The sequence below is a fragment of the Muntiacus reevesi genome, chromosome 3 (genome assembly GCF_963930625.1).
Source record: "Muntiacus reevesi chromosome 3, mMunRee1.1, whole genome shotgun sequence".
NCBI classification, from domain to species: Eukaryota; Metazoa; Chordata; class Mammalia; order Artiodactyla; family Cervidae; genus Muntiacus; species Muntiacus reevesi.
Window position 1 is genome coordinate 269,984,008 of NC_089251.1, and position 71,744 is coordinate 270,055,751.

General features: G+C 48.6%; 1 long non-coding RNA gene and 1 other non-coding gene across 2 annotated transcripts; both read right to left on the minus strand.

Moving 5' to 3' along the window:
• Positions 1 to 12,276: 12,276 nt before the first annotated feature.
• On the minus strand, positions 12,277 to 25,152 carry LOC136163557 (uncharacterized). The gene is made up of 3 exons (XR_010662267.1): positions 24,830 to 25,152; positions 23,160 to 23,327; positions 12,277 to 12,504 (listed from the first exon to the last, which is right to left on the minus strand). It is a non-coding gene; the product is annotated as an uncharacterized lncRNA (long non-coding RNA).
• On the minus strand, positions 12,361 to 12,467 carry LOC136165592 (U6 spliceosomal RNA). Its single transcript, XR_010662600.1, has one exon. It is a non-coding gene; the product is annotated as a U6 spliceosomal RNA (small nuclear RNA).
• Positions 25,153 to 71,744: the final 46,592 nt, after the last annotated feature.

Sequence of the window (71,744 nt, forward strand, 5' to 3'; positions counted from 1 at the left end):
GTTCATCCTGTTTTAGTAAAAAATAAAAGGGTTGTAAAAAGATAAAAATGTCATTGAGAAAAAGTACACTGACTGCCTCTGGAAAGGTCTCAGCTCTGCTGAGAAGATGCCTTCCTTTTCATTGTATACGTTTTTGTAAAGTTTGAAGCTCAGAGCAAAAGGTTAGTTTCTTTAAAAGATTGAATATTAGAGACAGACAAGATCCCAAATATATAAAGTGAACACAGTTTAAAGGTGGGGGGAATTGACTCAAGAAAGGAATAGATAATCTTAATAGTTCTACAACTACTGAAAGCTAGAGGAGTTTAAATGTTTCCCCTTTCCTCTGTCCAACACACACAAAAATACCAGATTCAAATGGCTTTATAAACACCTTCTACCAAACATTTGAGAAATGCATCATTCCAACCTTAACAAAATTAAATTATGTCATAGAAGATAATTAGATACAATTGTATTATGTAATTCATGTGGCATTAAGTGAAAATGCAGCATTATCAAATTATTAATACACAAATATTTATAACTAGATAACATATATTATAAATATTTTGTTAAATTATATAAATTATGATAGTTGTATAATTTATATAATCTAATAATTATATAAATTTATTAAATGACAGTGATCATAATAATTATGAATTAAAGTTAAATACATACTGTATTTGTAATATGATACTATCTAGCCAACTAGCCTTGTCTTTTTTTAAATGAACTATGTATGTGCACAGAGAAGACTGAAAGATCACTAAAATGTCAAGGGTCTTCCCTGGGTGTAGAAATGATAAAAATCGTGATTTTTCTAAATTTTATAACACTTCTACCAACTAACACACATTATTTCTGTATTTTTTCCTCCAAAAGTTAAGTACCTCTAGTTTGGACACAATTTGAAATCATCACATTTGAAGGAGAAGAAAAGTAAGGGAGCCAAAGGCAGATTCAGGTACATATATAAATTGTGGGGGAGCCTTTCTTAATACAAATTAATTCAAAATTGCTAGTGCTACTGCAAAAGGGCACAGGAACTCCAATTAAAGATTACTATTCACATACATAGAAAACTGACGCTCAAAGAAATTTCAAGGTTAATTCAGGTCCACCCACAGTGAAGTGGCAAGCCAGTGTTGGTCAAATCCTCATGAGCAGATCATGCTAGACCACCTACCTAGATATACGTACAGTAGGTGCTCTGTATCCTTGGGTTCTCCATTCAACCACTGTGGATTCAACCAGCCACGGGTCAAAACTATACAGAAAAGATCTGGGGAAAGTTCCAAAAGACAAAACTTGCATTTGCCAAGCAGCCTGGCAACTACTTACATAGCACTTACAAGGTTATTATAACAAACCTAGAGACGACTTAAAGTATAATGGGAGGGATATATGTAGACTATATGTAAATACTATACTGTTTTATATTAATGAAAGGGACTTGAGCATCTCTGGGTTTTGATATCCTCCAAGGTCTCAGAACCAACCACTCACAGTTACTAAACGATGACTGTGTTATCTCCCAGAGCAGCTTGTTTCTCCTTCAGAGTCTCATGATTCCTAAAAAGTTACGTGTTCAGTTTGCATTCCCACCAACAGTGTAAGAGGGTTCCCTTTCCTCCACACTCTCTCCAGCACTTATTGCCTGCAGACTCTTGGATAGCACCCATTCTGACTAGCGTGACATGGTACCTCATTGTGGTTTTGATTTGCATTTCTCTGATAATGAGTGATGTTGAGCATCTTTTCATGTGTCTGTTAGCCATCTGTATGTCTTCTTTGGAGAAATGTCTGTTTAGTTCTTTGGCCCATTTATTGATTGGGTCTTTTATTGTTCTGGAACTGAGCTGCAGGAGTTGCTTGTATGTTTTTGAGATTAATTCTTTGCGAGTTGCTTTGTTTGCTATTATTTTCTCTCATTCTGAAGGCTGTCTTTTCACTGTTGGTGGGAATGCAAACTAGTACAGCCACCGTGGAGAACAGTGTGGAGATTCCTTAAAAAACTGGAAATAGAACTGCCATACGACCGAGCAATCCCACTGCTAGGCATACACACCAAGGAAACCAGAATTGAAGGAGACATATGTACTCCAATGTTCATCGCAGCACTGTTTACAATAGCCAGGACATGGAAGCAACCTAGCTGTCCATCGGCAGACGAACGGATAAGAAAGCTGTGGTACATATATACAGTGGAATGTTACTCAGCCATTAAAAAGAATGCATTTGAATCAGTTCTAATGAGGTGGATGAAACTGGAGCCTATTTATACAGAGTGAAGATAGAAAAACACCAATACAGTGTACTAACGCATATACATGGAATTTAGAAAGACGGTAACGATGACCCTATCTATATGCGAGACAGCCAAAGAGACACATGCGTGAAGAACAGACTTTTGGACTCTGGGGGAGAAGGCGAGGGTGGGATGATTTGAGAGAATAGCATTGAAACATGTATATTATCATATGTGAAACAGATCACCCGGACAGGCTTGATGCATGAGGCACGGTGCTCAGGGCTGGTGCACTGGGATGACCCAGAGGGATGGGATGGGGAGGGAGGTGGGAGGGGGGTTCAGGATGGGGGACACATGTACACCCATGACTGATTCATGTCAATGTGCTGCAAAACACACTACAACACTGTAAAGTAATTAGCTTCCAATTGAAATAAATTAATTAATTACCAAAAGAAGTTACGTGTTCAGTTATTATCATCCTAGCACCTAGCGCTGCTCAATAAGCATTTATTGAGTGAATACATTTCTTAAATAATCAGAATAAGTGAAAACAAAAAATCTCAAACAGCTTAGACAGTATCAATAAATTCTCTTGACCCACAACTTTTTATCAATGAGTAACCACAGCTTTCTCTGGAAGATATCTAGAACAAAATCTCTTTAAATGCAAGAGGCATTTCCACATTTTTATGTTCAGTTAGTTAAATAACTAAAACTAAAGATAAACAGTTTCGGGTTGTCTTATGGAGTATGGCTAATCTATCAGGCGTCACTATCAAGGTAATCCTTGAAGGTAGGCATACAAGTAAAGGTAAAAGAAATTTAAAAACTGGAATGACTCAAAAATTAACTCTGTCAGAGTTAATTCTGCTTCACTGCTCTTATATGATATTAAAGACGTCAAACATGTATGCCCTGGTGTTACGGTAGTGAATACGCTATATTACATGGTAAGAAGGACTTGGCAGATGTAACTAAAGTTATTAATTAGCAGACTTTAAAAAAAAGGAGACAAGATTCACTGTCACTCGTTTGGCACTTTCTCTGCATGCCATATGGTAGCCTGCAACCCTAAAGAAGGAACACACTCTAAAGAATGAGCTTACATGGGGAAGATGAGCCCCAGAGCACTGTGACCCTTGCCCTAAAGCTCAGAACAATGGCAAAGTTTGTTTTGGCTCTGTTTGGCTGACATTTATCCAATGCTGGCATTGAAAATATCTGCTTTAGTTAAGACCAGTATGGATGCAATAAAGAACCATGTAGTGACATGAGAAAAAAGATCTTCATAACCCACATAATCACGATGGTGTGATCACTCACCTAGAGCCAGACATCCTGGAGTCCGAAGTCAAATGGGCCTGAGGAAGTCTCACTATGAACAAAGCTAGTGGAGGTGATGGAATTCCAGTTGAGCTGTTCCAAATCCTAAGAGATGATGCTTGCTGTCAAAGTGCAGCACTCAGTATGCCAGCAAATTTGGAAAACTCAGCAGTGGCCACAGGACTGGAAAGGGTCAGTTTTCATTCCAACCCCAAAGAAAGGCAATGCCAAAGAATGCTCAAACGACCACACAATTGCACTCATCTCACACGCTAGTAAAGTAATGCTCAAAATTCTCCAAGCCAGGCTTCAGCAATACGTGAACCGTGAACTTCCAGATGTTCAAGCTGGTTTTAGAAAAGGCAGAGGAACCAGAGATCAAATTGCCAACATCTGCTGGATCACCGAAAAAGCAAGAGAGTCCCAGAAAAACATCTATTTCTGCTTTGTTGACTTGCCAAAGCCTTTGACTGTGTGGATCACAACAAACAGGAAAATTCTGAAAGAGACGGGAATACCAGACCACCTGACCTGCCTGTTGAGAAACCTGTATGCAGGTCAGGAAGCAACAGTTAGAACTGGACATGGAAAAAACCAAAAAACAACAAACAAACAAAAAATGAACTGGACATGGAACAACAGACTGGTTCCAAATAGGAAAAGGAGTATGTCAAAGCTGTACATTGTCACCCTGCTTATTTAACTTATGTGCAGAGTACATCATGAGAAATGCTGGGCTGGAGGAAGCACAAGCTGGAATCAAGACTGCCGGGAGAAATATCAATAACCTCAGATATGCAGATGATACCACCCTTATGACAGAAAGTGAAGAAGAACTAAAGAGTCTCTTGATGAAAGTGAAATAGAGGAGAGTGAGAAAGCTGGCTTAAAGCTCAACATTCAGAAAACGAAGATCATGGCATCCGGTCCCATCACATCATGACAAACAGATGAGGAAACAGTGGCTGACTTTATTTTTCTGGGCTCCAAAGTCACTGCAGATGGTGATGGCAGCCATGAAATTGAAAGACGCTCACTCCTTGGGAGGAAAGTTATGACCAACCTATACAGCATATTAAAAAGCAGAGACATTACTTTGTCAACAAAGGTCCGTCTAGTCAAGGCTATGGTTTTTCCAGTGGTCATGTACGGATGTGAGAGTTGGACTATAAAGCAAGCTGGGCACCGAAGAATTGATGCTTTTGAACTGTGGTACTGGAGGAGACTCGAGAGTCCCTTGGACTGCAAGGAGATCCAACCAGTCCATCCTAAAGGAGATCAGTCCTGGGTGTTCATTGGAAGGACTGATGCTGAAGCTGAAACTCCAATACTTTGGCCACCTGATGTGAAGAGCTGACTCATTTGAAAAGACCCTGATGTTGGGAAAGACTGAGGGCAGGAGGAGAAGGGGACGATGGAGGATGAGATGGTTGGATGGCATCACCAACTCGATGGACATGGGTTTGGATGGACTCTGGGATTTGGGGATGGACAGGAAGGCCTGGTGTGCTGCAGTTCATGGGGTCGCACAGAGTCAGACACGACCGAGTGACTGAACTGAGCTGAACTGAGAGACATGAGAAAGTTACCTTGTAACTTGTAAGGAATAACTCTTACAACCACAGTCAAACTCCTATGATTCAAGTAGGCCAATTCCAGAGCACTATGGTCCTGGACATTTTGACATGGACTTTCCTTGAGAATGGAGGTCACTTCCGTCTTGTTTTTATGTGGCTTTTGGATTAAAATCTTTGCTTGCTCAGCAATACACATCAGTGCCTAGTACTGTGCTGGTTGTATGGTACACTCTCAATAAAGGAGGGGGAGCGTGGCCCTGAGTGGGCCCAATGTAATCACATGAACCCGTAAATGCGGGGCTTCCCTGGTGGCTCAGTAGTAAAGAACTCGCCTGCCAATGTAGGAGATGCAGGTTTGATCCCTGTGTGGGGAAGATGCCCTGGAGAAGGAAATGGCAAGCCACTTCAGTAGCCTTGCCTGGGAAATCCCACAGACAGAGGAGCCTGATGGGCTACAGTCTATGGGGTTGCAAAGTCAAACACAACTTATCGACTAAACAACAATTCTCAGGCTTCGAAATTAAATTAGAATAAATTTCAAATCCCTTACCTCTGCTTACAAGACTGTATAACCTACCTCCTGCTTCCATTCCCACCCTCTTCCCCCACCTCCCCCGTTCTTTCCTCTCTCTAATGCCTTTGCACTGTGTGTCTTTCAGTTCGAGAACTCTGCTCCCAAATCTTCAAATGACTGCTCCACTGTTATCGTTCAGCTTTGGCATAAATGTCACATCTTCAAAGAGATCTTCCATCGCCATCAAATCAACACTGGTACTGTCCTTAAACCTTCTATCATATACACTGTTTTCTCCTCAAAACATTTAACATCTAAAAGGCTCTAGGCATCTATCCGTTTATTTAATTTTGTCTCCCTCATTATCATTCCCAAACTAGAACATAAATTTCATGAGGATAGGGACCTGGATTCTCATGCACTGCTGTTGCCTTCACACCTACAACAGTGTTTGGGGCACAGCAGACATCCAATAACACTGCTGAATGTATGAATGTAGATGATACAAAGAGGAGTAAGATATCAACTTACAAATGTGCACAGGAAAAGTTTTAATACGAGGTAACATCTGTACCAAAGGATGAGAGATTTGATAATTTCTGGCTAGGCAATCAAGAATGAGTTCAGAGAGAAAGTAGCAAGAGAAGTAGCCTTTAAAGATATTTAGGAATTTTAGGGCAGTTTTACATTTTGTCTGGTAGGCTAAAAACTTTAGACATCTTCTTATAGGCAATGAAAAATACAGACATTTCAAATAAGGAAGGATACATGATTATGGCAAGATTTACAAAAGTTAATAGAACCAGTTGATATTTCTTACTTTAGAGAAGAAATAACCAAGCATTATATGCATATACTACTAATTTATAGTTAAAACTAATGACCAAAGCCTTTTTCAATTGAATAACATAACAACAGGAAAAAAAAACACAAAATTTTACACTCTATAATAAACTTAATTGTTTTAATTAGTCTTATTTTGACAATTTTGACAGCATACTTACTAATTTATGTTTTTAATAAGACAAAGAACTAAAAAATCACCTCTGACAATCATTTTACCAAATTAAAAAATATTCAAACATCTCCTCGTTAGTAAAGGAAACGTTTTTTCTAAAATCTTAATGTGCTCTAATCTGATAAAATTCCACTTTCTGGTCATCCAATGTTTTAAGCAATCTTTCGTCTGGGGAAAAAAAAATCAAATTCTGATTAATTTTTTTTTAATAAATGTTTAAAGCAGAATTTTATGTCTCCCCATGTGTCTTTTTAAAATCATGTCTTGTTGTCTTGTTTAATGTTTTCAGCTTTGATCTTTACTAAAAACCTAAAACAGCTATAACACTGCTCCCAAAGGTACAATTTACAATACAAACTTAGAAACCCTCCTCCATAAAGATGAGATGTCAACACTAAAGAGTTCAGGGACTTAAATTACCAAAACAGCACCAAATGTTTACGGTATCACTGTGAATTCAAGAAAAAGGAGCACACAGAATGAGTTTTTAAAAAATAGCCTTTTTTCCAAAACACAATTAAAACTACCATCACCTTAACATTTAAAATACTTAGATCACTTGGCCAATCATTTCATCAGTTTATAGCACACAAAAGAGCCCTGGAAATACATTTGATTTGATAAGAAAAAGTCCAATTTTTAAATTGACATTAAAGACAAAATCTACTGTATATGCAAGAATAAATTTATGGCGTAACAATGATGTTTATTTATTAGAACCTCAAACCAAATACTTGGGTCAAGACTTTTATTCTTACACGGTATCCTCAAGTTCTTACCTTGGATGAGAAAACAATGACCTTTTCAATACCCGATATACTGAAGATAGCATTGCCTAATACTACCATTTCCTGCTTTTTTTAATGTCGTCCCTCCCTCCTGCTTTATGCTGAATTTTAGCATGTAAGGCAATGTATAGCCTATGAAATTATTTCATTTCTGAGTATCTGAAGATAAATGTTTTCTATTACAGGGTAAACAATCCAAATTTATTCTTAAGTAAAATGACAAAACCAAATCTACCTGGCATTACTGGATTGTGTCAATCAAATCAGAAACCTCTGGGTCACTTGCACTACTCAGAGTAGATCTAATACACAGATTCATTTTAGGGATTGAGAGAATGAATCACAGTAAGAGTTCAACATGAACACTTCACACTATGAAAGTGAAAGAGAGAAAGGAAAATCAAGGCAAACTAACAAATTTAATTCCTTCTTTCAATATAGATAAATATTTTTAAAACTGAAACTTATATTTACTTCATAAATCTTTAAAAAAAACTTTCTTTGCCAAGTCCCGTAAGATCGGTAGAATTGTAGTGCTTCTACACTGCTTCTCTTCTATTAAAATAGAAAAAGCAGCACTGCTTCTATCAAAGATCAATACCCTAACGTGGGCATGGAGTCCAACTACTCCTGTCTTTGCAAGAAAACCACTGACTAACCTCTCTCTCTCCCGTATAGTCAGTTTCTCCTCTTCTACTGAACCACTATCATGAACAAATGTGCTCTATTATTACACATCTTAAGAAATTCCTCAGGACTTCCCGATAGCTCAGATGGTAAAGAATCTGACTGCAATGCAGGAGACCTGGTTTCGATCTCTGGGCCAGGAAATTCCTCTCCTGACCTCAGCTCCCCTTCACCTCCCCCGCCCCACCAATTAGATATGACCATTTCTTTGTTCTACTCACAGCAAAACTTCTTCATCTAGTGGCCTTCATTTCCTATCTCTATTTTCTCACCTTTAATTTACTCTTTAACCCACCCTAATCCTAAACAATCTCCTGAAACTCAATTGTCAAGGTCACTAATGACTACCCAGTGGCCTAATTCCATTGCCTCATCTTAGTACAGTAACCTCTTCAGGAACATTAGACCAAGCAGACCACTCTCTTCTACTTGAAGTAGATGTCTTCTCTTGTCCTCTACTTGTTCTTCTGGCTTTCCTCCTCCCTCTGATTTCCTCTATTGGTTTGTTTTGTCTCTTCAGGCGTCTTCTAAAACATGAGTGCCTGAGGACTTGTACCAGGACTGCTTTCTCTCCTGTTTTCTCACCTACTCCCAAGGCTTTAACGTCAATAACCTCAGACATGCAGATGACACCACCCTTATGGCAGAAAGTGAGGAAGAACTAAAGAGCCTCTTGATGAAAGTGAAAAAGTTGGCTTAAAGCTCAACATTCAGAAAACTAAGATCATGGCATCTGGTCCCATCACTTCATGGCAAATAGATGGGGGAGCAGTGGAAACAGTGGCTGACTTTATTTTGGGGGGCTCCAAAATCACTGCAGATGGTGATTGCAGCCATGAAATTAAAAGACGCTTGCGCCTTGGAAGGAAAGTTATGGCCAACCTAGACAGCCTATTAAAAAGAAGACATTATTTTGCCAACAAAGGTCCGCGTAGTCAAGGCTATGGTTTTTCCAGTGGTCATGTATGGATGTGAGAGTCGGACTATAAAGCAAGCTGAGCGCCGAAAAATTGATGCTTTTGAACTGTGGTGTTGGAGAAGACTCCTGAAGAGCCCCTTGGACTGCAAGGAGATCCAACCAGGTCATCCTAAAGGAGATCAGCCCTGGCTGTTCATTGGCAGGACTGATGCTGAAGCTGAAACTCCAGTACTTTGGCCACCTCATGCAAAGAGTTGACTCATTGGAAAAGACCCTGATGCTGGGAGGGATTGGGGGCAGGGGGAGAAGGGGAAGACAGAGGATGGGATGGTTGGATGGCATCACTGACTCGATGGACATGGGTTTGGGTGGACTCCAGGAGTTGGCGATGGACAGGGAGGCCTGGCGTGCTGCAGTTCATGGGGTCGCAAAGAGTCGGACACGACTGAGTGACTGAACTGAACTGAATGATGTTAAATCTCAAATTTAAATCCTAACCCTCTTCTGTGAATATCCAACTATCTATCTGATATTTCACTTGGATACATTTAAAATAAACAGATACCTGATTCACAAATTTCCTGGCCCTCTCCCTATGAGATTTAAATCTTCAAATACCTACTCCTCTGAAGATTTCTGTCACAAAGAATACAGGGACAATTTTTTTTTCTTCTCTTACAGGGGCAGCCTTGCTCTTCCACACTATTACAGCAGCCTGAGTATGTATGTGCTAAGTCACTTCAGTCGCGTCTGACTCTTTCGACCCTATGGACAGTAACCCACCAGGCTCCTCTGCCCATTGGATTCTCCAGGCAAGAATGCTGGAGTGGGTTGCCATGTCCTCCTCCAGGGGATCTTCCCAACCCAGAGATTGAACCTACGTATCTTACATATCCTGCCCTGGCAGGTGGGTTCTTTACCACTCACACCACCTTATTTTGTGAAGAGTATAGTCAGAATTCATTATTTTCTGAATAAAAATGCCCTATATACAGTGAGGGTTCTGAATGACACCTGGATCCAATGGCTAGATTAAAGCAGTAACATCAATAGATAAGGCAGGCAAGATCTCAGCACCACATTAAAGCTCGAGGATGTATTCTACAATTTCTAAGAGGAAGCCAGAATACTAATTCTTTAGATATTCCCAGATTACGTGAATGTTGTTCTTATCAGGCATCAAATACAACAAAAAATAAATCACTGTGAAAACGTTGGCAATCAAACAGGCATTTTCCTGAGCAATGCATAATAGAAAAGTATGCAGCACCCTAAAAGCATTACTTTTTTGAATAAATTCACCTTGAGATTACCAAAAACAGCAGTTGTAAGATCGCTGATCCAATGCTTATTTAAATGGGGAGTGGCACCAGAGCCACTTTCAAAGACTATCCTTAAAAATCTTTAAATTCTGATATGCAAGCTTTAGCACAGTGTTCACCTATGCTGAACAGAGCTGACCTGAGTGACCAGTGGCTTCCCAGTGGCTCAGCGGTGAAGAATCCACCTGCCAATGCAGGAGACGCAGGAGACTCGAATTCGGTCCCTGGGTCAGAAGATCCCCTGGAAGAGGACATGGCAACCCACTCCAGTATTCTTGCCTGGAGAATCCCAAGAGCAAAGGAGCCTGCTGGGCTACTGTTCACAGGGTCACAAAGAATTGAACATGACTAAGCACACATGAGTGACCAATAAAACATTGCAGAAGCGTGTGACTTCTGAGGCTACGTCACTGTAAGACACTGTGGCTTCTACCCTGGTCCCTTGGATTGCTTACTGTGGAGCCAGCCTCTGGGTTATCAGGACACTCAGGCCACTCAGGTAACCTTATGGAAAGGTCAACATTTGGGTCCCAGGATGGCCTTTCCATAAGGTTACCTGAGTGTCCTTACAATGACTACCAACTTGCCAGCCAGATGAGTGAGTGAATGACCCCGGAAGCCGATCCTCTAGCCCTACTCAGCACTTGTTGCTCATGTAGACAGAGAATAAGCAAAATACACAGATTCTTTCACCTTACTGTAATCCATAACAGAAATTCCTCCTAACCACCCCCTTGAATAACTAGCAAATGAGCCATCCTTGTCAGAATTTCCCCAATTATCTTAACCACGGGACCACTTCTGTTAAAGCCCAAACCAGTAGGATTTCGAAACTGAAGGACTGGCTAATCAGACTGAAGCAGAAAGCTGTTTATCCTCTTCCAGTATCTGCTTTGTAACTTTTGAAGTAAAAAAAAAAACTGTTCTGGAGCTTGAATGAGAGTTATCATTATGATTTAAAATGCATGTTCTAGAATGCTACCTTGTGATGAAGACACAAATTAGAGTTTACCACAGTAGTGTATATATTTGCCCACCTAACAAGCTGAATTTGCAAAATTTGGGTTTCTGTGGACTACAGTGTGAAAAGCTAATCAAGAAACTGGTCACAGTGATTACACTGTTACCTGTGTTAATCACACAGTGATTGCTTCTGTGAAGGGGACATGTGTAACTAAGAGACAGGGATGAAAAGTCAAAGTGTGAGTCGTTCAGTTGTGTCTGATTCTGTGACCCCCATGGACTATAGCCCACCAGACTCCTCTGTGCAGGAATTTCTCCAGACAAGAATACTGGAGTGGGTTGCCATTCCTTTTCCAGGGTGTCTTCCCAACCCAGGAACTGAAGCAGGGTCTCCTGCATTGCAGGCAGGTTCTTTTCCGTCTAAGCCACCAGGGAAGAGACAGGGACAGCATATTTATTTTCATTTCGTTTTCTCTTGCAGGTTTTGATATGTATACTGCACGCCGGTAATATCTGCTCAAGAATATAAATCTTTAAGTCTCTTCCTGACAAAACTACATTTTTTAATGTTTAAAATAAGAGAAACCTAAAACAACTTCAGTACTTATTCAAAATCATGCTCATTACTTTTTAAATTCAACCAAGTAAGACATTATCTCAGTATCTTATTAGTGTCTACATTTGAAGCAAGTTACATGTTACAATGCTAGAAACACCCAAGATGATACGACAAGAAACAATCAGGCTTTGATAACATAAAAGCAGAATATGATTTTTTATTTTTTTTTTTATTTTTTTTTTAAATATTATTTTATTAGTTGGAGGCCAATCACTTTACAACATTTCAGTGGGTTTTGTCATACATTGACATGAATCAACCATATAGTTACACGTATTCCCCATCCCGATCCCCCCTCCCACCTCCCTCCCCACCCGACTCCTCAGGGTCCTCCCAGTGCACCAGGCAAGAGCACCTGATTCATGCATCCCACCTGGGCTGGTGGTCCGTTAAAAATATGGAACGCTTCACGAATTTGCGTGTCATCCTTGCGCAGGGGCCATGCTAATCTTCTCTGTATCGTTCCAATTTTAGTATATGTGCTGCCGAAGCGAGCACAGAATATGATTTTTTAAAACCACGTATGTAGATCAGCCTTAGAAAACAATAAAAAGAAAACTGGTGTTGTTATATCAATCCCAGACAAACTAGACCTTCATGCAAAAAGCACTTTCAGAATAAAAGTGGAATACTTCGTAACAGTAAGTCACTAAGCAGATATAACTATTACACATTTCTATCCAAATACTAGGCTTCCCTGATGGCTCAGCAGGGGAAGAATCTGCTGGCAACGCATGAGACACAGGAGATGTGGGTTCAATCCCTGGGTCGAGAAGATCCCCTGGAGAAGGAAATGGCAACCCACTCCAGTATTCTTGCCTAAAAAATCACAAGGACAGGGGAGTTCGGAGGGCTACAGTCTAAAGGGTTGCAAAGCGTCAGACATGACTGAGCAACCAAGCACAGTGTATATATATATGTTCATCTACTAGCAATGTCTCAAATAAATAAAGCAAAAGCTGAGAGAATACAAGGGGAAATATCTACAGTGGTAAATGGGATATTTTAATACACTCTTGTCTGTGTAATTGATACAAGCAAACAAAAGGTCACTTATGACCCTGAAGATTTGAAATACGGAATTAACCAGCAAGATCCAATGTAAATATATTAGAACACCACATTCAATAGCTATAGGGAAAAAATAATATACTGGGGCCACAGTGCAGATCTCAAATGTTAAAGGTCTGAAATCACAGACCTTTGAAACACTGAGATTGTTCTCTGATGACATTGCTATGTTGTTAAGCGTTCTCTGATGACATACCTTATGTTGTTAGAAATAAAAGACATTTGAAAACAACTAGAAAATCTCCATGTGTTCAGAAATCGAGAAATATAATACATTCAAATTATCCAAGTGTTAAAGTAGATACCAGTGAAAATTAGAAACCATTTTAAAGTGAATTATAAAAGTACTATATATTAAAATTTGAGTAATGTTGCTAGCTGAAACAGTACTTAGAGGGAAATGCTCAGCCTTAAATGCATATATTTAAAAGGGAGAAATGCTGAAAAGTAGTGATCTACAAGAAGTTAGCAAAAGAACAAAAAAGTAAATCCCAAAAAGTAGAAGGAAGGAAATAAAGAGTGGAAATCAATGCAATAGAGAACAAATATATAATAAAAAGAAAAGGAATCAGCAAGATTCAAAATTTGGTTCCTTTGAATGACTACTAAATTCCCAGGGAGACTGAATGAGGAAAAACAGAAGGTAGTTTTAGCCTATAACAGATACAGTAAGATAATTCTTTACTGCAACCATTAAACGGATACTAATATTTATTATAAATAATTTTATGCTAGTAAATTTAAAAAGTTTAGATGAAAAGGACAACTTCTTAGGGGGAAAACTACCAAAATAATCAACAGAAAATCTGAGAAGGTTAAAAATTAAAAATCAAAGGAGTAATTAAAAATCTTTCCACAAAGAAAATTACCAGCCCAGATGGCTTCTCGGCCAGATTCTCACAGAAATTTAATGGAACAATTCAGTCCTACTTAAACTTTTTCAGAATAGAAAATGAGGGTCAGCTCATTTTATAAGGCTAGTATGAGATAACCGCTGATTTCAAATCCTGACAAGGACAATATAGGCCACCTCACTGATACAAAACTATTAACAGAATATCAAACTGAATCCAGAAATACATAAAAAGAGTAATACTGTAAAACCAAATTAGGTTTACCTCAGAAATCAGGTTAGGTTTAAGATTTTAAATAATATGTAATTCAATATATTAACATAGTGAAGGAGAAAAGTCATACAGTAATGAAAAGCTGCAACAACAACAAAAAAAGCATTAAATTCAAACAAACAGAACAAAACACAAAATTCTTAGTAAACCGGTACAGAAGGGAACTTCTTTAAACATGATGAAGGGTTTCACAGAAACAAAACAAAACGAACTTGAGCAAACAGGCCTGGAGGGAAATGCTGAAAGCTTCCTCTTGGAGACCGGGAACCAGAAGGGCAGGAGCTCTGGGGTGGCGGCAGCGCTGTGCGTCTTGACCTGAGCAATAAGTTCATGTGTGTTTGTGTGTTTGCAGTAACATGTAAAGTTCTCCATGGTGCTTTTATATACACCTTGAAATATATATTAAAGATAAAAAAGAAAGAAATATTTGGAAATAAAAGGCTAACCTAGCCTATCACTCAAGCTTGGCAACTCCGTAGGTCCTCACCTCCCCACCACCACCCAGCTACCGTTACTTTCAAACCAGTTAACATTTATTGGGCTTACAAGACATGGTACAATGTGGCAACATGTATCATGAACCTTAACAATGTCTAAGATGAAACCTTATTCCATTACATTACTCCAGTGCCAATCATTCCATTCTAAGGAAAAAGACAAAGAGAAAAAAATCCATGTGTTAAGACATTCACTGCCCACATGATGATAAAATAGAAAACCTAAACTAAATAACCAACTCCAGGAAACAATTAAGAAAAATAATTTTTACAATGGGATTATACAGTCAATAAAAATAAGATTTATCAAATATTCCAAGAAATGAATATAACCTAATTTTTAAAAAATTAGACATATACACATGTTTACACTGTAACAGGGGGAAAAAGTCATAGGCACAAAGAAGAAAGTGAAAGACAGAGGGAAGAAGAGAGGGACAGAGGGTACTGAAAGCGGGAGGGAAGGGTTGGGAGAGACGAAAACTCAACTGGTTTTCTTCATATGTTGAGCTTATGAATGTCATCTGTACTTCTGCATTTCCTGAATTTTCTTTAATGACTACAGAAAACTTTAGTAATGGGGTACATAAGAGCTGAAGAAAATAATCACAAACCTAAGTAAAGTATCCTAAATATTTTAAGAAGTTCCTTCAAAGGGTAACTTTAAAATTTCAACTTTTATCTCAGTACCATTTTATTCAGATAAATTATTTAACATTTAAATTGTGTTAAGTCTATCATATGCTAGTTACTTAGCACAGAGAGAACTTTAATCATAATTAGTACTTAAAATAATATAACTTAAAAATAATAATTAGATTTCCAAAGATATATCATCTCCAATTTTCTGGCTAGAAAGTGAAAAGTGAAAGTGAAGCCACTCAGCTGTGTCCAGCTCTTTGCGACCCCATGGACTGTAGCCTACGAGGCTCCTCCATCCACGGAATTTTCCAGGCACGAGTACTGGAGAGAGTTGCTGTTTCTTTCTCCAGAGGATCTTCCCCACCCAGGGATCAAAGCCGGGTCTCCTGCATTGCAAGAAGATGCTTTTACCATCTGAGCCACCAGGGAAGTTCCCTTGAGGCTTCCCTGTGGCTCAGCTGATAAAGAATCCGCCTGCAATGTGGGAGACCTGGTACAGTCCATGGGGTCACAAAGGTCAGACACGACTGAGTGACTTTCTAGCTAGCTGCTGCTGCTGCTAAGTCGCTTCAGTCGTGTCCAACTCTGTGCAACCCCATAGACGGCAGCCCACCAGGCTCCCCCATCCCTGGGATTCTCCAGGCAAGAACACTGGAGTGGGTTACCATTTCCTTCTCCAAAGCACAAAAGTGAAAAGTGAAAGAGCAGTCGCTCAGTCGTGTCTGACTCTTCACGACCCCAGGGACTGCAGCCCACCAGGCTCCTCCATCCATGGGATCTTCCAGGCAAGAGTAATGGAGTGGGGTGCCATTGCCTTCTCCAGACTTTCTAGCTAATAAAATCAAGTCCTTAAATGACCTTCAGAACTCCCCTTGGTCTACCCTGCCCACACCTACCCTCTGACCTGCCCTGCCACACACCCCCCACCCCCGCTTCAGCCACGGCCTCCCACATGCTGCTCTTCCAACATGCCAAGGACATTTCCACGTTAGAAGCTGCTGCTTGCTCTACCCGAACATTTCCTTCCAGATAGTTCCATGGCTTAATCCACTTCACTCAGAAAAGGGCTTCTCAAAAAGCCTTTTCTCACCAAACTACCTGAAGTATTACAGTATCCTGTTACTTTTTAATCCCCTGAATCTATCTTATTCTGCTTCAAAACCTGTGAGCTCCCTGACGTGTGTGTGCGACTGAGTGTGCACACATGAATAATGTCTATGCCCCTCGCTGATATTTAAGCTCAGGAAGCACAGCTCTACTTTGTTTACCATTGTGTCACATGACTGCCAATAGCAGGCTTTCAAAAATACTTGTTGAAAGAACAAAAGATGGTAACTGGTTTTAGTTTTGCTGAGAAAATAATGATGGAACACTACTAGAATTCAGTAAAGCTTTCAAATGAATTCATTCTCAATCACAAGAGCATGACACACATACTTTGGTGGTAGGAGTACAACGTTCGCAATTCAGGGTTCAGTAACAGGAAGGAATGGGGACTTCTTATGTTTCTCTGCCCCTTTCCATATCCTTCCTTCCTCTCATTCATCCATAAATGGTTACTGTGTACCACTAAGTCAGAGAGTATTCTACACATTAAGAACACACAGACAATTAAGGCAAGTTAATGCATGAGACATATGAGCATAATAACCATAGAACATGGCATGCAACAGAGTTCTGTGAAGTTGTAACATAACAGAGGAAGTAATCCACTTTTAGGGGCAGGTGTTCAGGGAAGTTTCAACAGTGATGACATTCAACAAACACTTGCAAAACCAAATAACAAAAGATATGCTTCATTTTACTTTACATATGAAATGAGAGTATTAAGTCTGAAAGTGCTACAGTAATTTGCTACCATGAGATAAGCTCGCTTGAGAGCGAAACCAAAACAAGAGGAATGCCAGAGCAGGACCAGAGAAACTAAGCCAAGTCCTTGATGATTTCAGACTGGATGAAGCCCCAGATGAAGTTCAAGGACAAGACCTAATCATGCCCTTTACTGTGTAGCCAGTCTGAATTTGGTTTTCTGTCACTTGCAATATAAGTATACAGAGGAATCTCAGCGAATTCTTTGGAAAAAACCAAAGCATTTGTTTTTTCAGTGTACAGGGGCACTATTGGTATTCTGGAAGGGACAATTCTTGTTTTGCGGGCAAACATCACAGGACACTTGGTATATCTCGTCTCTACCAGACCCACAGATTTCCAAACACCACTCATCTTCAAGAAGAACCACAGGTCTATTCCCTGTTAGTTGCTACCTGTATCCATTCCTCACAGTGCACGTGTAAATGTTCTTAACAACAACCTTAAAAGAACTGGGATATACCACTCAAATATACTAATTTTATATAGTAATCCATTTTAATTAGTCATTCATGACTATCTAAATGACTGATTCAGTCCTAAGCACAGCTTATACCTGCTCTTGAGATAAGCAGTGCTTTAAGAATGCCACTACTATCTGAAAATTCTCATTCATTTAAGCTTACTTCTCCATACAATATTATCAATATATGTCACTGACAATGTTGGTTATCTTCCCTGTAGCCATTCATTTAATTTCTTCCTAGACTGAAATGCTAGATATTGGTTTTTCTAGTCCCCTTGCAACTAGGGCATAAGTAATAAGGCCAAAATGAAATCTGATACAGGCTTTCTGTAAAAGGTTTACTTGCTTCATCAAGAGATGAGAGGGCAAACTTCCTCCCGTCTTTGGTGGTTGTGTCAGAATGTGATGCCTGGAGCAGAAAGAGAAACATGCAACTATGAAAGGATAAACCTGAGCACAAAGGTCGCCACACTACAGATAAAGATGGAAAGCACTTGGATTCAATCTAGAGGGGAAGCCAGTCTGAGCAGGAACCCAAATGGGAGGGCAGTTTAGAGGAAACGGAAACACAGAACCTCTGTGCTGACTGAGGACTGAGGACTGAGCAAAGCCAAGCTTATGCACAAATTGCCCTTTAAACTAATCCTACCTATGCCTTTGCCAATTACCTGAGCTAATACACTTCTTCTGTTTTTAAATCCTATTTGCATCCTAACTGATACAGGAAACAGCTATGTTTAGGGGAAAGAGCAAAATCGAGACACTGCAGGGAATGTAAAGAAACTTTCAGACGTAAGAGAATCAGGAACTATAAAGCCAAGAAACAAGAAATCAGATCATTTCATTCCTATGGAGTATATTTCAGAAGTGGTCTAAGAAAACCTGGATGATTGAGATAAGGCCGTTAGCTTTGGTAATTAGATCATCAAGATGACTTTTTAAAAACCAATTTCGGTGCTGCGATGGTAAGGGAAGTCAGAGTGCAAAGGAAAGAATAATTTACACTTTTAAGAACTCCATAATGCACCAAACCCTTGGAAAGACATGTAACGTGTGTTAAACTCCGTCGATTACAACTCTGTGAGGTAAGTATAACATTCTGTGGTGTCCTTAGTCGCTCAGTCTTGTCCGACTCTTTGTGACCCCATGGACTACAGCCCACCAAGCTCCTCTGTCTATGCTGACTCTCCAACAAGAATACTGCATTGGGTTGCCATGTCTTCCTCGTATAACATTCTACTTTACAGACAAAGAACACAGCCTGAGTAGTAAGTTGCCCACAGCCACACAGACAGTAACTGGTTTCAGTAGACTTCAAAATCAGATCTTTGAAGCTTAAAAGTAAATGTCCTTCCTACTATACCCCTTCATGGATCACAGACTCGTTGTGGTGAAGGGGCTTGTGTAACTCAGTGAAGCCATGGGCCATGCCGTGCAGGGCCAGCCAAGACAGACGGGTCCTGGTGAAGAGTTCCGACAAAACGTGGCCCACTGGAGGAGGGAACGGCAAACCACTCCAGCAGTCCTGCTGCGAGAACCCCACGAACAGCATGAGGCAGAAAAATAAGACACCGAAGATGAGCACCACAATCAAAAGGTGTCCAATATGCTCCTGGGGAAGAGTGGAGGGCAGTCGTTAGTTCCAGAAAGAATGAAGTGGCTGGACCAAAGCGGATATGACGCTCAGTTGTGTGGATGTGTCTGATGGTTAAAGTCAAGTCCGACGCTGTAAAGAGCTATTGCTCTTTTTTTGCATGGGAACCTGGAACGGCAGGTCCGTGAATCAAGGCAAATCGGATGTGGTGAAGCAGATGGCAAGAATGAACATCTTAGGAATCACTGAACTAATATGGATGAGAATGGGCGAATTTAATTCAGATGACTGTTATGTCTACTACTGTGGCCTAGAATCCCTTAGGAGAAAGGAAGTAGCCCTTAAAAGTCAACAAGAGTTCTAAATGCAGTACTTGGGTGCAATCTCAGGAAAAAAAAAAATAATCTAAGTTCATTTCCAAGGCAAACTGTTCAATATCAGTGTTATCTTAAGTCTCTGCCCCAACCACTAATGCCAAAGAAGCTGAAGCTGAACAGTTCTGTGAAGTAGAACTGCTGTAGTTCTCGAACTACACCTTCTAGAACAAACACCAAAAAAAAAAAAAAAAGGATGTCCTTTTCATCACAGGGGATTGGAATACAAAATAGGAAGCCAAGAGACACCCAGAATAATAGGCAAGTTTTGCCTTGGAGGGCAAAAGCAGGGCAAAGGCTAACAGAGTTTTGTCAAAAGAACACGCTGGTCATAGCAAACACCCTTTTCCAACAACCAAGAGACAGCTATACACACGGACATCACCAGATGGTCAATACCAAAATCAGATTATGTTCTTTGCAGCTGAAGATGGAAAAGCTCTACACAGACAGCAAAAAGAAGACCTGGAGCTGTCTGTGGCTCAGGTCGTGAGCTCCTAATAGCAAAATTCAGGTTTAAAGTGAAGAACGTAGGGAAAACGACTAGGTCATTTAGATACGACCTAAATTAAATCCCGTATGATTATACAGTGGAGGTGACAAATGGATTCGAGATGAGATCTGGTAGAGAAAGTGTCTACCAGATTCGTAAAACTGAAAGAGGTTCATATATGAGTTTATTGAAAGAGATTCATATGTTTTATATGAGTTTATATACGAGGTTCATCACTGGAAAGAGGTTCGTAACATTGTATAGGAGGCAGTGACCAAACTAGTCCAAGAAAAAGAAATGCAAGAAGCTTAAGTGATTGTCTGAGGAGACATTAGAAAGAGCTGAGGAAAGGAGAGAAGTGAAAGGCAAGGGAGAAAGGGAAAGATATACTCAACTGAGTGCAGAGATCCAGAGAATACCAAGAAGAGATAAGAAACCCTTCTTAAGTGAACAATGCAAAGAAAACAACACAATGGGAAAGACTAGAGATCTCTTCAAGAAAACTGGAGGCATCAAGGGAACATTTCATGCAAGGATGGACACCATAAAGGACAGAAATGGTACGCACCTAATAGAAGGAAAAGATATCAAGAAGAGGTGGCACGAATACACAGAGAACAGTACACCAGTCACTGTGGTCACTCACCCAGAGCCAGACATCCTGGAGCGTGAAGTCAAGGGGGCCTTAGGGAACATTACTACCAACAAAGCTAGTGGAGGTGACGGAATCCCAGTTGAGCTATTTGAAATTCTAAAGGATGATGCTGTTAAAGTGTTGCACTCAATATGTCAACAAATTTGGAAAACTCAGTAGTGGCTACAAGACTGAAAAAGTTCACAGTTTTCATTTCAATCCCAAAGAAAGGTAATGTCAAAGAATGTTCAAACTACCATACAATGGCACTCATTTCACATGCTAAAAAGGTTACGCTCAAAATCCTTCAAGCTAGGCTTCAAAAGAATGTGAACCTAGAACTTTCAGATGTACAAGCTAGGTTTTGAAAATGCAGAGGAACCAGGGAGCAAACTGCCAACATTTGTTCGATTATAGAGAAAGCAACAGAATTCCAGAAAAACGTCTGCTTCTGCTTCATTGACTGCGCTAAAGCCTTTGAATGTGTGGATCGTAACAAACTGTGGAAAATTCTTAAAGAAACACCAGTACCAGACCACCTTACCTGCCTCCTGAGAAACCTGTATGCAGGTCAAGAAGCAAGTTAGAATCGGACATTGAACAACTGACTGGGAAAGAGTTATAATAAAGCTGTATCTTGTCACCCTGCTTATTTAACTTCTATGCAGAGTACATCATGAGAAACACTGGGTTGGATGAAGCACAAGCTGGAATCAAGACTGCTGGGAGAAATATCAATAACCTCAGATATGAAGATGATATCACTCTAAGGGCAGAAAGTGAAGAGAAACTAACGAGCCTTTTGATAAGGGTTAAAGAAGAGCATGACAAAGTTGGCTTGAAACTCAGCATTCAGAAAACTAAGATCATGGCATCTGGTCCCATCACTTCATGGGAAATAGATGGGGAAACAGTGGAAACAGTGTCAGACCTTTATTTTTTGGGGCTCCAAAATCACTGTGGATGGTGACTGCAGCCATGGAATTAAAAGATGCTTGCTCCTTGGAAGAAATGCTATGACAAACCTCAACAACATACTAAAAAGCAGAGACATCACTTTGCCGACAAAGGTCCGTCGAGTCGAGGCTATGGTTTTTCCAGTGGTCATGTATGGATGTGAGAGTTGGACCATAAAGACTGAGTGTCAAAGAATTGAGAATTGTGGTGCTGGGGAAGGCTCTTAAGCGTCCTGGGACTGCAAGAAGATCAACCAATCCTAAAGGAAATCAACCCTGAATATTCACTGGAAGCACTGATGCTGAAGCTGAAGCGCCAATACTTTGGCCACCTGATGCGAAAAGCCAACTCACTGGAAAAGACCCTGATGCTAGGAAAGACTGAAGCCAAAAGGAGAAGGAGGTGGTAGAGGATGAGATGGCTAGGTAGTGTCACCGACTCAATGAACATAAATTTGAGCAAACCCCAGGAGGTAATGGAGGACAGAGGAGCCTGCCATGCTGCAGTTCTTGGTGTTGCAAAGAGTTGGACACAACTGAGCGACTGAACAACAACTACACCAGGCTCCTAGGATTAAAGAATAAAAATACAGTGGCACAGCAGGCTCAAAATTCAGACTGGCTTCTGTGAGCTGCACGGCACACAGCACGGTGTTTGGCAGCCCTGGCAAAGGTATATTTAAGCATGCATGGAGGCTAGAGAGGGCAAAACTTAAAAAGGAGTGATCATGGATAATTACTGAGAAAGAAAGATAAAGAGGGATGATCATGGACACATCTGGAGAAGGTTGCTCTTGAAGAAAAGGAAGGACAATTCCTTCTTTTCAGAGAAGAGTAAATAAAGAAATGATATCAGGATAGAAAAGATTATACCTCAGATGCTTGAGATTTTTCTCAGGAAAGGAAAAGATCAAGTTATTTGCTATAAACACTTTCATGAAGTAAGACCAAAAAAAACCCCTCACAATCGACATTATAGATCTGGAGGATAACAGAACACTAACTGGTATGAAAACAATCCAAAATCCTCACACAACTGTCTCTTGTATCCTTCAGGGATCAAGATAGTGATTAGGCCTGTTCAGAACTGGGCACTAGAAAGATAAATTGACATAAAGTTAAGTATTCTAAGGTATCAATGATGGGCTGGTAAAAACTGATGACCATGGGATCCTGGTGACTAGGGGAGGCAAATGAAAAGAGCAGTAGGCTAAAGAATTGAATGAATAGACACAAAGACGGGAGGGTTCCTAAAGACAGGAAGAGGGGAAGAAAGAGAGAGAGAAAACGGGTTCCATAAGTGTGGAAGAGTGCTTGTTTGTGGTCAGACAGGTCTTGACACAATGCCTCAGGCAATGAGCTACTGCCTAGGGCTGAGCACTACCCCGTCAGCTAAAAGCACAGAATTGAGAGACAAGTGCCTGTAAAAACACGCAGTCCTCGGGTGCAGGAAACAAACAGGCTTACCTGGTGGCGCTAGTGGTAAAGAACCCACCTGCCAACGCAGGAGACAGAAGAGATGTGGCTCTGATCCCTAGGTCGGGAAGGTCCTGTGGAGGAGGAAATGGCAACCTGCTCCAATATTCGTGCCTGGAGAAGTCCCATGGACAGAGGAGTCTGGCTGTCCTGTGGAGACTGCAAGGAGATGGACGTGACTGAAGCGACTTAGCATAGCACAGCAACAAACAAGTGAATGAATCTGCCCGTACAGGAATCAAACACTTAAAATATCTCCTCTCCTTTTAAAATGAACAATTCTATCTCCAAATTTAAGAAATTCATCAAGAGGCTAAAAGTCTACAATAAAGGTTAAGGCAGATGTGTGTCAGGAGGTAGAACAAAAAGTTAAATCTGTCAGGCCAATTGTAACCCACCTGTTAAAAGACTTTTAGCATAAATTTCCAATAAGGCAACAACAGTCTGTGCTTTAGAAACTCTGGAGAGCACCTAGCATGGCTTCAAAAAAAGGATATCACTCAATTTAATTTTAAAAGCTCCACCCATTGCAATCTCAGTGGATACACTACCATTTATACTCATAGCTTCATTTTTCACCATTCTGCTGCTCTTGACACATTATCCAATTACAGGAAAAAATTGGGAAAAATCAGACATGGCAACCTCCACTACCACATCCCTCCTTCAGTTTGCACTTTTTACACCATTAATTCTGACTACTCTTGCCCTAGTAATAAATGAAGAAGAAATGACACTGGCACAATCTAAATTTTGCAGAAAATATCAAGTACAAGAAAGATTGCCAAGTAGTACTAATAACAATTGAGAACCCAAGAAATTTGAGAAGTTTCAAGTTTAAAAAGCGTTTTCTCCATTTCAGTCCTTTCCAAATAAAACAAAGGGCTTGGACAACACAAGATTGTGAAGCTTCAACGGACGATTTAGCCTAACAGTGAATAAAAGAATCACTAAAATCGCTTATCCTTTCTTGGGCTATTACATTTCTTACCCTCACAAAGCCTTCTTTTAAAACCAGGACCACTTCTCAATTCTTTCCCTGGATCTAGTATACATATGTCCCTCCGTCCGCCCCCCCCCCCTCCAAAAAAAGGTTAGAGACCGAAGACTCGCTGTAGTCAGAAAAGGATTAATTTAGATGAAGAATCACTTGCCGTCACTGGCACCATTCCTCAAAACCATCAAAGTCTCCTGGGGGCTGGATCCCCCCGACAAGATGAACAAAATCCACTGGCGTCTGGATAGCAAGCTTTTCTCTGTAAGTCTATAAGCCTGGGAAAGCTTTCCAGACAGTTAAAAAGACTTCTCAAGGAAGCAAAAGGTCGAGACCAGGAAGATGGGGAGGTGACTAAAACAGGCAGACGACCCACCCACCTAACGCAAAGGAGGGACCGCTTGCAAGGGCTGACGCTTCAGCAGGAGGCAGGAAAGGTTGCGGAGGGCGGCCGGCGCTGCGACCCCCGGCCCCTGCGTGGGAATGGAGGGCACGCAAAGTCAGGGGCCAGCCGGAGGCCTGGAGCGGGGCGCGGAGAGGGGGCGGGACGTGGAGACAAAGCAGCGGTGGACTCCGGCTGAACACCACCAGGGTCTGAGCCACGGCCGGGCAAAGCCGAGAACGCTTTGCCCCAAGAGGAGACACCGAAGCTTGCAGCTTCACCCACCTGCCAGACGCTCGCCCCGCGGACAGAAGCACGGACGCAGCCCGGGCGCTTCCTCTCCTGCCGGACACAGCCCCTGCCGCCGCCGGAGCTCCGGGCCCGACAGCACAGGGCGGTAGCGAAGTAGGCAAAGCGGCGACCGCACTCGAGCAGACGGGGGTGTACGTAGGGGGCGCCGGGGGGCTCGGGAAGGCAGCTCTGTGCTTGACCTTCCTCACCGGTGGCCAACGGCGCTCCCTGGGAACAGCATCCCGCCTCGGCCCGCTGCAGCGGCCGGGCTTCCTGCGGCCACAACCCGCCCCCGCGCTACTCGGCCGCCGCCATCTTGTCGGAGGCGGGAAAGACCGCACTGCGCAGGCGCGCGCCGACGCTGCCGGCTCCCCGCCATAACGCGCAGGCGCGGGGGGCGCGGGGCGCTTCCCACCCCACCCCCCACCCCCACCCGCCGAGGCCGTCTTCCGCAAAGCCGTCTGCTCCCTCGCACGGGTGCTGCCAAGCTTAGTGGCCAGCCACAAACTGCACCGCAGCCGAGTTAATAGACCCTTCTGCGCACCTCACAGTCAGTCATTGTGTAAAACCCTATCTGTGTGCCAGGTCCCGGGACAGGCGCTGGTGAAAGATTAGTAAAACGCGGATTCAGCGCTAACTGCCACTGCTGCTAAATCGCTTCAGATGTGTCCGACTCTGTACCACCCCATAGATGGCAGGTCACCAGGCTCCCCGGTCCCTGGGATACTCCACGAAAGAACACTGGAGTGGGTTGCCATTTCCTTCTCCAATGCATGAAACTGAAAGTGAACTCGCTCAGTCATGTCCGACTCTTACCAACCCCGTGGAATGCAGCCTGCCAGGTTCCTCCGTCCATGGGATTTTCCAGATGAGAGTATTGGAGTGGGGTGCCATCGCCTTCTCCGTCCAGTGCTAAAGGTGTTCCTAATCTAGTGAAAAAGGACGGGGATGAACGAGTGATTTCCACAATTCTTGTTTGTTACCTGCACACCACCTTCGCTCTCTTGCCCCTTTGATTTTAATAACTGAAAACATACCTCTTCCAGGAAGTCCTTACTCTCACACAATTTGGTTAGTTTTTTTCTAATACCTCGCCTTACCTCTTTGAGCTTTATTTCATTCATTGTAAATTCAACAAGTAATATTTGAGTTTCATTTATATTCTAGATATGCTTCTAGGTTATAGCAATAAGGAAAATAAACTCATGAGACTTTTATTTTAGGGGAGAGTATAAAACAAACAAACAAAAAAACAAACTTCAAACAATCAGCGAAATAACGTTTGATAGTGGTGAGGGATGGGAAGAGGAAAAAAACACCAAAAGTTAATGTTGGGTGAGGGGTGGTAATTAGCGATCTCTCTCCAGAGATGACACTTGATCTGAGGCCTGATTGACCACTGGGGCCAGAAGCTATGAGAGTCATCCAGGCAGAGCATTCTAGACAGAAGAACAGCAAATGCAGCAAACCTCTCATTCTTGAGGTGGGAGTGAGACCAGCACATAAAGGACAGAAAGACTAGGTGATGTGGACACCTGGGGAGGATATGTGGGGGGGCGGGGTGGTGTCAGAGGCAGTTTAGGTGGGACATTGAGGCCATGGTAAGAACTGGATTTTTACCTCATGGCAGACCCTCCATCTTGCTGACACTGCCAGAACTCCTCCTCAAACACTTTTATCTCCTGACTGCCTCGCTGGACATGCTGATTCCACTGTCTTGAAGACACTTGCTCTTGTTCTTTACACATCTAGCTTCTCATCTTTCAGGTTTCAGTTTAAATGTCACCTCAGAAAGGCCATCCTTCCTAAACTAAGTATCCCACCTGCCATTTCATTAGTCTCCATCATTGCACCTGATCATTTCTTTATGGGCACTGAACATATTTTTCAATTATATATTCATTGCTTCTTCACCATTCAGTTCACTAAACTGAACTCCACCAGGGAGGGAATTTGTTTCTCTTACTAGTGAATACTTCTTGCCTAGCACCATGCCTGGCATGAATGATCACTCAATATGTGTTTGCTGTTTTTAGGAATGTCGAGTTTGTCAGCACTTAAGTAGTCAGTGGTATACTACATTGTTTTACACTGGTTTTTAAAAATAAATGCAAGTCATCTCCTGTTTATATACCCTCTGCTAGACTATAAATAAGAACTTTGGCAGAGAGAGAGAGAGAGGAAGAGAATGAGATGAAGAGTAGGTGACGGGTAGTGTGCAAAGATTGTATTTTGCATAATTGCAGGGCTGGGAGGTGGAAGGCTTCGATTTAGTGAAGCACCTGTTACATGTGTCCTGCGTTTGGCTTAATTGTCACTACAGCCTTGCTAGGTAGTTATCCTTAGTTTCATACATAGCAAACTTGAGAGAGATTAAGTAACTTGCCTAAGGTCCTACATTAAGAGACAGTGCCAACCATAAAGTTGATGCCCTTCCCTTCGAGAGAAACTGGATTTTGAGATGGGTTTGTTTGGTGATTTGATTCTGTGTCATTAGCAGGCTTTTATTAGACATTTCAGCCACTGCCATTTAAGAATCCCAATCATACTGCTGTTCTTGTATAGGATCTCAACAAAGGGCCTGATGTGAAATTGCTGTGATTTTTTTTTTCTTTTGGACTATGGCAGGGTTCATTTTACCATTCCCTCTTCATGTCTTTTTAAAATTTGTATTTCTTTTTATTAATAATGTGTACACGTTTGATCAAAGGAAAAGAGGAGGTACAGAAAAATGGGTGCATTTCCTAAATGCTAGCTGCATCCCCTTGGTTAGGCTTGTTATTTTATGACTCTTTCATCTAGGTCCCAAGTAATACTTTAGACATCAAAGACAGTTCTCTGGCAAAGAGTGACAGCCTCTTCACATCAATCACTTATCCCATTTGCTCATCAAAATTATACACCATCATTTCCCTCCAAACGGGATAGCTCGGGGAAACTACGAGAAAGGATAGGGCCGCTATCCTGTATCCAGGGCCATTCAGCCTTTACATGAAGGCATTCAGATTTTTTAATATCATTAACTCATGATGGCATACACCTGTCGATCAAACCCAGTTAGTCCCTAAGCAAACCACGTAGTAGGTGGGAATACATACTTCAAAAGATTCTTCGATCTTCTACCACCACTGTAGTAGGACTCCTTCTTGGAATAAATTCTGGAATCAAGGCAATGTCTTTGGTTTCTGTGGGATGCTCTCCTCATGGTTACCATCTGTTGTTGGTTGAATATTCACCCACTCTTCAAAAGATATGTTGAATTCCTAACCTCAAATACTGAACAATATGAGCTTATTTGGGAATAGGGTCATTGCCGATGTAATTAAGTTCAAATGAGGCCATACTGGAGTAGGTGGACCCCTAATCCAATAACTAGGGTCCTTATAAGAAGACAGCCAAATGGAGGAAGAGACACACGGGGAGAAGGCTGTTTGTTGGCAAAGGCAAAGATTGGTGTCGTGCACCTGCAAGCCAAGGAACAACAAAGACTGCTGGCCAGCCACCAAAACTGAGGAAGAGGCAATTGAGGATTTCTCTACAGATTTGAGGGGAAACACAGTCGTGTCAACAACTTGATATCAGATGTAGAGGCTCCAAAACTGTGAGACAATAAATATCCATTGTTTTAAGCTACCCAGTTCATGGCAATTTGTTATAGCGGCCTTAAAGTCTAATACACCCCACTCTCTCTTCGTGTCTGTGTGTGTGTGTGTGTGTGTGTGTGTGTGTGTGAGGCCGTGAAGTAAAGGAAAGAAACTGTCACTGCTTGAAGCAGAGGAAAGAGATGAGGATGGGCTGCCCACTCCAGTATTTTTTCTGGCAAAAACCCCATGGGTAAAGGAGCGTGATGGGCAATAGCCCATGGCGTACAAAAGAGTCTGAGATGTCTGCTAAGTGATGACTTAACAGGTACACTTGCATCCAAAATATCATTTAAGCCTGTGGCGCTGAAATGCAGCTAGTGATGCATTACTGGAGTGGGTTGCCATGCCCTCCTCCAAGGGATCTTCCCAACCCAGGGATCAAACCCAGGTCTCTTGCATTACAGGCGGATTCTTTACCATCTGAGCCACCAAGGAAGCACTTAGTTCAGTTCAATTCAGTTACTCAGTCATGTCTGAATCTTTGCTACCCCATGGACTGCAGCATGCTTGTCCATCAACAAGTCCTGCAGTTTTCTCAAACTCATGTCCACTGAGTCGGTGATGTCATCCAACCATCTCATACTCTGTTATCCCCTTCTCTTCCTGCCTTCAACCTTTGCCAGCACCAGGGTCTTTTCAAATAAGTCAGCTCTTCACATCAGGTGGCCAAAGTATTGGAGTTTGAGCTTCAACATCAGCCCTTCCAATGAATATTCAGGACTGATTTCCTTTAGGATGGACTAGTTGGATCTCCTTGCAGTCCAAGTGACTCTCAAGAGTCTTCTCCAACATCACAGTTCCAAAGCATCAATTCTTTGGTGCTAAACTTTCTTTATAGTCCAACTCTCACATCCATACATGACTACTGGGAAAACCATAGCCTTGACTAGACAGACCTTTGCTGGCAAAGTAATGTCTCTGTTTTTTAATATGCTGTCTAGCTTGGTCATAATTTTCATCCAAGGAGTAAGAATCTTTTAATTTCTTGGCTGTAGTCACCATCTGCAGTGATTTTGGAGCCCAGAAAAATAGTCTACCACTGATTCCACTGTTTCCCCATTTGTTTGCCATGAAATGATGGGACCAGATGCCATGAACTTTGTTTTCTGAGTGTTGAGCATTAAGCCACATTTTTCACTCTCCTCTTTCACTTTCATCAAGAGGCTCTTTAGTTCTTCTTCACTTTCTGCCACAAGGAGGGTGTCATCTGCATATCTGATGTTATTGATATTTCTCCCAGGAATCTGGATTCCAGCTTATGCTTCATCCAGCCCAGGGTTTCTCATGATGTACTCTGCATATAAGTTAAATAAGGAGGGTGACAAGATACAGCCTTGACGTACTCCTATTCCTATTTGGAACCAGTCTGTTGTTCCATGTCCAGTTCTAACTGTTGCTTCCTGACCTGCATACAGGTTTCTCAACAGGCAAGTCAAGTGGTCTGGCATTCCCGTCTCTTTCAGAATTTTCCAGTTTGTTGTGGTCCACACTGTCAGAGGCTTTGGCATAGTCAGTAGAGCAGAAATAGATGTTTTTGTGGAACCCTCTTGCTTTTGTGATGATCCAGCAGATGTTGGCAATTTGATCTCTGGTTCCTCTGCCGTTTCTAAAACCAGCTTGAACATCTGGAAGTTCATGGTTCACATATTGTTGAAGCCTGGCTTGGAGAATTTTGAGCAGTACTTTACTAGTGTGTGAGATGAGTGCAATTGTGCAGTACTTTGAGCATTCTTTGGCATTGCCTTTCTTAAGGATTGGAATGAAAACTGACCTTCTTCAGTCCTGTGGCCACTCAATTTGCTGGCCTACTGAGTGCAACACTTTGACAGCATCATCTTTTAGGATTTGAAGTAGCTCAGCTGGAATTCCATCACCTCCACTAGCTCTGTTCATAGTGATGCTTCCTAAGGCCCACTTGACTTCACATTCCAGGATGTCTGGCTCTAGGTGAGTGAGCACACCAAGGTGGTTATCTGTGTTGTGAAGATCTTTTTTTGTACAATTCTTCTGTGTATTCTTGCCACCTCTTCTTAACATCTTCTGCTTCTGTTAAGTCCATACCATTTCTGTCCTTTATTGAGCCCATCTTTGCAAGAAATATTCCCTTGGTATCTCTGATTTTCTTGAAGTCATCTCTAGTCTTTCCCATTCTATTGTTTCCCTCTGTTTCTGTGCACTGATCATTGAGGAAGACTGCCTTATCTCTCTTTGCTATTCTTTGGAACTCTGCATTCAAATTGGTGTATCTTTCCTTTTCTTGTTTCCTTGTGGCTTCTCTTCTTTTCTCAGCTATTTGTAAGGCCTCCTCAGACAGCTATTTTGCCTTTTTGCATTTCTTTTTCTTGGGGATGGTCTTGATCCCTGTCTTCTGTACAATGTCATGAACTTCCGTCCATAGTTCATGAGGCACTCTGTCTGTCAGATCTAGCTCCTTAAATCTATTTCTCACTTCCCCTCTATAGTCATAAGCGATTTGATTTAGGTCATACCTGAATGGTCTAATGATTTTCCCTACTTCCTTCAACTTAAGTCTGAATTTGGCAATAAGGAGATCATGATCTGAGCCACAGTCAGCTCCCAGTCTTGTTTTTGCTAACTGTATAGAGCTTCTCCATGTTTGGTTGCCAAGAATATAATCAATCTGATTTCGGTGTTTACTATCTGGTGATGTCCATGTGTAGAGTCTCCTCTTGTGTTGTTGGAAGAGGGTGTTTGCTATGACCAGTGCTTTCTCTTGGCAGATCTCTATTAACCTTTGCCCTGCTTCATTCTGTACTCCAAGGCCAAATTTGCCTGTTACTCCAGGTGTAACTTGGAGTAACTTGCTCCTTTTGCATTCCAGTCCCCTATAATGAAATGGACATCTTTTTTGGGTGTTAGTTCTAGAAGGTCTTGTAGGTCTTCATAGAGCCGTTCACCTTCAGCTTCTTCAGCATTCCTGGTTGGGGTATAGACTTGGATTACTGTGATGTTGAATGGTTTGCCTTGGAAATGAACAGAGATCATTCTGTCATTTTTGAGACTGCACCCAAACATTTCGGGTGCTTTTGTTGACTATGACGTTTCTTCTAAGGGATTCCTGCCCACAGTAGTAGATATCATGGGCATCTGAGTTAAATTCACCCATTCCAGTCCATTTTAGTTTGCTGATTCTTAAAATGTCGATGTTCAGTTTTGCCATCTCCTGTTTGACTACTTCCAATTTGCCTTGATTCATGGACCTAAGATTCCAGGTTCCTATGCAATATTGCTCTTTACAGCATCGGACCTTGCTTCCATCACCAGTCACATCCATAACAGGGTGTTGTTTTTGTTTTAGCTCCGTCTCTTCATTCTTTCTGAAGTTATTTCTCCACTGATCTCCAGGAGCATATTGGGCACCTACCAACTCAGTGACTACATCTTTCAGTGTCCTATCTTTTTGCCTTTTCACACTGTTCATGGGGTTCTCGAGGCAGGAATACGGAAATGGTTTGTCATTCCTTTCTCCAGTGGACCACGTTTTGTCAGAACTCTCCATCATGAATGGTCCTGCATGGCTCATAGTTTCATTGAGTTAGACAAGGCTGTGGTCCATGTGATTAAATTAGTTAGTTTTCTGTGATTGTGGTTTTCAGTCTCTGCCCTCTGATGGAGAAGGATAAGAGGCTTATGAACACTTCCTGATGGGATAGACTGACTGAGAGGGTGCTAGGTCTTGTTCTGATGGCCAGGGCCATGCTCAATAGATCTTTAATCCAATTTTCTGTTGATGGGTGGAGCTGTGTTCCCTCCCTGCTATTTACCTGGGGCCAAACTATGGTGGAGGTAATGAAGATAATGGTGACCTCCCTCAAAAAATCTCATGCATGCACTGCTGCAGTCCATGCCCCTAGCCCTGCAGCAGGCCACCGCCAACCCATGCCTCTGTCAGAGACTCCGGGACACCCAGAGGAGAGTCTCCTGTGGGGTTACTGTTCCCTCCTCCTGGTTTCTAGTGCACAAGGCTCTATTTTGCCCGCCAAGAGTCTGTTTCCCAGTCCTGTGTGAGTTCTGACAGCTCTGTGGTGGGGTCAATGCTGACCTCCTCCAAGAGGGCTTACACCACACCCACACCCAGAGCCCCTGTCCCTGCGGCAGACCACTGCCGACCCGTACCTCCACAGGAGACGCCCAAACACAGTTCTGGCTCAGTCTCTGTGGGATCCCGGTATCCTGGTGTGCACAAGGTTTGTTTGAGCCCTCTGAGCATCTCTGGCAGGAACGGGGTTTGATTCTAAACGTGAATTTGCCCCTCCTACTGTCTTGCTAGGGCTTCTCCTTTGCCCTTCGACGTGAGGTATCTCCTCATAGCTGCTCCAGCGCCTACTGTCTTATGGGGGTTTCTCTGACCCTGGACGTGGTGTATCTCCTTGCAGCCACTCCTGTGACCTAAATCAAATCTCTTACGATTATACAGTGGAAGTGAGAAATAGATTCTAGGCATTAGATCTAATAGAGTGCCTGAAGAACTATGGACACAGGTTCATGACATTGTACAGGAGGCAGGGAGCAAGACCATTCCCAAGAAAAAGAAATGCAAAAAGGCAAAATGGTTGTCCAAGGAGGCCTTACAAATACCTGTGACTAGAACAGAAGCTAAAGGCAAAGAAGAAGAAGAAAGAGATACCCATTTGAATGCAGAGTTCCAAAGAATAGCAAGGAGAGATAAGAAAGCCTTCTTCAGTGACCAGTGCAAAGAAATAGAGGAAAACAAAAGAATGGGAAAGACGAGAAATCTGTTCAAGAAAATCAGAGATACCAAGGGAACATTTCTTGCAAAGATGGGCACAATAAAGGAAAAATTGTATGGACCTAACAGAAGCAGAAGATATTAAGAAGAGGTGGCAAGAATACACAGAAGGAAAAAAAAAAGAATACACAGAAGAACTGTACAAAAAAGATTTTCACAACCCAGATAATCAGGATGGTATGCTTACTCACCTAGAGCCAGACATCCTGGAATGTGAAGTCAAGAGGGCCTTAGGAAGCATCACTACAAACAAAGCTAGTGGAGGTGATGGAATTCCAGTTGAGCTATTTCAAATCCTAAGAGATGATGCTGTCAAAGTGCTGCCCTCAATATGCCAGCAAATTTGGAAAACTCAACATTGGCCACAGGACTGGAAAAGGTCAGTTTTCATTCCAATCCCTAAGAAAGGCAATGCCAAAGAATGCTCAAAGTACTGCACAATTGCACTCATCTCACACGTTAGTAAAGTACTGCTCAAAATTCTCCAAGCCAGGCTTCAACAATATGTGAACTGTGAACTTCCAGATGTTCAAGCTGGTTTTAGAAATGGCAGAGGAACCAGAGATCAAATTGCCAACATCCACTGGATCATCGAAAAAGCAAGAGAATACCAGAAAATTGTCTACTTCTGCTTTATTAACTATGACAAAGTGTTCCACTCTGTGGATCACAACAAACTGTGGAAAATTCTGAAAGAGACCGGAATACCAGACCACCTGACCTGCCTGTTGAGAAATCTGTATGCAGGTCAGGAAGCAACAGTTAGAACTGGACATGGAACAACAGACTGATTCCAAATAGTGAAACGAATACATCAAGGCTATACATTGTCACTGCACTTATTTAACTTATATGCACAGTACATCATGAGAAACACTGGGCTGGATGAAGCACAAGCTGGAATCAAGATTGCTGGGAGAAATATCAATAACATCAGACATGCAGTTGACACTACCCTTATGGCAGAAAGCAAAGAAGAACTTAAGAGCCTCTTGATGAAAGTGAAAGGGAAGTTCTACATCTGAATAAATTTGAGTATTAAAGATTTAGGTAAGTAGCAAAGAGATTGAACTTTTTCTCCAAAGCTGAGAGGAAGATTCTAGAGTGAAAACCAGAATATGTATTTCAGATATTTCAATTCTGTTTCAGCTTGGTACTTGTTTGCTAAGTAGCTTATTTCCTCCTCAAATCCATTACTGGTCATTCCTGGTTGAGGGTGTTCTCTCCTTCCCAGATCCGAGGTCTCCCGTGGGCAGTGACAGGGTTTGCTGGACTCATGCCACATCTTCCTCATCAGATACATACATGAGGGCAGAGCCTGTGACTCATTCTTCTTTGTATCTATCCCCTAAAAATTTCTGGAACTGGACACACCCAAGTAAACAAGATCAGCAAAATCTGATCATTTTAGAACTTGATGTAAACCATGAATATCTGTTATACCATTCTCACTGCTTTGGTGTATAATTGGAAATTTTCATAATAAAAAGTGTTATAAAGGACATCCAAGAAACTTCTGCTTCAAGATAGCCAACTAAGTACAAGTATTTACATCCTTCTCTATGCATCCCAGTAAAATGTCAGCAGCAGGGCTTAATTTTCAATGAAACTAATGAGGGTTAAGCTTCAAAGCCCCCCATTTACACATGCCCTTTCCAAGGCCCTGGAAGGTGCCTTAGTAATATGTTCATGTGTTTGTATTGTTCTCCTTTATCACAGTTCTCCTTGTGTCTGATAGTATTAGAGTGGTTGGAGTAATTTTGAGGTTCCAGTTAAAGGGAAGTTTAGTTTGAAATACAAGTTGTTAGAATTGAGTAGGAGGATATTTATATGATTCACAGTCACTTATGTAAGTAGCATTTTATTGTTAACCATTGCTGTAGAAGAATAGCTTCCAGCTATCTGCCTCCAGCCCACTGTCTGCTCTCCCAGGATTGTAACACCAAGGTGCAGGGCCAGAGGTTCTGTGGCAATACGAACACAGCCTATGTTATCTGTACCAGAAGTATGTATAGAGCCAGAAGCTATTTGTGGGAAATTATTCCAAATTTTATAATTCCTATAAATGAAACCTAATAGAAGCATCCCCAAATGTGACTACAATCTTAAAAAAAAATTACAAGTTGTCAAGCTGGGGGGAAAAATGAAAACTATCAGCAATAAAAAATTTTTTGATCAACCATAGTTGAAGAAAAACTGAATGATCTGTTCAGTTGATACAAATACGATAAAATAACTGTCACATGCAAAGAAAAGAAAAGAGCATCTAGACAAAAAGTGTAAGAAAAAAGTATTATAGAAATTGTATCAGGTAGTAAAATAATAAACCTATTATGTTCTTTCTTGGGTTTTGTGATGTTTGTTGATTTTCTGTTAGCATTCCAAGATGTGTAATTTGTTGTGGTTCTTTCCTCATTCTAAATAAATACTTAACTTTCATACTTAAATTTGTATTCACATTTTATATTTTTTCTCTTAATAGGGACAGAAAAATTCATCTCCCATAAGGCATGGACCCCTGAAATTATAACTGGGGACTTCAAAATCCCTCTCTCAGCAACTGATAGAACTAAAAATCATAAAATGAGCAAAGATATAGAAGACCTAAGCAGTACAATAAAACAGTAGGATCTAAAGGACATTTATAGAACACTCTACCCACAACAGCAGAATGCACATGTTTTTTCTTCAAGCACCAATAATAGACCAAATGCTAGGTCAGAAAACAAATGTTAACACATTTAAGAATTGACATAAGTATGTTCTCTGACCCTTATGGAATTGAATTAAAAATCAATGAAAGGCAACTGGAAATTTTCCAAATACTTGGAAATTAAACACCACACTTTAAAATCATACCTTGTTTGAATTTCCTGGCAGTCTCTTGGTTAGGACTCCACTTTCACTGCCAAGGGCCTAGGTGCAATCCTTGGTTGGGGAATTAAGATCCCACAAACCACACCGAAACACACACACACACACACACACACACACACACACACACACACACACACACACACACATATACCTTGTCAAAGAAGACCGAAAGAAAATTTTTAAAAATAAACAAAAAATAAAAACCCACAGAACTGAATGAAAACAAAAATACAACATATCAAAATTTCTGGGTTGTTGCTAAAGTAGTACTAAGAAGGTAATTTACACATTAAATATTGCTCAGAAAAATGTGACATATTACATTAGGAAAGTCTCATATCAATAACCTCAAGAAGTTAGGGAAAAAGAGCAGAAATCAATGACATTAGAAAACAAAATAAAACAAACAAATGCAATAAAACACTAGTTAATAGACTTCTAGCAAGACTGCAAAATAGAAAATAAAAAGACATAAATCATCAATATCAGTAATGAAATGGCTTATCATTATAATTTCTGCAATCTTTAATAAGGGAATACCATAAACTTATAATTCAACAACTTAGAATAGACCAATTCTACAAACTACCAAAGCTCAAACAAGATGAAATAGAGTAGCCCTATAACCATTGAAGAAATTGAACTTGTCACTGTAATTCCCTGGGAAAAGAAAGGGAGAAGACTTCTTTGGTGGTCCAGTAGTTAAGAATCTGCCTGCCAATGCAGAGGACACAGGTTCGATCCCTGGTCCAGGAAGATCCCACATGTATGGAGCAACTAAGCCTGTGTGCCAGAACTACTGAAGCCTGTGACCCCTAGAGCCTGTGCTCTGCAAAGAGAGAAACCATCGTGAAGAGGAGCCCCTGCTCACTGCAACTAGATAAAGCCTGGGGCCAATAAGTGTTCATAAAAGGGAGTACATCCATGAATGTTAAGAATGGGAGAGTGTTCCATCAGTTTGTGAGAGATGTTGACAGATACCTGTAAGACAAGAAGTGAGAGAAGAACAAGGTGGAGCAAACACTCCAGCCCAGAACAGAAAGACAGGAAGACTGCGGTGAAGGATCACAGCAGAGGTAGTTGCTAGTGCTTCCTGGAGAAGTCTAGCAAAGATACAGGTTTGCTAGTCATAGTTACAAGAAATGGGAGATGCAGCACTGTCAACACTAGTGTTTCCCAACCATTTTTTTTTCCCCAACCATTTTTATGTCATGGCACATGTGGGAAATAATAGTATATGTAAGGCATGGTTTTAAGAAACTGATTCTCAGATCACCAAATTTCATGACTTTCTCTCTAAAACTGATTTACCTGAGAAGGCATCCTGACTTATACATACTGGTTCTTGGTCAACTTTATTTTCACAATAGCTCTCTCACCACTTTACCAAAGAGGAACAAGCATTTCTCAGAGATTCATTGCCCTGAATGCCAAGCAAAAGAATAATTTAACATTTATTAATGCTCTATTAATGTCCCCAGTCTGTCTCATTTCAACATTGATTTCTAACAAATGTGACTTTTTGTGCTAGTAATTTTTCTTTAATCAATAAGAATAATTTTAAAACATTACCTTATGCTTATGAAAATAAAAGTATGAGACATTAACTTTGTTTCTAGCGGAGAACTATGATAGAATTATCCGTGATTTTCAGACGCTTCCACTTCTGGATAAGATGAAGTAGCAAGTAGCAGGCACACCCTCCAGCTTTAAACAGCCCCGAGCTGGGGAAGTGTGTGAAGCGATGGTTTTGGCCTTTCGCTTGTTTTGAGGTGCTGGACACCTGGCGGTGGAGGACAATGAGCCTGAAAGGTAGGAAGCAAGTGCCTTAGACGTTTCTCTGGCTTGTTTGCTCCAAGGAGGCCAGCTGCCACGCTGCGAGAGGCTCTATGCAGGGGTCTGTATAGCGAAGAACAGAGGAGGCTCCTGGCCAAAGCCAGCAAAGAACTGAGGCTCTTAGTGCAACAGGTCACAGGGAATGTAATCCCTCCAGCAATCATGTGAGTGAGCCTGGAAATGGATCTTCTCCCATCAAGCCTTCAGATGCTACCACAGCCCTGGTCTTCACAGAAAGACCCTGAATAATAGTGAAAGTAAAGTCGTTCAGTCGTGTCTGACTATTTGGGACCCTATAGACTATACAGTCCATGGAATTTTCCAGGCCAGAATACTGGAGTGGGTAGCCTTTTCCTTCTCCAGGGGATTTTCCCAACCCAGGGATCGAACCTGGTCTCCTGCATTGCAGGCAGATTCTTCACCAGCTGAGCCACAAGGGAAGCCCCCTGAGTCATAGGCAGCCAACTAATTCATAAACCATGCTCAACTTCCCAACCTATCAGTTCCATTCAGTTCAGTTTGGTCACTCAGTCATGTCCAACTCTTTGCAACCACATGAATCGCAGCATGCCAGGCCTCCCTGTCCATCACCAACACCCGGAGTCTACCCAAACCTATGTCCATCGAGTTGGTGATGCCATCCAGCCATCTCATCCTCTGTCATCCCCTTCTCCTCCTGCCCCCAATCCCTCCCAGCATCAGGGTCCTTTCCAATGAACCAACTCTTTGCATGAGGTGGCTAAAGTACTGGAGTTTCAGCTTCAGCATCAGTCCTTCCAATGAACATCCAGGACTGATCTCCTTTAGGATGGACTGGTTGGATCTCCTTGCAGTCCAAGGGACTCTCAAGAGTCTTCTCCAACACCACAGTTCAAAAGCATCAGTTCTTCAGCGCTCAGCTTTCTTCACTGTCCAACTCTCACATCTGTACATGACCACTGGAATAACCATAGCATTGACTAGACGGACCTTTGTTGGCAAAGTAATGTCTCTGCTTTTAAATATGCTATCTAGGTTGGTCATAATTTTCCTGACCTACAGAAGTTGTGAAATAATCGCTATTGTTTTTAGCTGATAAGTCTTAGAGTAATTTGTTACACAGCAATAGATTAATTCAGGAAGACCAACTCCCAAAGAGATGGGATCAATTTCATTTCTAACACTGCTGGAATTGGCCAAAGAACAAGCTTAAAATTCTTTATCACATAGCTAATTACACATTTTAATTCTTTTTCTTCTATTTCTTGTACCCATTTCAACTTTTCATTCATGATAGAATAAACTGCCCTTTTTCTAAGCTGCATCTATTCTTTAAAGTTTTCCAACTAAAGTGATTAAATGTAATAAAGTAAGCAGCTAGAGATACTTGCTTTTCCATCTGATGATAGAAAAAAAGAAAAGAAAACACTCCATCTGGGTAGAATTTGATAATTAGCCATATCCAATTCCTGGACATCTGGCTTTCAAATGAAACTGAACATAGTAATGTCTGTTTCCCAGGGCATTCTTTTTACTGAAAATGCGATTTATTGTTTTGGTCTTTAAAAGGATAACATCAATGCACTTTAGCATATCAAGTGAACAAAGATTTGTCTCAGTTCTTTTTACATATTACCATCGTGTTGCATATTTATTGTAGAAAATTTGTAAACTACAGAAAATTACAAGAAGGAAAAATAAAATCTCACCATCCAAGATAACTGTTCACATTTTGATGAAAATCTTTTCAGATTTGGCTTTAAAAATAAGAGGAATTTCAGAATAACAATATTTTCCTTCAACAACAAGTTCTCATTAAGGACACAATATTTTAATGGATGAAATTTAATGAAGAATGTCAAACCATTATTCCACTGAAATTCATATCCATTTTTCATATAAAGTGTAGCTTATGACAATGGATATTTTAGCCCTGACAATCAGTCTGAGTAGCTCAGGAAAATATCACATAAGGCTGGAGCAGCCCTGGCAGCACATTGAGGGTAGCAGGGCTCAGAGAAGCAACATATGTCTGCACGCGCTCTCCCTTCACGCTGCCTCTGCTGCTGTGGAATCTGTGTGTGTGTGGTAGGGGGGTGGCGGGGGGCTCGTGGCCTTGCACTTGAATCCTTAATGAACTGGAGCCAACTCAAAGAAGTGCCAGAGAACTGATTGTTAAATTTCAGGAGTTTTGTGAGCTAGCTCTAAAACAAAGTCATTATTAAAAATTAAAGGATGTACGCTTTCAGTTAAATAAATTCTATTCAAAGCTAAGGCCATAAATACATACAAGTCATCATTTTTAATCATTTACATTTTGCTGGCGTCTGTGTTCCTGATGCTGTTTCTGTCTACTGCATCTACATTGCAGAAATGGGGTATAATGGTGTGCTGGAGGACGTCTCTTCATCCAGTGTTTTCACCTTGGTAGTCTGGAATCCTTCAGGGTGAGAGTATTTAAATCATGGAAACAGAAGAAAGCTCCAAATTTGGGCTCACATATTTTTGTTGATTGTATAGTGACAGAGAAAATGTTAACAATGTAGAATAAAATTCTTAAAATGTTGTGTCTATAACTGTTGCACTGTGACCAGCACAAAGTTCAAGGAACTATTCCTCCAGTACTCAAAAACTATCATCAAATGAATCCAAGTCACTCAGGTCACTGATTAATGACCTGATTAAGTCAGGATCCAACACATATCTCTTGTTGTTTCACTTTCATCTCAATCATTAATGTTAATGAAAATATCAGCCAAGATTCTTGCAAAACCACATTTGTTTATTATTTACAATGGCATGTTGGCTACAGACAAGAAAGGGAAAGTTGCTCAGTCGTGTCCAGCTCTTTGCGGCCCCGTGGATTTCCCCCATGGGATTCTCCAGGCCAGAATACTGGACTGGGTACCTATCCCTTCTCCAGCAGATCTTCCCGACCCAGCAATCAAACCAGGGTCTCTTGCATTGCAGGCAGATTCTTTACCAAGTGAGCTACTAGGGAAACCTACAGATACCAAAGTTCAGCAAAACTCAGTGAAACATTTGATGGAAATCAACTGGTTATATGGAATTGACACTAAAGAATGATGTAAATTTTATTAGGATTTGCAAACTATGTGTTCTATACCCTTTATATCAGTAGAGTTTAAAATAAATCTGCATGTGTGTTAATATGTGTGCTTCACAAAGCTGGTTGTTAATCATTTACTAATACACTTTTGACCAGAGCAAATGCTTCCATTTGTCCCACTCACCATAGCCTCTAGCAGATCCCTTTCAGCTACACACAGACTGATAAATAGGGAAAAGAAGTGAAGGAAAAGAGCTAGTGGAAAGCAGAAAATGGAGGAAGAACAAGAAGAGAAAGAAAGAAAAAAAGAAAGTTCTCCCTGTCTTGTCTTTCATCATCAGTCAGCAGCTCTCTACAAGATAAGAGACAAACCATTGCACAACTATTGTGACCTGGAGTCACAAATATTCATGGGATTAGCTGGTGACCCTATTTTTAGAGAGCTAAGGAGCCAGAAGTCTTCAGCAACAGTGACCATGCTAACACTCGGTCAGAGGTCATTTTAGGGTTTTTAGCTTGTTTTTCACATTAAAAAAAAAATAAAGGTATAATTTATATACAGTAAAAGTCACCATAGAGTACAGTTCTATGAGTTTTGATAAATGCATACAGTCACACAACTACCACTGCAATCAAGACATAGAACATTTCCATCATCTCCCCAAATTCACTTGAGCCTGTTTGTGACCAACCCCTCTCCCCATCTCTAGCCACTTTCCTACCCTCTTGTTTTGTTTTCCAGAATGACACTAAGACGGACTCATACAGTATGTAGCCTTTTGAGGCTAGCTACTTTCACTTAACACGGTGTATTAGAGAGCAGAGTTAAGCTCACAACAAAATTAAGAGGACAGTACAGAGATTTCCCATATAACCTCAAGTACTCCCTACATGAATCATCTTGCCCATTATTACCATCACTCATGAAAATGTTACATAAGTTTGTTACCAAGTATGAATCTCCAGTGACACAGCACAGCCACCCAAAGTTGGCATTTACCTTAGGGGTCATTCTTGGTACTGTACATTCTGTGGGTTTGGATCAATGTATAGTGACATACAGCCATAACTAGAAGATCATACGGAGGATTTTCATGGACATTAAAACTCAGTGCTTTGGTTGTACCTCCACCAGGGGCTGTCCTGGTGGCTCAGCTGGTAAAGAATCTGCCTGTAATGTGGGAGACCTGGGTTTGACTCCTGAGTTAGGAAGATCCCCAGGAGGAGGAATTGGCTACCCACTCCAGTATTCACACCTCGGAAATTCCATGGGCAGAAGAACCAAACAGACTATACAGTCCATGGAGTCGAAAAGACTCGGACATGACTGAGTGACTCACACACACACACACCCTCACCGTCCCTCAAGAAACAATGATGTTTCTCAACAGAGTTGCCTTTTCTAGAATGTCATATAGCTGGAATTATATAGTATGAAGCTCTTCCAGATTGTCTTCTTTTACTTCAGTTCAGTTCAGTCTCTCAGTTGTGTCCTAGTTTTTGCAACCCCAGGAACCGCAGCATGCCAGGCCTCCCTGTACATCACCAACTGCCAGAGTCCACCCAAACCCATGTCCATTGAGTTGGTGATGCCATCCAACCATCTCATCTCTTACTTAGTTATAAGCATAATGTTTCTTTCGTGTCTGTTAATGATTTGGTAGTTTGTTTCTTTTAGTGCTGAATAGTATTCCTTTATATGAATTATTACAATTAATTTATTCATTCATTTACTGAAGTACTTCTTGGTTTCTTCCAAGTTTTGGCAACTATGAATAAAACTGCTATAAACATCTGTGTGCAGGTTTTTCTGTGGATTTAAGTTTTTAACTCTGCTGAGTAAATACCAATATGACTGATGGATTGTATAGTAAGAGTATGTTAAGCTTTGTAGGAACCTGCCAAGCTGTCTTCCAAAGTGGCTGCACCATTTTGTATTCCCATCAAGAATAAATGACAGTTCCTATTGTTCTACATCCTTGCCAAAATTTGGGGTTTTCAGTGCTCCAGATTTGGTCCTTTTAATAACTATATGGTGGCACTTGTATCTTTTGTTTTTAAGTTTAGAGAATTCTTTACATATCCTGGATACAAATCTTTTAATTGATGTGCATTTAACAAATACTTTCTCCCAGTCCGTATCTTGTATTTTCATTTTAACAGTCTCTTTTGAAGAGAAGTTTAACATTTTGAAGTCTAAATGATCAGATGTTGGTTTTTTTTTTTAATAAAATATGTTTTTGGTGCTCTATCTAAAAAAAACTTGCCGGTGAAATGACAGCCTTCAGAATGGGAGAATATAATAGCAAATGAAGCAACTCAGAAAGAATTAATCTCAAAAATATACAAGCAGCTCCTGCAGCTCAATTCCAGAAAAATAAACGACCCAATCAAAAAATGGGCCAAAGAACTAAACAGGCATTTCTCTAAAGAAGACATACAGATGGCTAACAAACACATGAAAAGATGCTCAACATCACTCATTATCAGAGAAATGCAAATCAAAACCACAATGGGGTATCATTACACACCAATCAGGATGGCTGCTATCCAAAGGTCTACAAGCAATAAATGCTGGAGAGGGTGTGGAGAAAAGGAACCCTCTTACACTGTTGGTGGGAATGCAAACTAGTACAGCCACTATGGATAACAGTGTGGAGATTCCTTAAAAAACTGGAAATAGGACTGCCATATGACCTAGCAATCCCATTCCTGGGCATACACACCAAGGAAACCAGAATTGAAAGAGACACATGTACCCCAATATTCATCACAGCACTGTTTATAATAGCTAGGACATGAAGCAACCTAGATGTCCATCAGCAGATGATAGGATAAGAAAGCTATGGTACATATACACAATGGAATATTACTCAGCCATTAAAAAGAATGCATTTGAATCAGCTCTAATGAGGTGGATGATACTGGAGCCTATTATACAGAGTGAAGTTAGAAAGAAAAACACCAAATACAGGATATTAATGCATATATATGGAATTTAGAAAGATGGTAATGATAAACTTGTATATGAGACAGCAAAAGAGACAGAGATGTATAGAACAGTCTTTTGGACTCTGTGGGAGAGGGCGAGGGTGGGATGATTTGAGAGAATAGCATTGAAACATGTATATTATCAAGCGTGAAACAGATCGCCAGTCCAGGTTCAATGAATGCATGAGACAAGGTGCTCAGTGCTGGTGCCCTGGGATGACCCTGAGGGATGGGGAGGGAGGTGTGAGGGGAGTTCAGGATGGGGGACACATGTACACCCAAGGCTGATTCATGTCAATGTATGGCAAAACCACCACAATAATGTAAAGTAATTAGCCTCCAATTAAAATAAATAAATTAATTTAAAAAATAAAAAAGCTTGCCTCACTCAAGGTCACAAAATGGTTTTCCTATGAATTCTTCTAGAAGTTTTATAGTTTATAAGTTGTATAATACATTTATGTCTACCATCTATTTTTGCTTATAGGACAAGAGAAGAGTAGACTTTCCTTTTTTGTTATTGTTATTCGACATGAATGTTGTAAACTACTCACTGCTTTCCAGGGTTTAGTAAATTCGTGAGGCAAGAAGCTTGGAGGAAGGCTCAGGTCCAGTCTTGTTCGACTTGAACTAGAGGGAATGGGAAGGCAGGCTAAGGGAATGATGCCAAGGAAGAGAGGCGTTGCTTCCTTTCACTCTAGTTGCAGGAATAAAAGGCTTTAAGAAAACTATTAAAGCAAGAAAAGTCTTCTATAACAGGACTCTGTCTTTCCTCCTATACTAGTTCACCCTCCCCTCTTTTAATGATTTGGTAGTTTATTTCCTTTAGTGCTGAATACTAAACTAACACACACACACACACACAAACAAGTGTTAATAATCTAGTATTCTGAGGCAGAAGAGAGATTAATTATCTTTGTCAAAACATTTTATCCTGGGACATAGATTGGAGGCCACTTTAAAATACAATAGCTTCATCTTTTCTTTTGTTGGCAATTTCATTTCCCAAGTAATAGGTTGTTTCCTTTTTAACAGAATTTTCTTTCACCTAATCCTTTAAATTGTACCTGCAACCAAACAGTATGTGAGTACAAAGGTGAGCACATATTAATTCTAAAATTGATTCCATTCATTGAATGTTTCACTTTTCTCAAATGCTTACTATAGTTTATGTTTCAAACCCTTTTACTGATCCATGCTGTCTCAGTAAAACATTGAGAGCATAGCATTACATTAATTTCGACAGCAACTAATATCATAAATCCCAGATTATGGCTTTGTTAATAAATGTAGCAGATGGGAGATGGAGCTGAGAAAAACAAAGCTCCCTTCAAACAATGGTGTTTGAAAAACAGCTACTAAAATTGATAGATGAGGAAGTACAGTCGTAGCTTCAAACAAACTTTCATAATCTTTACCTAAATTTCTTATTTACTTCTAAGAAATGTGCTTAGGACCAAAATCTCATTTCATAAATTAACTCACAGGAGTTACATATGAATGAACAGGGGCTGTCTTCACATTGCAAGGGCCTGGAGCCCGAACAGCCTGGTCAGAGGGAAGGGGCCAGCAAGGGGGTCGATACCCAAGGCCTCTTTGGTCCAGCAGCCTCAGGGCAGCAGTGAGAGCAAGAGGCCCACTGTTCCCCTAGGTTGGCCCTGCCCCTTCCCACACAGCCGGTGCAGCTGGGCTTGCCCAGGAGCTGCCTGACAGACTCTGGCTCACCCGAGCTCTCTGACGGTGTAGGGGGAAGGAACAGACGTGTGCATGTGGTTCTGTTCTTAGCCTGGGAGTGTGGAGCCCCTAGCTGGCCCCCAGGCTCAGGGGCAAGGGCCCTGAGAGAGGACCACTGGGAAGCACTTTTCTCCCATGCTTGGAGGCAGAGTGCGAGGCTTGCAGATAACGCGGGCCTCCCTCGGGGAGGGAGCGGTGGCCTGCCGGCGAGAGGGCTTGCAAACCAGCCTTTGGAGGCAGCCGGGGAGGTCTTCCAGCGGCAGAGGGCCGGTTCTGCTCAGAGGACCCACAGGCCAGGGGCAGGTCACAGCATGGACCTTGCCCCAGGCCAGCCTTGACCAGACTTTCCTGGCCTCCGGGGGTACAGCCCCACGAAGGGGCAGGCTGTGGGGAGTGTGTCCAGACATGCCCAGGCGCCTCCCCAGGCTCATTCCCTTAGCGCCTTTCCCCTGGAGCATAGGCCTCATTTGAGGCCTACTTGGAGGGGAGGTTTCTGGCAGGGGCTCTCTCCACACTGCAAGGGCCTGGAGCCCGGACGGCCTGGTCAGAGGGAAGAGGCCAGCAAGGGGGTCGATGCCCAAAGCCTCTTTGGCCCAGCAGCCTCAGCTGAGCAGGGAGAGAAAGAGGCCCACTGTGTCCCTAGGTAGGAACTGCCTCTTCAAACACAGGAGGTGATGGTGGGCTTGCCCAGGAGCTGCCTGAAAGACTCTGGCTCATCCGAGCTCTCTGACGGTGCAAGGGGCAGGAACAGACGGGTGCATGTGGTTCTGCCTTGTCCTGGGAGTGTGGAGCCCCTAGTTGGCCACTAGGCTCAGGGGCAAGGGCCCTGAGAGAGGATCACCACGAAGTGTTTTTCTCCTGGGCTTGGGAGCAGAGTGCCTGGCTTGAGGGAAACGCGGACCTCCCTTGGGGAGGGAGCAGTAGCCAGCCGGCGAGAGTGCTTGCAACCAGGCCTTTGGAAGCAGGCGGGGAGGTCTTCCAGCGACAGAATGCCGGTTCTGCTCAGAGGCCCCACAAGCAAGGATCAGGTCCCAGCATGGTCCCTGCACCAGGCCAGACTTTCGGAGACTTTCCTGGCCTCCGGGCAAACTGCCCCACGAAGGGGCAGGCTGCGGGGATTGTGGCCAGACATACCCAGGCGAAACCCAGGCTCATCTGCGCTTGTGACCTAGTGGCTCAGTGGGCCTATTGCTCTCATTGCTGCCGTGAAGCTGCTGGAGAAAAAGGCTTTGGGCATCCAACCCGTTGCTCCCCACTTCCCTCTCACCAGGCCGTCTGAGCTCCAAGCACTTGCAGTGTGGAGACAGCCTCTGCCAGCACCTCCCCTCCGAATTGGTTTCAAAAGAGGCCTAGGCCAGGGGAAATATGCTAGGGGATGAGAGACTGGGGAGGCGACCAGGTATGTCTAGACACACACCCCGCAGCCTGCCCCTGCAAGGGGCAGCAGCCCCAGAAGCCAGGGAGGTCTGGGCAAGGCTGGCCAAGGACACGGGTCTTGCTGGGTCCTTCCCATGGCCTGTGGGGACTCTGAGCAGAACCTGCCCTTTCCCGCAGGAAGACCTCCCCAACTGCCTCCAAAGGCCGGTTTGCAAGCATTCTCGCCAGACTGCTGCCGCTCCCTGCCAAGGGAGGCCTGCTTTTCCCGCAAGTCACGCACTCTGCTCTTAAGCCCGGGAGAAAAGTGCTTCGGGGTGGTCCTTTCTCTGGGCCCTTGCCCCTGAGCCTGGAGTCAAGCTTGGACATCCACATAGCCAGGAAGAGGTAGAATCACAAGCATATGTTTGTTCCTGTCCCCTGCACCTTCCAAGGACTTGGTTGAGCCAGAGTCTGTCAGACATGTCCTCCGCAGCCCCAGCAGGACTGCCTGTGTGTCAAGGGGCAGAGCTGATCTAGGGGCAGAGTGGGCCTCTTGCTCTCCCAGCTGCCCGGAGGCTGCTGGGCCAAAGAGGCCTTGGGCATCCACACACTTGCTCCGCACTTCCCTGTGACCAGGCCGTCTGAGCTCCAGGCTCTTGCTGTGTGAAAACAGCCCATGCCAGCACCTGCCCTCCGAGTAGGCCTTAAATTAGGCCAAGCACAGGGGAAATGCGCTAGGGGGTAAGAGACTGGGGAGGCGACCAGGCATGTCTGGACACACTCCCCGCAGCCTGCCCTTCATGGGGCAGCAGCCCTGGAGGCCCGGAAGGTCTGGGCAACCCTGGCAAAGGGCAGAGACCATGCTGGGTGCTGCCCCTGGCCTGTGGGTCCTCTCAGCAGAACCACCCCTTTCCCGCATGAGGACCTCCCCGGCTGCCTCCAAGGGCCGGTTGCAAGCATTCTCGCCGGATGCCGCACCTCCCACCCCAAGGGAGGCTTGTTTTGCCCGCAAGTCGCGCAATCCGCTCCCAAGCCGGGAGAAAAGCACATCGGGGTTGTCCTTTCTCTGGGCCCTTGCCCCTGAGCCTGGAGTCAAGCATGGAAGTCCACACTCCCAGGCTGAGGCAGAACCACATGCAAATGTCTGTTACTGCGCCCTGAACCTTCCGAGAGCTCGAGTGAGCCAGAGTCTGTCAGGCAGCTCCTCGGCCACCCCAGCAGCACAGCCTGTGTGTCAAGGGGCAGAGCCGACCAAGGGGCAGAGTGGGCCTCTTGCTCTCCCAGCTGCCCTGAGGCTGCTGGTCTAAAGAGGCCTTGGGCATCCACCCCCTTGCTCCCCACTTCCCTCTCAGCAGGCCGTCTGAGCTCCAAGCCCTTGCAGTGTGGAGACAGCCTCTGCCAGCACCTCCCCTCCGAGTAGGACTCAAAAGAGGCCTAGATCCAGGGGAAATGCGCTTTGGGTAAGAGACTAGGGAGATGACCGGGCATGTCTAGACACACATCCCGCAGCCTGCCCCTTCATGGGGCAGCAGCCCCAGAGGCCAGGAAGGCCTGGGCAAGGCTGACCAAGGGCAGGAAACTTGCTGGGTGTTTCCCCTGGCCTGTGGGGACTCTGAGGAGAACCAGCCCTCTCCCGCAGGAAGACCTCCCCGACGGCCTCCAAAGGCCGGTTTGCAAACATTCTCGCCAGACTGCTGCCGCTCCCTGCACGAGGGGGGCCTGCTTTTCCCGCCAGTCGCACACTCTGCTCCGAAGCCCGGGAGAAAAGCGCTTCGGGGTGGTCCTCTCTCTGGGCCCTTGCCCCTGAGCCTGGAGTCAAGCTTGGACATCCACATTGACAGGAAGAGGCAGAATCACATGCATACATTTGTTCCTGCCCCCTGCACCTTCCGCGGGATTGTTTGAGCCAGAGTCTGTCAGACACGTACTCCGCAGCCCGAGCAGGACTGCCTGTGTGTCAAGGGGCAGAGCCGACCTAGGGGCAGAGTGGACCTTTGTGACGGAGTTGTGGCCAGCAGATGAGAGGTCTTGCAAACAGGCCTTTGGAGGCTGCTGGTGAGGTCTTCCAACGGCAGAGTCCTGGTTCTGCTCAAAGGCCCCAAGGCCATGGTCAGGTTACAGCATGGACCCTGAACCAGGACAGCCATGACCAGACCTTCCTGGCCTCCGGGGGTACTGCCTCACGAAGGGGCAGGCGGTGGGGAGTGTGTCCAGACATGCCCAGGCACCTCCCCAGGCTCATTCCCTGAGCGCCTTTCCCATGGTTCCTAGGCCTCATTTGAGGCCTGCTTGGAGGGGAGGTTTCTGGCAGGGCCTCACTCCAAACTGCAAGGGACTGGAGCCCGGACGGCCTGGTCAGAGGGAAGAGGCCAGCAAGGGGGTCGATGCCCAAGGCCTCTTTGTCCCAGAAGCGTCAGTGCAGCATTGTGAGCAAGTGGCCCTCAGTGCCCCTAGGTCGGCCCTGCCCCATCACACACAGGCATTGCTGCTGGGCCTACCCAGGAGCTGCCTGACAGACTCTTGCTCACCCAAGCTCTCTGACGGTGCAGGGGTAGGAAAATACTTGTGCATGTGGTTCTTCCTTGGCTGGGTGTGTGGAGCCCCTAGCTGGCGCCCAGGCTTGGGGCAAGGTCCCTGAGAGAGCGCAACCCCGAAGCGCTTTTCTCCCGGGCTTGGGGGCAGAGTGCGCAGCTTATGGGAATTGCCGGCCACCCTCGGGGAGGGTGCTTGCAAACTGGCCTTTGGAGGCAGCTGGGGAGGTCTTCCAGTGGCAGAGTGCTGGTTCTGCTCAGAGGCCCCACAGGCGACAGGGAGGTGCCAGCATGGACACTGCCCCAGGAGAGCCTTGTCCAGACCTTTCTGGCCTACGGGGGAACTGCCCCACGAAGGAGCAGGCTGCGGGAACTGAGTCCAGACATGCTCAGTCACCTCCCCAAGCTCATTCCGTGAGCGCTTTTCCCTGGTGCCTAGGCCGCATTTGAGGCCTAATTGGAGGGGAGGTTTCTGGCAGGGCCTCTCTCCACACTACAAGGGCCTGGAGCTCTGATGGCCAGGTCAGAGGGAAGAGGCCAGCAAGGGAGTCGATGCCCAAGGACTGTTTGGCCCAGCAGCCTCAGGGCAGCAGGGGAAGCAAGTGGCCAACTGTGCCCCTAGGTCGGTCCTGTCCCGTCACACACAGGCGTGGCTGCTGGGCTTGCCCAGTAGCTGCCTGACACACTCTGGCTCACCCGAGCTCTCTGATGGTGCAAGGGGCAGGAAGATACGTGTGCATGTGGTTCTGCCTTGGCCTGGGTGTGTGGAGCCCCTAGTTGTCCCCAAGCACCAGGCCAAGCGCCTGACAGCGGACAAACCCGATGCGCTACTGTCCTGGGCTTGGGACCAGAGTGGGTGACTTGCGGGAAAAGCGGGTCTCCCTCGGGGAGAGTGCTTGCAAACCGGCCTTTGGAGGCAGCCGGGAGGTCTTCCAGTGGCAGAGCGCTGGATTTGCTCTGTGGCCCCACAGGCCAGGGGCAGGTACCAGCATGGACCCTGCTCCAGCCCAGCCATGCTCAGACCTTCCTGGCCTCTGGGGGTACTGCCCCATGAAGGAGCAGGCTGTGGAATGTGTGTCCAAACATGCCCAGGCGCCTCGCTAGGCTCATTCCATTAGCTCCTTTTCCCTGTTGCCTAGGCCTTTTGAGGCCTACTGCAGGGGAAGTTTCTGGCAGGGGCTCTCTCCACACTGCCAGGGTCTGGAGGACAGATGGCCTGGTCAGAGGAAAGAGGCCAGCAAGGGGGTCGTTTCCCAAGGCCTCTTTGTCCCAGCAGCCTCAGGGCAGCAGGAAGAGCAAGTGGCGCACTGTGCCCCTAGGTAGGCCCTGCCCCTTCACACAGAGGCGCTGCTGCTGGACTGCCCAGGGGCAGCCTGACAGGATCTGGCTCACCCGAGCTCTCTGATGGTGCAGAGGGCCAGAAGAGACGTGTGCATGTGGTTCTGCCTTGGCCTGGGTGAGTGGAACACCTAGCTGTCCCCAGGCTCCGGGGCAAATGCCTGAGAGAGGAACACACCGAAGCGCTTTTCTCCCAGGCTTGGGAACAGAGTGCGCGGCTTGTGGGAAAGACGGGCCTCACTCAGTGAGGAGAAGCGGCCAGCTGGTGAGACTGCATGCAAACCGGCCTTTGGAGGCGGCCGGTGAGGTCTTCCAGCGGCACAATGTTGATTCTGCTCAGAGTACCCACCGGCCAGGGGCAGGTCCCAGCATGGACCCTGCCAAGGCCAGCCTTGACCAGACCTTCCTGGCTTCCGCGGGAACAGACCCACGAAGGGGCAGGTGGCAGGGAGTGTGTCAAGACATGCACAAAAGCCTCCCCAGTCTCATTCCCTTAGCGCCTTTCCCATGGTTCAGAGGCCTCATTTGAGGGCTACTTGGAGGGGAGGTTTGTGGCAGGGGCTCTCTCCACACTGCAAGGGCCTAGAGCCCGGACGGCCTGGTCAGAGGGAAGAGGTCAGCAAGGGGGTCGATGCCCAAGGCCTCTTTGTCCCAGCAGCCTCAGGGCAGCAGGGTGAGCAAGTGGCCCACTGTGCCCCTTGGTCGGTCCTGACCCTTCACACACTGGCGCTGCTGCTTGGCTTGCCCAGGAGCTCCCTGACAGACTCTGGCTCACCCGACCTCTCTGATGGTGCAGGGGACAGAAAGAGTCCTGTGCACATGGTTCTGCCTTGGCCTGGGAGTTTGGAAGCCCTAGCAGACCCCAGTTTCAGGGGCAAGGCCCTGAGAGGGGACCACACAAGAGCTTTTTTCCTGGGCTTGGGAACAGAGTGCATGGCTTGCGGGAATCGCAGTCATCCCTCGGTGAGGGAGAGGTGGACTGCCGGCGAAAGAGCTTGCAAACCGGCCTTCGGAGGCTGCCGGGGAGGTCTTCCATCTCCACAGTGCTGGTTCTACTCAGAGGCCCCACAGGCCAGGGGCAGGTCCCAGCACGGACCCTGCCCAGGCCAGCCTTGACCAGACATTCCTGGCCTCCGGGGGTACTGCCTCACGAAGGGGCAGGCGGCGGGGAAAGTGTCGAGACCTGCCCAGGCACCTCCCCAGGCTCATTCCATTATGCCTTTTTCCTGGTGCCTAGGCCTCATTTGAGGCCTACTTGCAGGGGAGGTTTCTGGCACGGGCTCTCTCCACATTTCAAGGGCCTGGAGCACAGAAGACCTGGTCAGAGGGAAGAGGCCAGCAAGGGGGTCGATGCCCAAGGCCTCTTGGTCCCAACAGCCTCAGGGCAGCAGGGTGAGCAAGTGGCCCACTGTGCCCCTTGGTCGGCCCTGACCCTTCACACACTGGCGCTGCTGCTTGGCTTGCCCAGGAGCTCCCTGACAGACTCTGGCTCACCCGACCTCTCTGATGGTGCAGGGGACAGAAAGACTCGTGTGCATGTGGTTCTGCCTTGGCCTGGGAGTGTTGAGCCCCTAGCTGGACCCCAGGGTCAATGGAAAGGGCCCTTAGAGAGGACCACCCCGAAGCGCTTATCTCCCGGGCTTGGGAACAGAGTGCACAGCTTGCGGGAAGCGCGGGCCTCCTTTGAGGAGGCTGCTTGCAAAGCGGCCTTTGGAGGCAGCCGGGGAGGTCTTCCAGCGTCAGAGTCCTGATTCTGCTCAGAGGCCCCACAGGCCACGGGCAGGTTCCAGCATGTGCCCTGCCCCAGGCCAGCCTTGACCAGACCTTCCTGGCCTCTGGGGGGTACTGCCCCAGGAAGGTGCAGGCAGCAGGGCATGAGTCCAGACATGCTCAGGCACCTCCCCAGGCTCATTCCATTAGCGCCTTTTCCCTGGTGCCTATGCCTCATTTGAGTCCTACTAGGAGTGGAGGTTTCTGGCAAGGCTCTCTCCACACTGCAAGGGCCTGGAGCCCGGACGGCTTGGTCAGAGGGAAGAGGCCGGCAACGGGGTCAATGCCCAAGGCCTCTTTGACCCAGGAGCCTCAGGGCAGCAGGGAGAGCAAGTGGCCCACTGTGCCCCTAGGTCGGCCCTTCACACACAGGCGCTGCTGCTGGGCTTGCCTAGGAGCTGCCTAAAAGACTGTGGCTCACCCGAGCTCTCTGTCGGGACAGAGGGCAGGAAGAGCCATGTGCATGTGGTTCTGCCTTGGCCTGGGTGTGTGGAGCCCCTGGCTGTCTCCCAGGTTCAGGGGCAATGGCCTGAGAGTGGATCACCCTGAAGCAGTTTTCTCCCAGGCTTCGGAGCAGAGTGCGCGGCTTGCGGGAAACGCAGGCGTCCCTTGGTGAGGGAGAGGCAACCATGCGGCGAGAGTGCTTGCAAACCGGCCTTTGGAGGTTGCCGGTGAGGTCTTCCAGCGGCACAGTGCTGGTTCTGCTCAGAGGACCCACAGGCCATGGGCAGGTCCCAGCAAGGACCCTGCACCAGGTCAGCCTTGACCAGACATTCCTGGCCTCTGGGGGTACTGCCCCACAAATGGGCAGGTGGCGGAGAGTGTGTCCAGACATGCCCAGGCACCTCCCCAGTCTAATTCCTTTCGCGCCTTTCCCATGCTTCATAGGCCACATTTGAGGCCTACTTGGAGGGGAGGTTTCTGGCATGGCCTCTCTCCAACTGCAACGGACTGGAGTCTGGGCGGCCTGGTCAGAGTGAAGAGGCCAGCAAGTGGGTTGATTTCCAAGGCCTCTTTGTCCCAGCAGCCTCAGGGCAGCAGGGTGAGCAAGTGACCAACTGTGCCCCCAGGTCAGCCCTGCCCCTTCACACACAGGCACTCCTGCTGGGCTTGCCCAGGAGCTGCCTGACAGACTCTTGCTCACCCGAGCTCTCTGACAGAACAGAGGGCCGGAAGAGATGTGTACATGTGGTTCTGCCTTGGCCTGTGTGTGTGGAGCCCCTAGCTGTCTCCCAGGCTCATGGGCAAAGGCCTGAGATGGGACCACACAAGCGCTTTTCTCCCAGGCATGGGAGCAGAGTGCGCGGCTTGCGGGAAACGTGGGCCTCCGTCGGTGAGGGAGAGGCAGCCAGCCTGCGAGAGTGCTTGCAAACCAGCCTTTGGAGGCTGCTGGTGACGTCTTCCAACGGCACAGTGTTGTTTCTGCTCAGAGGCCCCACAGGACAGGGGCAGGCCCCAGCAAGGACCCTGCCCCAGAACGGCCTTGACGAGACCTGCCTGGCCTCTGGGTGTACTGCCCCACGAAGAGGCAGGCTGCAGGGAGTGTCTCCAGACATGCCCAGGCGCCTCCCCAGTCTCATTCCCTGAGCACCTTTCCCATGATACCTAGGCCTCATTTGAGGCCTACTTGGAGGGGAGGATTCTGGCAGGGCCTCTCTCCACACTGCAAGGGACTGGAGCCCGGACGGCCTCATCAGAGGGAAGAGGCCAGCAATGGGGTCGATGTCCAAGGCCTCTTTGGCCAAGCAGCCTCAGGGCAGCAGGGTGAGCAACTGGCCGTCAGTTCCCCCAGGTCGGCCCTGCCCCATCACACACAGGCGCTGTTGCTGGGCTTGCCCAGGCGCTGACTGACACACTCTGGCTCACCTGAGCTCTCTGACGGTGCAAGGGGCAGGAAGAGACGTGTTCATGTGGTTCTGCCTCGGCCTGGGTGTGTGGATCCCCAGTCGTCCCCAAGGCAATTGGCCAAGAACCTGAGAGCAGATGAACCCGATGCGCTATTGTCGTTGGCTTGGGAGCAGAGTGCGTGGCTTGCGGGAAATGCGGGTCTCCCTCGGATAGTGTGATTGCAAACTGGCCTTTGGAGGCAGCCGGGGAGGTCTTCCAGTGCCAGAGTGCTGGAATTGCTCTGTGGCCCCACAGGCCTGGGGCAGGTCCCAGCATGTATCCTGCTCCAGACCAGATTGGCCCAGACCTTCCTGGCCTCTGGGGGGTACTGCCCCATGAAGGAGCAGGCTGTGGGGTGTGTGTCCATACATGCCCAGGCGCCTCCCCAGGCTCATTTTATTAGCGCCTTTTCCCTGGTGCCTAGGTCTCATTTGAGGCCTACTTGCAGGGGAGGTTTCTGGCACGGGCTCTCTCCACACTGCAAGTGTCTGGAGGACGGATGGCCTGGTCAGAGGAAAGAGGCCAGGAAGGGGGTCGATGCCCAAGGCCTCTTGGTCCCAGCAGCCTCAGGGCAGCAGGGTAAGCAAGTGGCCCACTGTGCCCCTAGGTCGGCCCTGCCCCTTCACACACAGGCTCTGCTGTTGGGCTTGTCCAGGAGCTGCCTGACAGACTCTGGCTCACCTGAGCTCTCTGATAGTGCAGGGGGCAGGAAGACTCGTGTGCATTTGGTTCTGCCTTGGCCTGGGAGTGTGGAGCCCCTAGCTGGCCCCCAGGCTCAATGGAAAGGGCCCTGAGAGAGGACCACCCTGAAGCGCTTTTCTCCCGGGCTTGGGAGCAGAGTGCCCAGCTTGCAGGAAGTGCGGGCCTCCTTTGGGAAGGGTGCTTGCAAACCAGCCTTTGGAGGCAGCCGGGGAGGTCTTCCAGCAGCAGAGTCCTGGCTCTGGTCAGAGGCCCCACAGGCCACGGGCAGGTTCCAGCATGTGCCCTGCCCCAGGCCAGCCTTGCCTAGACCTTCCTGGCCTCTGGGGCGTACTGTCCCACGAAGGTGCAGGCGGCAGGGCGCGTGTCGAGACATGCTCAGGGACCTCCCCAGGCTCATTCCATTAGCACCTTTTCCCTGGTGCCTATGCCTCATTTGAGTCCTACTAGGAGTGGAGGTTTCTGGCAAGGGCTCTATCCACACTGCAAGGGCCTGGAGCCCGGACGGCTTGGTCAGAGGGAAGAGGCCCGCTAACCATTGGCCCTTTGGGGGTCAATGCCCAAGGCCTCTTTGACCCAGGAGCCTCAGGGCAGCAGGGAGAGCAAGTGGCCCACTGTGCCCCTAGGTCGGCCCTGACCCTTCAAACACAGGCGCTGCTGCTGGGCTTGCCCAGGAGCTGCCTAACAGACTGTGGCTCACCCGAGCTCTCTGACGGTGCAGAGGGCCAGAAGAGCCGTGTGCATGTGGTTCTGCCTTGGCCTGGGTGTGTGGAGCCCCTAGCTTTCTAGGGGCTAGCTTTCTCCCAGGTTCAGGGGCAATGACCTGAGGGAGGATCACCCTGAAGCGCTTTTCTCCCAGGCTTCGGAGCAGAGTGCACGGCTTGCGGGAAACGCAGGCGTCCCTCGGTGAGGGAGAGGCAACCATGCGGCGAGAGTGCTTGCAAACCAGCTGTTGGAGGTTGCCGGTGAGGTCTTCCAGCGGCACAGTGCTGGTTCTGCTCAGAGGACCCACAGGCCATGGGCAGGTCCCAGCAAGGACCCTGCACCAGGTCAGCCTTGACCAGACATTCCTGGCCTCTGGGGGTACTGCCCCACAAAGGGGCAGGTGGCGGGCAGTGTGTCCAGACATGCCGAGGCGCCTCCCCAGTCTAATTCCATTCGCGCCTTTCCCATGCTTCATAGGCCACATTTGAGGCCTACTTGGAGGGGAGGTTTCTGGCATGGCCTCTCTCCAACTGCAACGGACTGGAGCCCGGATGGCGTGTTCAGAGTGAAGAGGCCAGCAAGTGAGTTGATGTCCAAGGCCTCTTTGTCCCAGCAGCCTCAGGGCAGCAGGGTGAGCAAGTGACAAACTGTGCCCCTAGGTCAGCCCTGCCCTTTCACACACAGGCGCTCCTGCTGGGCTTGCCCAGGAGCTGCCTGACAGACTCTTGCTCACCCGAGCTCTCTGACGGTATAGAGGGCCGGAAGAGACATGTGCATGTGGTTCTGCCTCTGCCTGGGTGTGTGCATCCCCTACTTGTCCCCAAGGCAATTGGCCAAGGGCCTGAGACTGGATGAACCCGATGCGCTATTGTCCTGGGCTTGGGAGCAGAGGGCGTGGCTTGCGGGAAATGCGGGTCTCCCTTGGGTAGAGTGCTTGCAAACTGGCCTTTGGACGCAGCCGGGGAGGTCTTCCAGCGCCAGAGTGCTGGATTTGCTCTGTGGCCCCACAGGCCTGGTGCAGGTCCCAGAATGGATACTGCTCCAGACCAGCCTTGCTCAGACCTTCCTGGCCTCCGGGGTTACTGCCCCATGAAGGAGCAAGCTGTGGGGTGTGTGTCCATACATGCCCCGGCGCCTCCACAGACTCTTTCAATTGGCGCCTTTTCCCTGGTGCCTAGGCCTCATTTGAGGCCTACTTGGAGGGGAGGTTTTTGGCAGGGGCTCTCTCCACACTGCAAGGGTCTGGAGGACAGATGGCCTGGTCAGAGGGATGAGGCCAGCAAGGGAGTCGATGCCCAAGGCCTCTTTGTCCCAACAGCCTCAGGGCAGCAGGAAGAGCAAGTGGCCCACTGTGCCCCTAGGTCGGCCCTGCCACATCACACACAGGCGCTGCTACTGGGCTTGCCCAGGAGCTGCCTGAAAGACTCTGCTCACCCAAGCTCTCTGATGGGGCAGGGGGCAGGAAAAGACATGTGCATGTGGTTCTGCCTTGGCTGGGTGTGTGGAGCCCTTAGCTGGCTCCAGGCTCAGGGGCAATGGCCCTGAGAGAGGACCACCTCGAAGCGCTTTTCTTCCGGGCTTAGGAGCAGAGTGCACAGCTTCTGGGGAATGCGGGCGTCTCTCGGGGAGAGTGCTTGCAAACTGGCCTTTGGAGGCAGCCAGGGAGGTCTTCCAGCGGCAGAGTCCTGGTTCTGCTCAAAAGCCCCACAGGCCACGGGCCGGTTCCAGCATGGACCCCGCCCCAGGTCAGCCTTGTCCAGACCTTCCTGGCCTCCGGGGGAACTGCCCCACGAAGGGGCAGGCTGCAGGGAGTGTGTCCATACATGCCCAGTCGCCTCCACAGACTCATTCCATTAGCGCCTTTTCCCTGGTGCCTAGGCCTCATTTGAGGCCTACTTGGAGGGGAGGTTTCTGGCAGGGGCTCTCTCCACACTTCAAGGGTCTGGAACATGGATGGCCTGGTCAGAGGAATGAGGCCAGCAAGGGGGTCGAATACCAAGGCCTCTTTGGCACAGCAGCCGCAGGGCAGCAGGGTGAGCAAGTGGCCTTCAGTGCCCCTAGGTCAGCCCTGCCCCATCACACACAGGCGCTGCTTCTGGGATTGCCCAGGAGCTGCCTGACAGACTCTGGCTCACCCGAGCTCTCTGACGGTGCAGAGGGTAGGAAAAGACGTGTGCATGTGCTTCTGCCTTGGCCTGGGAGTGTGGAGTCCCTAGCTGGCCCCCAGGCTCTATGGAAAGGGCCCTGAGCGAGGACCACCCCGAAGCGCTTTTCTCCCGGGCTTGGGAGCAGAGTGCGCAGCTTGCGGGAAGCGCGGGCCTCCTTCGGGGATGGTGCTTGCAAACCGGCCTTTGGAGGCAGCCAGGGAGGTCTACCAGCGGCAGAGTCCTGGTTCTGCTCAGAGGCCCCACAGGCCACGGGCAGGTTCCAGCATGGACCCTGCCCCAGGCCAGCCTTGCCCAGCCCTTTCTGGGCTCTGGGGGGTACTGCCCCACGAAGGTGCAGGCCACAGGGCGTGTGTCCCAACATGCTCAGGCACCTCCCCAGGCTCAGTCCATTAGCGCCTTTTCCCTGGTGCGTATGCCTCATTTGAGGCCTACTAGGAGTGGAGGTTTCTGGCAGGGGCTTCTCCACACTGCAAGGGCATGGAGCCCGGATGCCCTGGTCAGAGGGAAGAGGCCCACAAAGGGGTCAATGCCCAAGGCCTCTTTGGCCCAGTAGCCTCAGGGCAGCAGGGAGAGCAAGTAGCCCACTGTGCCCCTAGGTCGGCCCTACCCCTTCAAACACAGGTGCTGCTGCTGGGCTTGCCCAGGAGCTGCCTAACAGACTGTGGCTCACCCGAGCTCTCTGACGGTGCAGAGGGCCGGAAGAGCCATGTGCATGTGGTTCTGCCTTGGCCTGTGTGTGTGGAGCCCTTAGCTTTCTCCCAGGTTCAGGGGCAATGGCCTGAGAGAGGATCACCCCGAAGCCCTTTTCTCCCAGGCTTCGGAGCAGAGTGCACGGCTTGTGGGAAACGCAGGCGTCCCTCGGTGAGGGAGAGGCAGCCAGCCAGTGAGAGTGCTTGCAAACCGGACTTTGGAGGTTGCTGGTGAGGTCTTCCAGCGGCACAGTGCTGGTTCTGCTCAGAGGACCCACAGGCCAGGGGCAGCTCCCAGCAAGGACCCTGCACCTGATCAGCCTTGACCAGACATTCCTGGCCTCTGGGGTACTGCCCCACAAAGGGGCAGGTGGCGGGGAGTGTGTCCAGACATGCCGAGGCGCCTCCCCAGTCTAATTCCATTCGCGCCTTTCCCATGCTTCATAGGCCACATTTGAGGCCTACTTGGAGGGGAGGTTTCTGGCATGGCCTCTCTCCAACTGCAACGGACTGGAGCCCGGACGGCCTGGTCAGAGGGAAGAGGTCAGCAATTGGGTTGATGCCCAAGGCCTCTTTGTCCCAGAAGCCTCAGGGCAGCAGGGGGAGCAAGTGGCACTCAGTGCCCCTTGGTCGGCCCTGCACCATCACACACAGGTGTTGCTGCTGGGCCTGCCCAGGAGCTGCCTGACAGACTCTTGCACACCCAAGCTCTCTGACGGTCCAGGAGGAAGGAAAAAACTTGTGCATTTGCTTCTTCCTTGGCTGGGTGTGTGGAGCCCCTAGCTGGCACCGAGGCTTGGGGCAAGGGCCCTGAGATAGCACCACCCCGAAGGGCTTTTCTCCCGGGCTTGGGAGCAGAAGCTTACGGGAATCGCGGGCCACCCTCGGGGATGGTGCTTGCACACTGGCCTTTGGAGGCAGCCAGGGAGGTCTTCCAGCCGCAGAGTGCTGGTTCTGCTAAGAGGCCCCACAGGCCACAGGGAGGATCCAGCATGGACACTGGCCCAGGAGAGCCTTGTCCATACCTTCCTGGCCTCCGGCGGAACTGCCTCACGAATGGGCAGGCGTCGGGGCATGTGTCCAGACATGCCCAGGCACCTCCCCAAGCTCATTACCTGAGCGCCTTTGCCATGGTTCCTAGGCTTCATTTGAGGCCTACTTGGAGGGGAGGTTTCTGGCAGCGCCTCTCTCCACACTACAAGGGCCTGGAGCCCGTACAGCCTGGTCAGAGGGAAGAGGCCAGCAAGGGGGTCGATGCCCAAGGCCTGTTTGGCCTAGCAGCCTCAGGGCAGCAGGGGAAGCAAGTGGCCAACTGTGCCCCTAGGTCGGTCCTGTCCCGTCACACACAGGCGCGGCTGCTGGGCTTGCCCAGTAGCTGCCTGACACACTCTGGCTCACCTGAGCTCTCTGACGGTGCAAGGGGCAGGAAGATATGTGTGCATGTGGTTCTCCCTTGGCCTGGGTGTGTGGAGCCCCTAGTTGTCCCCAAGCACCAGGCCAAGCGCCTTAGAGCGGACAAACCCAATGCACTACTGTCCTAGGCTTGGGAGCAGAGTGCGTGACTTGCGGGAAACTCGGGTCTCGCTCAGGGTGAGTGCTTGAAAACCGGCCTTTGGATGCAGCCGGGAGGTCTTCCAGCGGCAGAGTGCTGGATTTGCTCTGTGGCCCCACAGGCCAGGGGCAGGTCCCAGTATGGACCCTGCTCCAGCCCAGCCATGCCCAGACCTTCCCGACCTCTGGGGGTACTGCCCCATGAAGGAGCAGGCTGTGGAATGTGTGTCCATACATGCCCAGGTGCTTCCCTAGGCTCATTCCATTAGCGCCTTTTCCCTGTTGCCTAGGCCTTTTGAGGCCTACTCGGAGGGGAGGTTTCTGGCAGGGGCTCTCTCCAGACTGCAAGCGTATGGAGGACGGTTGGCCTGGTCAGAGGAAAGAGACCAGAAAGTGGGTCGTTTCCCAAAGCCTCTTTGGCCCAGCAGCCTAAGGGCAGCAGGGAGAGCAAGTGGCGCACTGTGCCCCTAGGTCGGCCCTGCCCCTTCAAACACAGGCGCTGTTGCTGGGCTTGCCCAGGAGCTGCCTGACAGACTCTTGCTCACCCGAGCTCTCTGACGGTACAGAGGTCGGGAAGAGACACGTGCATGTGGTTCTGCCTTGGCCTGTGTGTGTGGAGCCCCTAGCTGTTTCCCAGGCTCATGGGCAAAGGCCTGAGATGGGACCACATAAGCGCTTTTCTCCCAGGCATGGGAGCAGAGTGCGTGGCTTGCGGGAAACGTGGGCCGCCGTCGGTGAGGGAGAGGCGGCCAGCCTGCGAGAGTGCTTGCAAATCAGCCTTTGGAGGCTGCTGGTGACTTCTTCCAATGGCACAGTGTTGTTTCTGCTCAGAGGCCCCACAGGACAGGGGAAGGCCCCAGCAAGGACCCTGCCCCAGACCAGCCTTGACCAGACCATCCTGGCCTCTGGGTGGACTGCCCCACGAAGAGGCAGCCTGCAGGGAGTGTTTCCAGACATGGCCAGGCGCCTCCCCAGTCTCATTCCCTGAACACCTTTCCCATGACACCTAGGCCTCATTTGGGGCCTACTTGGAGGGGAGGAGTCTGGCAGTGCCTCTCTCCACACTGCAAGGGACTGGAGCCCGGACGGCCTCGTCAGAGGGAAGAGGCCAGCAATGAGGTCGATGTCCAAGGCCTCTTTGTCCCAGCAGCCTCAGGGCAGCAGGGTGAGAAAGTGGCCCTCCTTGCCGCTAGGTCGGCCCTACCCCATCACTCACAGGCGCTGCTACTGGGCTTGCCCAGCAGCTGCCTGACAGACTCTGGCTCACCCAAGCTGTCTGACGGTGCAGGGGGCAGGAAGAGACGTGTGGATATGGTTCTGCCTTGGCCTGGGTGTGTGGAGCCCCTAGCTGTCCCCCAGGCACTGGACCAAGGGCCTCAGAGCGGACGAACACGATGTGCTATTGTCCTGGGCTTGGGAGCAGAGTGTGTGGCTTGCGGGAAACGCGGGTCTCCCTCGGGGAGAGTGCTTGCAAACCAACATTTGGATCCAGCCACGGAGGTCTTCCAACGGCAGAGTGCTGGATTTGCTCTGTGGCCCCACAGGCCAGGGGCAGGTCCCAGCATGGAACCTGCCCCAGGCCAGCCTTGCCCAGACCTTCCCGGCCTCTAGGATACTGCCCCATGAAGGAGCAGGCTGCGTGGAGTGTGTCCAGACATGCTCAGGCACCTCCCCAGGCTCATTCCATTAGCGCCTTTTCCCTGGTGCCTAGGCCTCATTTGAGGCCTACTTGGAGGGGAGGTTTCTGGCAGGGGCACTCTCCACACTGCAAGGGACTGTAGCCCGGATGGCCTGGTCAGAGGGAAAAGGCCAGCAAGGGGGTTGATGCCCAAGGCCTCTTTGGCCCAGCAGCCTCAGGGCAGCAGGGAGAGCAAGTGGCCCACTGTGCCCCTAGGTCGGCTCTGCCCCTTCACACACAGGCGCTTCTGCTCCTTGCCCAGGAGCTGCCTAACAGACTGTGGCTCACCCGAGCTCTCTGATGGTGCAGAGGGCTCGAGGATACGTGTGCATGTGGTTCTGCCTTGGCCTGGGTGTGTGGAGCCCCTAGTTGTCTCCCAGGCTCAGGGGCAAAGGCATGAGAGAGTAACACCCCAAAGCGCTTTTCTCCCAGGCTTGTGAACAGAGTGCGCGGCTTGCAGGAAAGGTGGGCCTCCCTCGGTGAGGCAGAGGCGGCCAGCCGGCGAGAGTGTTTTCAAACCGACCTTTGGAGGCAGCAGGTGAGGTCTTCCAGCGGCACCGTGCTGGTTCTGCTCAGAGGCCCCACAGGCCAGGTGCAGGTCCCAGCAAGTAGCCTGCCCCAGGCCAGCCTTAACCAGACCTTCCTGGCCTCCGGTCGTACTGCCCCACGAAGGAGCAGGCTGCGTGCTGTGTGTCCACACATGCTCAGGCGCCTCCGCAGTCTCATTCCCTTAGCGCCTTTCCCATGATTCCTAGGCCTCATTTGAGGCCTACTTAGAGGGGAGGTATCTGGCAGGGGCTCTCTCCACACTCCAAGGGTCTGGAGCACGGATGTCCTGGTCAGTGGGAAGAGGCCAGCAAGGGGTTCGATGCCCAAGGCCTCTTTGGTCCAGCAGCCTCAGGGCAGCAGGAGGAGCAAGTGGCCCACTGTTCCCCTGCATCGGCCCTGCCACTTCAACCACAGGCACTCCTGCTGGGCTTGCCCAGGAGGAGTCTGACAGACTGTGGCTCACCCGAGCTCTCTGATGGTGCAGAGGGCCGGAAGAGGCGTGTGCATGTGGTTCTGCCTTGGCCTGCGTTAGTGGAACCCCTAGATGTCCCCCAGGCTCAGGAGCATAGGCCTGAGAGAGGAACACACCGAAGCGCTTTTCTCCCAGACTTGGGAGCAGAGTGCACGGCTTGCGGCAAACACGTGCCTCCCTCGGTGAGGGAGAGGCGGCCAGCCAGTGAGAGTGCTTGCAAACCGACCTTTGGAGACTGCCGGTGAGGTCTTCCCGCGGCACAGTGCTGGTTCTTCTCAGAGGTCCCACAGGCCAGTGGCAGGTCCCAGCACGGACCTTGCCGCAGGCCAACCTTAACCAGACCTTTCTGGCCTCAGGAGGTACTGCCTCACCAATGGACAGGCGGCGGGGTGTGTGTCCAGACATGCCCAGGCACCTACCCAGTCTCATTCCCTTAGCGCCTTTCCCATGGTTCCTAGGCCTCATTTGAGGCCTAATTAGAGGGGAGGTTTCTGGCAGGGCCTCTCTCCACACTGCAAGGGCCTGGAGCCTGGACGGCCTGGTCAGAGGGAAGAGGCCAGCAAGGGGGTCGATGCCCAAGGCTTGTTTCTCCCAGCAGCCTCAGGGAGGCAGGTTGAGCAGGTAGCCCACAGTCCCCTACGTGGGCCCTGACCCATCACAGACAGGCGCTGCTCCGGGGTTTGCCCAGGAGCTGCCTGACAGACTCTGGTTCACCCGAGCTCTTTGACGGTGTAGGGGGCAGGAAAGCACGTGTATATGTGGTTCTTCCTTGGCCTGGGTGTGTTGCGCCCCTAGCTGTCCCCTAGGCTCAGGGGCAAGAGCCCTGAGAGAGGACTACCCCGAAGCATTTTTCTCCCGGCCTGTGAGCAGAGTGCGCAGCTTGCGGCAATTGTGGGACTCGCTCGGGGAGAGTGCTTGCAAACTGGCCTTTGAATCAGCCGGGGAGGTCTTCCAGCAGCAAAGAGCTGGTTCTGCTCAGAGGCCCCACAGACAACAGGCAGATTCCAGCATGGAACCTGTCCCAGGCCAGACTTGCCCAGACATTCCTGGCCTCCGGGGAACTGCCCACGAAGGGTCAGGCTGCAGGAAGTGTGTCCAGATATGCTGAGGCACCTCCTCAGGCTCCTTCCCTGAGTGCTTTTCCCCGGTTCCTGGGCCTCATTTGAGGCCTAGTTGGAGGGGAGATTTCTGGCAGGGGCTCTCTCCACACTCCAAGGGCCTGGAGCCCGGATGGCCTGGTCAGAGGTAAGAGGCCAGCAAGGGGGTCGATGTCCAAGGCCTCTTTGGCCCAGCAGCCTCAGGGCAGTAGGGAGAGTAAGTGGCCCACTGTGCCCCTAGGTCGGCCCTGCCCCATCACACACAGGCGCTGCTGCTGGGTTTGGGCAGGAGATGGCGTGACAGACTCTGGCTCACCCAAGATCTCTGACAGTGTAGGGGGCAGGAAGAGACATGGTCATGTGATTCTGCCTTGGCCTGGGTGTGTGGACACTTGCTCTGCATTTCCCTGTGACCAGGCTGTCTGAGCTCCAGGCTCTGACTGTGTGAAAACAGCCCATGCCAGCACCTCCCCTTTGAGTAGGCCTTAAATTAGGTCAAGCTCAGGGGAAAAGCGCTAGGGGTAAGAGCCTGGGGAGGCGACCAGGCATGTCTAGACACACACCCCGCAGCCTGCCCCTTCATGGGGCAGGAGCCCCGGAGGCCCGGAAGGTCTGGGCAACCCTGGCCAAGGGCAGAGACCATGCTGGGTGCTGCCCCTGGCCTGTGGGTCCTCTCAGCAGAACCACCCCTTTCCCGCATGAAGACCTCCCCGGCTGCCTCCAAGGGCCGGTTGCAAGCATTCTCGCCAGCTGCCGCACCTCCCACCCCAAGGGAGGCTTGTTTTTCCCGCAAGTCGCGCAATCCGCTCCCAAGCCGGGAGAAAAGCACATCGGGGTGGTCCTTTCTCTGGGACCTTGCCCCTCAGCTTGGAGTCAAGCTTGGAAGTCCACACTCCCAGGTCGAGGCAGAACCACATGCACATGTCTATTACTGTGCCCTGCACCTTCCGAGAGCTCGAGTGAGCCAGAGTATGTCAGGCCGCTCCTCGGCCACCCCAGCAGCACAGCCTGTGTGTCAAGGGGTAGAGCCGACCTAGGGGCAGAGTGGGCCTCTTGCTCTCGCAGCTGCCCTGAGGCTGCTAGGCTAAAGAGGCCTTGGGCATCCACCCCCTTGCTCCCCACTTCCCTCTCAGCAGGCTGCCTGAGCTCCAAGCCCTTGCACTGCGGAGACAGCCTCTGCCAGCACCTCCCCTCCGAGAAGGACTCACAAGAGGCCTAGATGGAGGGGAAATGCGCTAGGGGGTAAGAGACTGGGGAAGAGGCCGGGAATGTCTAGAGACACACACCGCAGCCTGCTCCTTCATGGGACAGCAGCCCCGGAGGCCAGGAAGGTCTGGGCAAGGCTGACCAAGGGCAGGAATCTTGCTGGGTGTTACCCCTAGCCTGTGGGGACTCTGAGGAGAACCAGGCCTCTCCCGTAGGAAGACCTCCCCGACTGCCTCCAACGGCCGGTTTGCAAGCATTCTCGCCAGACTGCTGCCGCTCCCTGCCAAGGGAGGCCTGCTTTTCCCGCAAGTCGCGCACTCTGCTCTTAAGCCCGGGAGAAAAGCGATTCGGGGTGGTCCTTTCTCTGGGCCCTTGCCCCTGAGCCTGGAGTCAAGCTTGGACATCCACATTGCCAGGAAGAGGCAGAATCACATGCATACGTTTGTTCCTGCCCTCTGCACCTTCCGAGGACTTGGTTGAGCCAGAGTCTGTCAGACATGTCCTCCGCAGTCCCAGCAGGCCTGCCTGAGTGTCAAGTGGCAGGGCTGATCTAGGGGCAGAGTGGGCCTCCTGCTCTCCCAGCAGCCCGGAGGCTGCTGGGCCAAAGAAGAGTAGGGCATCCACACACTTGCTCCGCACTTCCCTGTGACGAGGCCGTCGGAGCTCCAGGCTCTTGCTGTGTGAAAACAGCCCATGTCAACACCTTTCCTCCGAGTAGGCCTTAAATTAGGCCAAGCACAGGGGAAATGCGCTAGGGGGTAAGAGACTGGGGAGGTGACCAGGCATGTCTGGACACACTCCCCGCAGCCTGCCCCTTCATGAGGCAGCAGCCCCAGAGGCCCGGAAGGTCTGTGCAACCCTGGCCAAGGAGAGAGACCATGCTGGGTGTTTCCCCTGGCCTGTGGGTCCTCTCAGCAGAACCATCCCTTTCCCGCATGAAGACCTCCCCGGCTGCCTCCAAGGGCCGGTGGCAAGCATTCTCGCCAGCTGCCGCACGACCCTCCCCAAGGGAGGCCTGTTTTTCCCGCAAGTCGCGCAATACGCTCTCAAGTCGGGAGAAAAGCACATCGGGGTGGTCCTTTCTCTGGGCCGTTTTCCCTGAGCCTGGAGTCAACCTTGGGGTTCCACACTCCCAGACCAAGAAAGAACCACATGCACACGTCGTTTCCTGAGCCCTGCACCTTCCGAGAGCTCGAGTGAGCCAGAGTCTCTCAGGCAGCTCCTCGGCCACCCCAGCAGCACAGCCTGTGTGTCAAGGGGCAGAGCCGACCTAGGGGCAGAGTGGGCCTCTTGCTCTCCCAGCAGCAGGGTAGCTGGGAGAAAAAGGCTTTGGGCATCCAACCCATTGCTCCCCACTTCCCTCTCACCAGGCCGTCTGAGCTCCAAGTCCTTGCAGTGTGGAGACAGCCTCTGCCAGCACCTTCCCTCCGAGTAGGACTCAAAAGAGGCCTAGATCCAGGGGAAATGCGCTAGGGGGTAAGAGACTGGGGAGGAAGCCGGGCATGTCTAGTCACACACGCCGCAGCCTGCCCCTTCATGGGACAGCAGCCCCGGAGCCCAGGAAGGTCTGGGCAAGGCTGACCAAGGGCAGGAATCTTGCTGGGTGTTTCCCCTGGCCTGTGGGGACTCTGAGGAGAACCAGGCCTCTCCCGTAGGAAGACCTCCCCGACTGCCTCCAAAGGCCGGTTTGCAAGCATTCTCGCCAGACTGCTGCCGCTCCCTGCCGAGGGAGGCCTGCTTTTCCCGCAAGTCGCGCACTCTGTTCTTAAGCCCGGGAGAAAAGCGCTTCGGGGTGGTCCTTTCTCTGGGCCCTTGCCCCTGAGCCTGGAGTCAAGCTTGGACATCCACATTGCCAGGAAGAGGCAGAATCACGTGCATACGTTTGTTCCTGCCGTCTGCACCATCCGAGGACTTGGTTGAACCAGAGTCTGTCAGACATGTCCTCCGCAGCCCCAGCAGGCCTTCCTGAGTGTCAAGTGGCAGTGCTGATCTAGGGGCAGGGTGGGCCTCCTGCTCTCCCAGCTGCCCGGAGGCTGCTGGGCCAAAGAAGACTTGGGCATCCACACACTTGCTCCGCACTTCCCTGTGACGAGGCCGTCTGAGCTCCAGGCTCTTGCTGTGTGAAAACAGCCCATGCCAGCACCTGCCCTCCGAGTAGGCCTTAAATTAGGCCAAGCACAGGGGAAATGCGCTAGGGGGTAAGAGACTGGGGAGGTGACCAGGCATGTCTGGACACACTCCCCGCAGCCTGCCCGTTCATGAGGCAGCAGCCCCGGAGGCCCGGAAGGTCTGTGCAACCCTGGCCAAGGACAAGAGAGCATGCTGGGTGTTTCCCCTGGCCTGTGGGTCCTCTCAGCAGAACCACCCCTTTCCCGCATGAAGACCTCCCCGGCTGCCTCCAAGGGCCGGTGGCAAGCATTCTCGCCGGCTGCCGCACGACCCTCCCCAAGGGAGGCCTGTTTTTCCCGCAAGTCGCGCAATCCGCTCCCAAGCCGGGAGAAAAGCACATCGGGGTGGTCCTTTCTCTGGGCCCTTGCCCCTGAGCCTGGAGTCAACCTTGGGGTTCCACACTCCCAGACCAAGAAAGAACCACATGCACACGCCGTTTCCTGAGCCCTGCACCTTCCGAGAGCTCGAGTGAGCCAGAGTCTCTTAGGCATATCCTCGACCACCCTAGCAGCACAGCCTGTGTGTCAAGGGGCAGAGCCGACCTAGGGGCAGAGTGGGCCTCTTGCTCTCCCAGCAGCAGGGTAGCTGGGAGAAAAAGGCTTTGGGCATCCAACCCATTGCTCCCCACTTCCCTCTCACCAGGCCGTCTGAGCTCCAAGTCCTTGCAGTGTGGAGACAGCCTCTGCCAGCACCTTCCCTCCGAGTAGGACTCAAAAGAGGCCTAGATCCAGGGGAAATGCGCTAGGGGGTAAGAGACTGGGGAGGAAGCCGGGCATGTCTAGTCACACACGCCGCAGCCTGCCCCTTCATGGGACAGCAGCCCCGGAGCCCAGGAAGGTCTGGGCAAGGCTGACCAAGGGCAGGAATCTTGCTGGGTGTTTCCCCTGGCCTGTGGGGACTCTGAGGAGAACCAGGCCTCTCCCGTAGGAAGACCTCCCCGACTGCCTCCAAAGGCCGGTTTGCAAGCATTCTCGCCAGACTGCTGCCGCTCCCTGCCAAGGGAGGCCTGCTTTTCCCGCAAGTCGCGCACTCTGCTCTTAAGCCCGGGAGAAAAGCGATTCGGGGTGGTCCTTTCTCTGGGCCCTTGCCCCTGAGCCTGGAGTCAAGCTTGGACATCCACATTGCCAGGAAGAGGCAGAATCACATGCATACGTTTGTTCCTGCCCTCTGCACCTTCCGAGGACTTGGTTGAGCCAGAGTCTGTCAGACATGTCCTCCGCAGCCCCAGCAGGCCTTCCTGAGTGTCAAGTGGCAGTGCTGATCTAGGGGCAGGGTGGGCCTCCTGCTCTCCCAGCTGCCCGGAGGCTGCTGGGCCAAAGAAGACTTGGGCATCCACACACTTGCTCCGCACTTCCCTGTGACGAGGCCGTCTGAGCTCCAGGCTCTTGCTGTGTGAAAACAGCCCATGCCAGCACCTGCCCTCCGAGTAGGCCTTAAATTAGGCCAAGCACAGGGGAAATGCGCTAGGGGGTAAGAGACTGGGGAGGTGACCAGGCATGTCTGGACACACTCCCCGCAGCCTGCCCGTTCATGAGGCAGCAGCCCCGGAGGCCCGGAAGGTCTGTGCAACCCTGGCCAAGGACAGAGAGCATGCTGGGTGTTTCCCCTGGCCTGTGGGTCCTCTCAGCAGAACCACCCCTTTCCCGCATGAAGACCTCCCCGGCTGCCTCCAAGGGCCGGTGGCAAGCATTCTCGCCGGCTGCCGCACGACCCTCCCCAAGGGAGGCCTGTTTTTCCCGCAAGTCGCGCAATCCGCTCCCAAGCCGGGAGAAAAGCACATCGGGGTGGTCCTTTCTCTGGGCCCTTGCCCCTGAGCCTGGAGTCAACCTTGGAGGTCCACACTCCCAGACCAAGAAAGAACCACATGCACACGCCGTTTCCTGAGCCCTGCACCTTCCGAGAGCTCGAGTGAGCCAGAGTCTCTCAGGCATATCCTCGACCACCCTAGCAGCACAGCCTGTGTGTCAAGGGGCAGAGCCGACCTAGGGGCAGAGTGGGCCTGTTGCTCTCCCAGTTGCCCTGAGGCTGCTGGGAGAAAAAGTCTTTGGGCATCCAACCCGTTGCTCCCACTTCCCTCTCACCAGGCCGTCTGAGCTCCAAGTCCCTGCAGTGTGGAGACAGCCTCTGCCAGCATGTCCCCTCCGAGTTGGATTCAAAAGAGGCCTAGGCCAGGGGAAATATGCTAGGGGGTAAGTGACTAGGGAGGCCACCAGGCATGTCTAGACACACACCCCGCAGCCTGCCCCTTCATGGGGCAGGAGCCCCGGAGTCCAGGGAGGTCTGGGCAAAGCTGGCCAAGGACAGGGGCTTGCTGGGTGTTTCCCCTGGCCTGTGGTGACTCTGAGCAGAAACGGCCCTTTCCCGCAGGAAGACCTCCCCAACTGCCTCCAAAGGCCGGTTTGCAAGCATTCTCGCCAGACTGCTGCCGCTCCCTGCCGAGGGAGGCCTGCTTTTCCCGCAAGTCGCGCACTCCGCTCTTAAGCCCGGGAGAAAAGCGCTTCGGGGTGGTCCTTTCTCTGGGCCGTTTCCCCTGAGCCTGGAGTCAACCTTGGGGGTCCACACTCCCAGACCAAGAAAGAACCACATGCACACGTCGTTTCCTGAGCCCTGCACCTTCCGAGAGCTCGAGTGAGCCAGAGTCTCTCAGGCAGCTCCTCGGCCACCCCAGCAGCACAGCCTGTGTGTCAAGGGGCAGAGCCGACCTAGGGGCAGAGTGGGCCTCTTGCTCTCCCAGCTGCCCTGAGGCTGCTGGGAGAAAGACCCATTGCTCCCCACTTCCCTCTCACCAGGCCGTCTGAGCTCCAAGTCCTTGCAGTGTGGAGAGAGCCTCTGCCTGCACGTCCCCTCCGACTTTGACCCAAAAGAGGCCTAGGCCAGGGAAAATATGCTACGGAGTATGTGACTGGGGAGGCGACCACGCATGTCTAGACACACACGCCGCAGCCTGCTCCTTCATGGGGCAGGAGCCCCGGAGGCCAGAAAGGTCTGGGCAAGGCTGGCCAAGGACAGGGGTCTTGCTGGGTCCTTCCCATGGCCTGTGGGGACTCTGAGCAGAACCGACCCTTTCCCGCAGGAAGACCTCCCCAACTGCCTCCAAAGGCCGGATTGCAAGCCTTCTCGCCAGACTGCTACCGCTCCCTACCGAGGGAGGCCTGCTTTACCCGCAAGTCGCGCACTCTGCTCTCAAGCCCGGGAGAAAAGCGCTTCGGGGTGGTCCTTTTTCTGGGCCCTTGCCCCTGAGCCTGGAGTCATGCTTGGAAGTCCACACTCCCAGGCTGAGGCAGAACCACATGCACATACCTGTTCCTGCGCCCTGAACCTTCCGAGAGCTCGAGTGAGCCAGAGTCTCTCAGGCAGCTCCTCGGCAACCCCTGCAGCACAGCCTGTGTGTCAAGGTGCAGAGCCGACCTAGGGGCAGAGTGGGCCTCTTGCTCTCCCAGCTGCCCTGAGGCTGCTGGGGTGAAGAGGCCTTGGGCATCCACCCCCTTGCTCCCCACTTCCCTCTCACGAGGCCGTCTGAGCTCCAAGTCCTTGCAGTGTGGAGACAGCCTCTGCCAGCACCTCCCCTCCGAGTTGGACTCTAAAGAGGCCTAGGCCAGGGTAAGTATGCTAGGGGGTAAGTGACTGGGTAGGCGACCAGGCATGTCTAGACACACACCCCGCAGCCTGCCCCTTCATGGGGCAGGAGCCCCGGAGGCCAGGGAGGTCTGGGCAAGGCTGGCCAAGGACAGGCCATGGGTCCTTCCCATGGCCTGTGGGGACTCTGAGCAGAACCGGCCCTTTCCCGCAGGAAGACCTCCCCAACTGCCTCCAAAGGTCGGATTGCAAGCATTCTCGCCAGACTGCTGCCACTCCCTGCCCGAGGGGGACCTGCTTTTCCCGCAAGTCGCACACCCTGCTCTGAAGCCCAGGAGAAAAGCGCTTCAGGGTGGTCCTCTCTCTGGGCCCTTGCCCCTGAGCTTGGAGTCAAGCTTGGACATCCACATTGCCAGGAAGAGGCAGAATCACATGCATACGTTTGTTCCTGCCCCCTGCACCTTCCGAGGGCTTGATTGAGCCCTGTCAGACATGTCCTCCGCAGCCCCAGCAGTACTGCCTGTGTGTCAAGGGGCAGAGCCGACCTAGGGGCAGAATGGGCCTCG